Genomic DNA, 71,681 nt, shown 5'->3' with positions numbered 1-71,681 from the left:
GGATTAATCTTGCGAAAATTCCACGTTTGGCACGTCCTTAGCGCGATTTCCAATTGGAATCGGACTTCATGTGCATCCAGCAAAACCGCAAGTTGGCTTCACAGCGTGCTTCCGCGCATTGCGTGCAGCCAACTTTAAGGCACAACGTCTGGTAGGCTACTTAGCCGATTTGATTTTTTTATGTGTGCTTTCGTTATTTTTTAAAAGATAATACAGACTCGAAGAAGTGTTTGTTTGTTTGTTAGTATGTGTCTGTCACCTTCGTAGCGCTGTTGAAGCTTTATTTTCTTTGGAAAAATTCAGACTTTATGGTATTAAGCTGTTCGAGTAGAAGTGACTTTCCGTGCTCGCTTAAGATAGATTGTGTATCCCTGTCCTGTGCTTTCTTCACGCAGGACCAATGCAAATGAGTATTTAGCATTATGCAATAATTATCTGATAGCAGAAATGGGTGTCTTTGTCACAGTTTATTAGCGTGTGCGTCGTTATTTTATTAATTTGTTTCTCTTACAGGTATGCGAGCAAAAGTGCGTGTAATATTTCGCTGCTCTTTTCTTATTTTCTCTACTTTTTATGTAGAAGAAAGCCTCCTGCGTGAAAGCTGAATAGTGTTCTACCAGTGGAAGTGGGGTTGTTTGTTTGATTTTGTTGGGTGTTCGATATCTTGACGAAGTAAGCAGAGCTTAATTTTGCAGGTTTTTGAGCAGAAATGCTGGTATCTGAGCACGGAGTACAAATTTCTGTATTTCTCTGCTCCCTAAGAAAATTTGTACGTCGTTTTCCAAGTGCAGCAGAGCAGTCCGAGAAACATTCCGTACCAAAACCTTATCGGAAGCTTAATGTATCTAGCCCAAGCAACGAGACCTGACCTCGCTTTTGCTACTAGTTATCTCAGCCAATTTAACAACAACTTCACCGAATCACATTGGCAAATGGCTAAACGAGTGCTGCGTTATCTCAATGGAACGAGAAGCACCGGGATCACGTATCGTGCTTCTGGTTCTCAAATCACAGGTTACACAGATGGAAGCTGGAATGAGGACGAAACCGGCAAATCTAGGAGCGCCTACGTGTACATAATGTCAGAAGGCGCTGTCTCCTGGAAATCAACCAGGCAACATCCAATAGCCCTCTCAACCTGCGAATCCGAATATGTCGCCCTGACAGAAGCAATGAAGGAGGGCAAATGGCTGAAATCCTTCATGGATGAACTCGGTTTCCGACAGTATTGCACTGGGGAGGTGCAACTCTTCTGCGATAATCAATCGGCGATTAAGCTAATTGATAATCCCATCCATCATCAACGGTCTAAACATATCCAACTGCGCTACCTGTACGCGAGAAACGAAGTTGAGAACAAAGAGTTCAAGGTGTCTTACATGCCAACTGAGCACATGATAGCGGACTCCTTGACCAAATCTGTTCCCAGGGGCAAGAACGCCTTCTGCGCAAGAGGCTTCGGCCTTGGCGTTACTTAGCGCCAACACATGCTTATCAGCCGATTGTAAAAACAGCCGATTGTCACGGGGCACGCGATGACACATAGTCATTCTGCCCGCAGCCTCAAAACGGTAACGATGCCTTTTGTCTGACTCTAGTCCTGTCTCATCACAGACCGCGTTTAGTTTACGAAAAATAGAAAAATGAAGTTGTGTATGCTCTATGATGATCCGCCGCAGGCTTAGGCCTTTTCCCCGATCACCAGTGTTTTCGCATTCGATGTCGCATGTCTAGACTTGTTCAGTAGTGTTGCAATTTTTACCCTTCGCTAATATCTTGTTGCTGACGTCTTGTGTTAGACGTTGAGCTTTGTAGCGATGTGCGGTAACGCTACGATTATTCCTGAGCGCTCCGTGTGTTTAATGCGTTGTCCTCTATGCGTGCATGCGTGTGCTTTTTTTCCTGATTTGTGACGTCATCGTGGCATGTCTGGACTTGTTTAGCACTGCTAGTATGTTGTTGGTGTCATGTTGTGCTAGCCGTAGAGTTTCGTTGCGATAAGCGTTGATTCTCCGGTTATTTCTGAGCGGTTCGACTGAAGCCTTTTCCCTGCTCACTTATGGAAATTTGTGTATCCTTGTCCTGTGCTTTCTTTACGCAAGGGTAATGCGGCTGTGTATGTGGCATTATGCAAGAATTATCTGGTGGCAGAAATGGGTGTCTTTTTCTCAGTGTATTGGCGTGCGCTACGGTTTCTTGCAGTTACAGCTATTGGAGCACAAATGCGTGTAATTTTCCGCGGTTCTTTTCTCCTTTCACGGCTTTTACTCAGAATGTAGATGAGGGGAAACAATCAGCATCCAGGTAGAGCAGGAGAAAGCCGCTCGGCAGATGAGAGTTCATGAGAATGGAATTTGTTAGTTTTTTGTTATATGTTGAGTGTCAGTATTCGCTTTCCTCGATATGTTGAGGAAGTCAGCCGTTATAGGTATTTGTGCAGAAATGCTGGTATCTGAGTGTGTGGAGTAGAAATTCCTATAAAGCACCTCTCCTTGTGCATTCCTGAGCTGCTGTGTGCGCGCGCGTGCTTCTTTTTCCTGGTTTGCGACGTCATGATGGCATGTTGGGGCTTGTTTAGCAGTGTTGCAATTTTACCCGCCGCTATTATCTTGTTGTTGTTATCTTGTGTTAGCCGCGTAGCGATGTCCAGTGACTCTGCTATTATTCCTGAGGCCTTAAGCCTTTTCCCTGCTCACCTAAGGAAAGTTGTGTATCCCTGTCCTGTGCTTTCTTTGCGACAATGCGTCTGTGTATGTGGCACTATCAGATAGCAGACATGAGTGTCTTTTTCTCGGTTTATTGGCATATGCTTCAGGTTTTTTAAGTCAAGCACAAGTGCGCGCAATTTTTCGCTGCTCTCTTCCTCAAATCACCGATTTTACGCAGAAGAAAGTCGCATGGTACAGCTGAGAAGAGGGTTTCTCTGATTGTTTGTTAGATGTTGTTAGGAGCTCGGTATGTTGAGGAAGTCAGCTGTATCCGTAAAGAAATGCTTGCATCTGAGCGCAGGATAGGAATTCCTGAAGCACGGCACCCTCAGTGTAAATTAATTATTTTGGATGTGAGTCTGCTTCCCTGCATGACAAGGCTGAAATGGGAAGAGAGAAAAAATTGGAGCGCTTCATTAATAGCGATCCAAGTAATAGGGCAATTATAGTTTCCATAGAAAGTAGAATTTTAATGGGCTCCTAAATTATAGTTTTGTAGCAGTTTTTCTAAACTGCAGTGCAATAATCATTAATATAGTATACGAATGCCATCGTGTTCCCGTAAAGGCGTTCTGTCTTGTGCTTTGGCGTGCGCGAATGGAACATTGCTCCCGGCTTCCGCGCCTTTTTGCTCGCAATGCGCGAATGGAACTTTGCCCCCCCGGTTTCCGCGCCTTTTTGCTCGCAGGTATAGCCTCAGACAACGAATGTATGAGCATAGAAAGGGTCATGTATTACATAAGCCTGGAGGTGATGTTGAGTGGTCTCACTTATTATTTTAAGGAGGGGGAGGAGGAGGGAGGAGGAGTGTCGTTGGGAGGAACCCGAGAGGTCTGCCTGCCTGATTAGGCGGCATGTTTCTCGGGAAGGGAAAGGTGGTGGAGAGGAGGAGAGGAAAGGGTGAAGTGGAAGACCGAGCGGAATCCGCTCGGGGGGAGGATAGCTGCGTCCATGGGCCGACTTCAAGGGAACTGTGCCGGCATACGCCTATTACACATCTGAGGGAAACCCAGGAAAAACCCCAGACGGCACAGCCGGCCCGCTGATTCGAACCGCGGACCTCCCAGTCTCCAAGCGGACGCTTTACCGCTGCGCCACCGGAGCTGGTATATATTTTAAGGAGCAGTGGTAGTTTACTGTAATTCTAATGACCATGATGAGCCTTTGGGGTGAAAATCGTTAATATGCATGGAGCTTTTTTGTTGAATTTTAATGAGAGAATGAATGTCATTAAGAGTAGGACAAAGGAAATAATCTTGCGAGATAATGAATGATAGGAGTCTTTGCCGCTGTCTTCTTCTTCAGACAGGATGTGATGACGTCACGCAGTCTGTAGCAATGCATTGACCGTCACTGGAAAAAAAAAAGTGTAGCAATAGAAAAATGCTGTGTATTGCCCTGGACGGATTTATGATGAGCACTGTTTTTGAATAGGAGGAGTGCGTGTGCTTAGAAATAGTTTGATGCTGGTTTCCTTCTTTGTTTCTTTTCGCTTTTTCCCCCTTGTTGTCTGACAAACATGCACTGACATGCCTGGGCTTGTTCTGACATGCTTTCCTTCTACATGTAGCTTTTTTCTTTTTGTACGAGAAATATTCTGGACGATAGTGCTGCCTTGAATGGGAGTAGAGCTATTCTTAATAATTTTGCGATTCATTTAGTTCAGAGAGTAACCGCGAGGGGGACAGGTGTGTGACTTTATTCAGGAGGAACAAAGCGTCATTATTCACTTAGCTGCATGGCTCTCGGCTGAGATGGACATGTCTTGCTGAACCATTATTTTTTCCCTGTACAGTAAGACTTTGGGAATGAAATGCTACAATCGCCTCTTTTCTATGGTGCTCTTCTGCAATAGTTCCCTATGCAATCATTATAGTAGAATAAAGGAAATAATCTTGGAATAGTGATTCAATAAATAACAGGTCCCATGTCTAGAGCGTACGCGTCCTTGAGCCACGCACCTGCATGATGACGTCATACTACGGACCATTGTTTCAGGTTGACCTTGTCTAGAGGAGCATTAGTGGAAAAAACAGGGTAGCCCTGAAACAATAGGATGACGTCACGACCAATGACAACGGCCTGCAGGGGGCGTAAGGATTCACTTCTCTCTTGGACACTGACGGGTCTGGACACGCAAATTCTGCTCCTGGCGTTGACCGTCAGTGGAAGAGCGTAGCTTCGGTGGGGTTCTGTCTGCCTCTGATGGGGTGCGGATGTGTGGTTCGTCACTGGTGAATGGTGTTCGACGATGCAGGTGGATTTTGTGACGAGCGGATTTACAATGAGGGAATGCTGTGAACGGGAAAAATGATGGTGAGTGTCTTTTTCACTCTGTTCAAGTGTTTGTTTGTTTTCCTCTGTTGCCCAGCAGTCGTACAATTTGTCCTGACGTGTTCTGACATGCCCCGATATGCATGCTTTCCTGTGTTGACGTTTTGTATTTTTTTTTCTTTTTTGACAAGGAACATTGTTGTCTTGACGATAGTGCTGCCCTGAGTTCTGCGCTCCTGTTTACCCGCACTCTGTGTTGATTTGTTGAGTACCTAGTCCTCTTATTTGCCGTTGATGGAGTTACGTGTTAGGATATTTTGTTCTTTTGCAAGTCTCATTCAGTAAGACTTTGGAATTCCTACTTTCAGCTTTCATGCATGGTGCTCTTCTGCAATAGTTTCCTATTCAATCGTTATAGAACAATAAAGGAAATAATCTTGGGATAGTGATTCAATAAATAATATGTCCCCTGTCTAGAGCTTACACGTCCTTGAGCCACGCAGCTGCATAATGACGTCATACTGTGGCTTCATTGTAGATTGACCAAAGGAGCATTAGTGGAAAAAAAACAGGGTAGCCCTAAGACAATAGGATGACGTCACGACCAATGAGAACGGCCAGCAGGGGGCGCAGGAATGCTCTTCTCTCTTAGCCTCACGACCAATGAGAATGGCCAGCAGGGGGCGCAGGAATGCTCTTCACTCTTAGCCTCTCGGAGGTGGTCGCCCCAGAGGGCGCTAAGAGCGCGTATGCGTAGCGGCCGCGGAGCGGCGCCCCAGTCAGTTTCTCTCCGGCTGTCGCGGAAAGCAGACGTGCGCTCCCCGCGCTCGCTCAGTTTCTGGCTGGCTGTCACGGAGAGCAGTCGCATCAGTCTGCGCTCCTACTGTGGTGAGGTGATTTGTTGTGTAACTGATGCTTTCGCCAACTTTGTTCCCGCTTTGTTTGCGATTTTCGTGCCCATGCACATCGGGTGCTGGTTGCTGTTGTCCGGGCATTCCCGCCATTTTCTATCATCTTCTGCCTTGGGACCGGGAGTAGCGCTGGCGTGATTCTTAATAATTTTGTTGTGAGATTAGTTGAGAAAGTAACCGCTAGGGGGTGCAGCTGTGGGGCTTTATACAGGAGAAAAAAACCATTACGAGTCAGTTTCTGCCTGCCTCTCGGATGGAGCAGTCACATGGTTCTGCGCTCCTGTTCTGGTGGGCTCATTTGTTGTGTAACTAATTGTTTTTTCTTGTTAGCTATTGATGGTTTGCATACTCTTGCTTTCCCAGCCTCTGTATTACAAGTGTTTTTCTCCTTGCATGCCCAGAGCTGTCCTAACTTGCCCAGACATGCCGTGATGACGTCACAGGATGTCCGGAACTTGTGGTCATAGCTGCAATGCTTTGCAACCTGCTCCGTTGCCCAGCGACGGTCAGCGGCCTTTCCGGGCCGCTTTCTTCAAGATGGCGTCGTTGATCTTCAACTAAACTTCGTCTCTCCACTCTCTCTCTATCTATTTTTTTATTTTTTATGACCACGTCTATCCGGAAACGCACAGGGTGGGCTGGACACTAGTTAGACGCTCCCCAATTAGTGTGATGACTCATTGGATGATGCTGAATAATGTGGGGGGTCCCAATTAGCTCTAATTGCTAATTAATGGCGTCCAGAAGCCTTGTAGTGTTTCCGGATAAACGTGGTCAGTACTTACTACTGCCCTACACCATCAAAAATTGGAAAATGGCACTGCGAGTGTTGAGATACTTACAAGCGACAAAGAGTTTTCGCCTACAGTACAAAGCGCACAACGACCGGCTTCACGGGTATTCGGATGCTAGTTGGAACTCAGATACGGCATGTGGAAAATATCAGTAGATTCGTATTCATAATGTCCGGAGCGGCAACGAAACAAAGAACAGTCGCTTTATCGACCCGTGAAGGTGAGTATGTGGCTCTGTGCGAAGCCATGAAGTGGTTTAGGATGTCTTTATGAGAGCTGGGATTTGACTATATATTTGGAGATGCGACAGCACTATTTCGTGATAATCAATTCGCAATCAAGCTCTTCGGGAACCCCGTCCAACACCAAAGGTCGAAGCGTATCGGCCTCAAATATTTGTTCGCAAGGAAGGAAATAGAAGATGGACCTTTTCAGGTATCGTTGATTCCCACCTGAGAAACTGAGAAATGGTAGCCGACTACCTGACGAAACCTGTATCAGGAGTCAAGAACAACTTTTGCACCGTACATTGTGGACTTTCCTTTTTACCGCGAATTGACGAATGCACGTGAGGGGGAGAATGTTGTACGCACTCATGTATCAATTCACAGTTGTACTCATTGTATCATCACTTTGTTCTCTTTTGTATTGCTGTGTTGACGAAAATAAAGGAGTCGTGAAATAGCTTTCACGAGGCACTTCGTGCTGATCGTTCAACACGGACAGTCGTTCCTAGATTCCGTCTTGACTCCAGAGAGACTCTGTTTTCAAGAACGTCCAATGTCCATTGGCGGGAAACCAGGGGTGTCACGAGGCGTAGCAGAATGGAGCGACGTATTTTATCATGCAACTAGTTGAAATCCATATTCCAAAAATAAAAATAAAATTATTTCAATGCAACCCATGGTTTTCAAAGCATCTTAAAACCCTTTTCAACAAGAAAAAGCACTTGTGTAGACGAGCAAAATTAAATAATGATAATAACGCACGGGCCAAGCTCCGCGATTGTACCCGTGAATACAGCACATTGTATACAGTCGTGCATCATCACTATGGACCCCGTTAATATGGACAACTCGAATTATGGACGATTTTTGTGAGGACCAAACTTTTTTTCAATGCATGTTCGTCTGGTCAATATGGAAATTCGCTTCTCGGACAATGGACGGTCCAGCAAGGTACAAACCATATGTAAGTCATGTATTTTTGTCTCGTTATTATGTACGATATTATATACATGGGGGGCAAGCCTCTCCCCACATTCTTTTAAAAGTAGAACGTTCCGTTGCGTAGGGAGCTTTGCCCTCTCTCTCACACCTGTCCACAAGAACTATAAGAGGAAAGGGGGTTATTTGTGGACATGAAGGGGCTAGGAGATCCCGTATGACGTCATGACTATTCCAAACATGACCAGGTGGGATTTACTTTCCATCAAGAAGGTGCGGTTTTTGTTAAACATAGTGCAGTCGCTCGGCAGCTTAAGAGAACACAGACGGTACAGTGGTCAGGCTCTAACGTCGAACAAACAAGAACTTTATTGTGAGATGATGAACAGGGAGCTTCATCGCCAGGGGCGATACTCTACCCCATTGCTGGTGGTGATGCGGGGAACGCATTCTCATTATTTGGAATGACCTCCCAGAACACATAGCCACTCACGACCACCAGTTATTTCTGAACATCATACGCTCGTTAAACTGATTTTCTTTCTTGAGATTACTTCCAAGGTGTATTGAGTATGTTAGCGGTTGCTCAATGGTATACTAACTCTTTTTGTATAGGCGGCCTGCGCTTCGCTAGAGGCGCCACTAGCTATTGTGCTACAGCGCTTCTCGCGGAAAGCGCACGCATAGTCTCGCTCTAGAGTGAGGAGGTGTGTTTGTTGTGTTTGCGCTTACGTATGACTGAAATCGTATATGCTGATTTTTTTTTTTTTTGCTTGCATGTGTCAAGACATACACTAAATAATAACTGGGACATTTACACGTAGGGAGGGTCTGCCGTACGGCTGCATGCTGCACGTGAGGCCATGAATAGGACTGCTGATAATTTTGAGCACCTGGAGTGCTCAGCAAGCCTACACGCTACTAATTGAGCTGCCGAGGCCGGCAGTACACGAAATGGCAATTCATATCATGCAGTGTTCTGCATATTGGGCAATTGACATACCAACAACTCCTATTTACTACACTAAAAGACATGTACAACACATGTGGAATATGTGCACTCTAAAAAAAGGGAATCGAAAGAGAGTATTAAGCAATTTTACACCCCGTGCTGCGGATGAGCTCTCACCAAACACCCTTGAAACTCCTTGTTTGTGCGTTTCCATGTTTTGATGCTTTAATAACTTCATTCAACCTGCGCTTTACTGCGTGGCGAGAGTTAAGCGCGACACATCTGCATATTCCTGGACCGTTTTCCTCCTTGTCATTGCGCAGTCTAGCAACACTGATATCGAGGCCGTTGAGCTTGAGCTCTGCGTGCGTCTCTCTCTGCTTGTCGTGCGGAGATTTGTTGATGGTCTATTGGACTGCTGAATAATATTTTCTTCCAACAAGAACGTTTTTCAGTATTCTGAGGTGTAATGAATGCGACGACTGCAAGTCATATAGTTGCGTGTCTTACCACTACGTACTCAAGGTAAGTCTGCGTCCTGTGATACGTATACGTTGCTTTGAAAGGAGGGTCCGCTTTGGGGACACAGCTAACAAAATACGGTAGACGTTGGCCTGTACTGTGCTCACAAATATATGGTTGAGAGTTTCTTTCTTTTCATAAGCATGGAAGTACCTTTTTGTTGTGTTCTAAAGGAACTCCGCTAAAGGATCTTTGACAATTATCAGGCCATCTGAATGACGATAGTTGGAATGTGATTTTAGCTAGGACACTGTGCACATGTTAACCAATGTTAACCATTTTGCAGAATAGTTTGGCTTTAATGGCACGCACTGCAGATGACGAAGGTGATAATTTCCCCTGAAAGGCCAGCATAGCTTGGCATGACATTCAAGTGACAAACTGTGAGGTGGTGTGAAGGAGGTCACCTGCGCTGGTATGTTTCAGTGGGGTAGGTACTACTGCTGTTCTGTATTAGTATTTCATTCATATGTATCCCGTTAATGATAAGTGGTGTCAGTGTTGAGTACTAACGCTGTTGTTAGTAAGTTTCAGATTGACCAGTGGTTTGCACAGCACAGTGGAAAAGACGATGAAAAAGCGCTGCTCCCCCTGCACAAAGGAAGAAAGTACTATGCAAATTGCAAGGAAGAGAAGGGCAACAGTTGAACAAAAGGGTAGGTACAATGCAGTGAATTAAATCCCCATTATTTTCTTCTTCTGTACTAGCATCTTCATCATCTTCACTGTACTAGCATCAATCAATTTTTTCACAAGTATGATTCAAACCATTCAATTTTCCTAGCGCTGTTTGTTTGGCATAAGAAATGGTTAATTAGCAAAAAATATTTGACATATGATAGCATCACATATCGCCACTGCGTGGACTCTCATTGCCTATATTTATGTTGCAGATTATTACACAGCAGGAGTAATTTATGTCTTTGCTCATCTGGTGAAGGAGATCAATCTGACCTGTTCACTTGTGTAAGTGCTTACCTTATTTTATGTGCTTTATAATAGATATACAGCAAAGTGGGTACACATATCTATTTTAGGAAATCTGCAACAGATAAACAAGCCGGAGTTTCACTCGCAACCAATATGCATATTCCAAACACTGAGATTTCTGCCACTCTCTGGCGGCACACACATTCTTACAGTGCATCCTACTATCTGTCCCATCCTTATATTTAAGGAAGTTTGCAAATAAGCAAGTTTTGAATTTTGGTGTGTATGTGCTCTGTTTGATTTGATTCCTCTCTAACTTTCAGTAACGAAAAAAATGACTCTCCTCAGATTAATAGGTCTAAACTGCATATTTGACTGATACTACTTGAGAAGGACATATAGAAAGGAATGTAACATAACTTCGTAATATATCACTATCATTTCTCTCCCCTTTGCGGTGTCGCTTAAGAAAAAATGTTCTATATCTCCCAAAAATGCTCACAGAAGACACATTCAAGCTCCAGTCCTCCTGTATCACGGTGAAGGTACGCGCCAGTCCAGTAAATGACTGCATTTAAACATCACGAAGACTTCAACCTGAAGTACGTTGCATTGGTTAGGAAACGCTTTAGGTGCTGTTAAACACTTCGGATCCTAACTTGTTTCTAGTCATATGATTGTGTTCATGTACATAGCGTGTAATGTGCATTGCAATCTTCAACTTCTGTTCTGTATCAGAGGCACAATAAATGCATGTTTTTTAAAGATACTGTTTTACAACACTTCCTTGCATGTTTTTCAAGATGAAAAGTTGACTAGAGTAATGCACACCCCAGTAAGGGGGCATCATTTTTACGCCTTATGTAGTGTAACAATAACTCCCCAACGGAGTTACGTTAACCTCATGAGTGGAGTTGCTTTTACACTCGACATGCTGGAGTAAATAGGGAGCTGTATGGGAGCAACTTTTACTCCGTACTATAGGGGTAAATTTTACTCCATAGTTCCCGGAGTTGCAGATACTCTTCAAAAAGCCTATAATTTTGCACATGGGAGTTAGGGTGTTTTACCCCCACAAAGGAGTCAGTATGACAACGTTTTTTTTTAGTGTGGGCCGTGTCTTTGAACGCGCGACCAATAAAACGGTCTTCGGGGCAGTATCCTTTGGGGTGCTGTTCCAGGGAAAAGTTTTTCTTGAAAATATGTCGTCCATGTAGGGCACAAGTGTGAGCAGAATTCGAGTATTCAAGACATTGAAAATTTTTAACATTTTAATCACACCTTCCACGGGGATATGTACTTGCGTCATATTGTACGCCAGGTCCGTGTCACCTTCAGTAAATTGAGGTGCCTCACTGAGATGGGTGGCATGACTAACAAAGCGTTCATTGACGGCGGCTGCTGTCTGTCCGTCGTTTTTGCCCCTTTTCCGTCGGTAATATACCAACCTCCACAACTGCTGTTATTGTTATGTTTATTACTCCATGTCTGCACGTGTCCCCGGAAATCCCTTGTCACTGAGAATCACATCGCCTTTTTCCACATGCTTCAGGAAGCCAGAGTTACAGTGGTGTAGGAATATGTAGCCCAGCCACCGTACGTTTTCGCAATGAATGGTATCACGCTTCCTATCATTGGGTGCCTCTTGCCAGCCGCGTTGACGTCGTGATATGCTTGGCAGTAATCATCAGGAAAGACAGTGGGAATATAAGAAGGGCTCTTTACAAAATTGCTCTTCTTGTTACCGACGAAATGCGCACTGCATACGACAGCTCTCTTCGTTAGTACCCACTCTTCACCTTGTCTGGGCTGCAACACGCGTTTAAAAGTTTGTGCTCACCTCGCCGTGAAATAAAATGTGCCGAACATTGTAAATGTCTGTATGTGTAAATGAACTTCCTCAATTTAATGAACTGCTGCGCTCCCAACGTTCTCTTCTATCCTTCTATCTTTCTGAGAAACGAATAAATGGTTACACGAGGCGTGGCTATCATCGCGTATCCATTGTTTGTTGTTCGTAAATGCAGCAAGATTTGTTTCTCGACGGCCATCGATTAGGATTTTAGTTTTCCATGGGGCAACAGACGAAGAAGTCGACAAACGCAGAATGCAGCAGATTCTTAGCAGATTAGTACCATTGTCATAGTCATCTCATTCGAAGGTTGTCCTGACCACAGGGGTGGCATCCAATGTATTGCTCCGTAGACGAAAGCGTGCTGGGCGAACGCAATGCATCCTGGACAGGTCCTGGCCGCACGTCACAGCAAACGTCGAGGCACACGTGACCATACAGATGCCGGCGCCCGTGATCGGCGGTCAAACCGTTTGTAAACAATGCGGTTGTTGTTTCTGCACGACGTTTTGGATGTCTTTTGGTCACGGTAATTATTTTTATCCGATAATCTCGCAGTAAAACGCGCAGTTTCACACATAAAGCCTCGTACTGTTAACAACTTCCAAAGATGTGATGACGACCGCGCGTTAAGACTCATTGAGCCGATGCGATGTACTTAAACTAAGGCGAAATGGGCTACCATGTTGCGAAGAAGCAGCGCATATTTTACGCTGGCAAAATACGTTCATCTCTTGGTGTTTTGACAACAAAAATATGTCGATAAGCGGCACATGACCTCAAAATGAAGTTTTCTATGACGCGCGACCAGGACAAGATGGCAGTTTTGCCAAAAGCACCCACTTGAGGGTAGTTACAACAATGGCGGTTTTGTGTCACCCCTGTGGTCCTGACCAATCTCCCTTGCGGATGCGGTGCCATGTTGTGGTGGACGCTAAAGAAGAAGATGTGACAGCTAACAAGCCAGCAATGCACAAGAGAGCTGTCACCACCACTGATCTCTGTTCCAAAATGATGTTCCAAAAAATGCAGCTCCACGTATGGTCTTCAAATTGCAACAGGACTATTTGGAGCTTGAAACAGTTGTGATTTTGTCATTTTGGCCCTCGTGTACCCAGTCTGTGAAACGCAAACAAAAAAGTCTAACACGGTATGCTTTTGTAATGAAGATCACTGCTGATGAGTAAAGAGAATATACGAGTTCAAGTTTATTCAATATTTTATATCATTCATTATATTATTCAACATTTTATGTCAAGTTTATTCAAGTTCAAGATTTATTTCTTGCGCTTATGCGTTTCAGGATACAATGAACGTGCAGGGAGGTCGCAAAAGACTACATTTATTGTTTTGTGACCTTGCTACAATGGCAATATATATTTTAGGAATGACAATGGTCAGGTACGCTCTCTAAATTTGTAGCACTCAATTTTAGGTTGGAATGAGCAATGAATAGCAACTTTCCTCCTGATATTTTCTCATATATGCTAAATTTTAAATTTAATGTGATCGAATATGTGATAATATAATAATAATATATAAGAATATAATATGTGATAAATGAACGTGATCAACAGTAGATGTAAACAACATGAGTAGCCAGAGAAGTGCATTCTCAATAAATAGTTTTCTTCTTATAGCGTATATGTGCATGCCTATTAACTGAAACAATTATCACAGTTCCCTGACAAGTTTTAATTTCTGAGAGTGTACTGTAGAGGCTGCTTAGATCTACAACAGTTCATACAAGGTATTATATACTGTGAATGCCTTTAAAAATTCCATGTGACACATATGCCTTTACTTTCTGGAGGTGCTGTGGTAGTCAAAGTTTGTGGGCATTACGCAGGTTCTGCACCCATTTCTTGAGTATGCCGAGGCAGCTGTGAAGTAACCTGCATTGATGATGATTATTCCAATTTTTATGGTGCATCAACAACAAAGGAATTAAGACATCAGAACATTGGTTTGGGTGCAACCAGTTAAAAATGAATATGTTGCTTAATAAATGCATTGGACAAATGTTAAAACACCAGTTTAAAACATGGTTTACAATCCCGGTATCTTCTAAAAATTAAAAAGATTAAAAACTATTGTAAAAAGAATATGGGGAACTCTTCTAAAAAGAATTATAATCTCGAATTATTATATTGCTGGGTGAAGGAGCCTAAAGTGTAAGGTGTGTTTCTGATGTGAACATGTAAGGAAATATGCAAAACTGAGAGAGGCTAACCACAGTGCGTGCACTGAGGTTGTTCCTTCCTGTAAAGTAGAAACCAGTGGATGAGGAACGTGATACTAGCAATGCATGCAAGCTAACAATGCATGCATGCTAGCAATGCATGCAAAAAAGCGCTCGAGTGCTCGCACATATATTGATGACAACACTACCTGTGTAGTGTAACATGTTCTTTCGAGCATATTATGCACTCAAACTGTATTTGCCGCCGGGTAAAATGCAAGTGTGCTCGATTGAACGTCGGAAGAGCGATCAAGCAACCTGCATCCAGTGCTCGTTTTGGGCAAAAAAAAAAAAACACTTCATAATGGTCAATTAAATATACAGAATGGACGCCTATTTATTCCTCGATAAAGAGTGGCTCACCTGTATAAATTTAGGCCCTGTAACCTTGCCAGAACGGTTGGTACGACCGTAATTGCAAGAAGTTGCCATGATCGCTGCGGCGACTGCTGTGGGTACAGTAAGATGGCGGCCGGTTTCTTCACGCTCGCGCTCCCTATCCGCGATCCAGCCTTTTACAATCGAGATCAGTGATCACCACCGAGACACCTAATATACAAGCGCTCCTGCCGCAAGGTGGCGGTGGCGTTGCTCCAAAGCTGTAGCGCAGCTCGCCTATTGTGTCCTCATTTCTTTTTTTCTCTCGTAATTGCAAAATGTTCACTGTATTTTATTTGTATTTTATATGTTCACTGTATTTGTTCTACTGCAACTGTAGTGCAATTGTAACTCTGTTTTTTCCCTACCCCCATATAATGCCCATAACGGCCCTTGGGGCAAAATAAATAAATAAATACACGTACGAGACTCAAACCAGTAATGCGGGTGCGGGGTGCACCAGAGGGCAGGGTTGAACACCTAAGTGGGAGATAGGAGGTTAACCTGTGGCGGCCCGTGGAAAACGATGAAGAGGTGCCTCTGCTGCCACGCGCTACGGCGCTGGCAAGACACTTCTACCATCATCGCCGGTCAGGACTCATGTAGAGGAAGACCATCGTCCTCTACATTTGGTGACCCGGACAACGAACACCTCAGTCCGGTGTACAATTTGGCTTTCTACCATCCCAAATTCCGCAAAGACAACTATCGTCGGGTAGCAACATACGCACACCTGTCAAGACAGCAGACGATGGCGCTAGGGCCCGCCAAACGTGAGTCACCGAGCACGTCTCTCCACCGGGGTTCGTAATAGGAGGCTACGCTCGCTTCTTCTGACCCGGTACCGGTACCGGTCACGTACCGGTCACGGAACGCCGTGTTCATGCACTCTTCTCCAGGCATCCACGTACTTCGCGATGGCACCCCCAGGCATCACCAGCGACTGTTCAATCAGCAAAACGCTCCACTACCGGTATCGGTACGTGCTGTTCTTCCGCCCTGACGCCGCACATGCGTCATCTCTGCAACGCTTTTCGGAAGACGCTCACGGAAATGTCACACGCTACCTACATCGTCCTGCTTCCATTTGACACGACGCAAGCTGATTACTGGCGCAGCAGCACGACGCACGGCGCAGTACATCGACCGCCCGCAACAACGTTCTACAACCAATGTCCGCGCCCGCTATCCTGCCGCGCCTGCTGCCGCGAACTCAAGCCGTATGCCAAGCTTTCCCACGTCCACGTGCCGTCACTCCTCCGTCTTAGTATCGACGCGAACCTCAACCACTCAACCGCAAGCGCAGCTACGCGTCTGAAGGGGAGTGATGCGGCGGCCCGTGGAAGATGATGAAGAGCTCGTTTTCCCAAATTCATCACTTGCTATCTAAATTCGGCGTACTACGCGCGTATCTCATACGTATTCGTTAAAGGTCAGCTATGCCGATATCCCAAATAGTCGAAACGGTTGTGATATTCTGAAAGCCCACATCCAGCTCTCCCCAAAATAGATCTTCATTCTCTGAGTTCGGTACAGTACCATGTCAAAAAAATAGATAATTCATTCCGAAACACACATGGGCGCAGCCATTTTTATGACGTAGATGCACCCGAACGGGCATTGTGACGTGTACGCGCCTTCGTACTTGTCAGTGGATTTCAGCTACGGCTTCTCGCGGCTTCCCGTATCTGTGCTTGAAAATGGCGGACAGCCGGGTTCCACCGTTCCGCGATAAGTAAACAGTGCAGCAGCTGCGAACTCATTCGCGAACCAACCTCTGTGCGATGTTGTGACTGGAATTCGTCGTTTGCGTTTTGTGAGCACGTACAATTTGTATCAAGTCGCGTCTGCGTTAGCCCCTTTACAGCACTTGCCCATTGTAGAGACTGACGTTTCGACAGTCGTGTTAGCAAGAAAATGCCGACAGCGTTCTATTCCTGCAGGAAAAAATTGTGCTATGTATTTGAGAAACCGCATACTGCTATGGGACAAGTTTTACGTACGATTTATCAATGTGCAACAGCGTCGACGATGGTATGTAACGACGAGAGACGTAAAACGATTGATTGATCGATTGATTGATTATGTGTTTAATGGCACAAAGGCAACAAAGGCCATAGAGCGCCAAAACTATGCTGAGTGTGTCGGAGACGATTATGGGAAAGATGATGTGAGAGAGAGTGACGTGTGACGTGTGTGAGAGACGTAAAACGAAATACAAATCACATTTTCAAATTTTTGTGGGATTCTGTGCATTTTCCAGCAACTTTCTTTGAATCACACACTCCCATGTCACGCTGCGTTGTGTGGCACGCTACAAACTACTGCATTTTATGTCTAACATCTGGATATTGTTTGTAATGAACACCGTCGCACAAAAACATGCACACGAAAGCACCAGTAGCCATGTGGTTGCACACTATGCAGACGCAAAAGAAGTACCAGAGCACGCATTGCCACCTAGAAATGGTGTTTTTAGAAATGTGGTGTCTGAAGAGTTAGGGCATAGCATAGATCCTAGAAATCAGGTGCACCTTATCCTTCTCTAGAGTTCTCTTTCAATTCACAACTCAGCCCATGGGGTGTAAAAGTGTTAGAGGCCATTTTGTGACTTGTCGTCCTGGGTGACATCACTGGCCAGCCTCGGAATTAATTCCGTGCTCAGGAATTATTGCACAAATCACTTTGTATGTAGGGCATGATAAGCAATATCTAAGTTGCAACCTTGTCTGCAGCATTCTCGATTACCTCTTACCTTTACAGTTCGAGACCAGTTACCAAACCATTTGCAAAGGGCACTCTTACAGGGGCCGTGTAACTTGAGTTTTTAGTTTATAAAATTTATAAAAATATAAGTATACAATATGTAATATGAAATTTATATAAAATAAAAATAACATTTATAAAAAGAATTTATAAAAAATAAATAAAAAGGCTTCGTGGAAGCAATCTGTTAGCATACCCATTGCACATGAAGCACAATTATATATGCTTGGACATCATCTAATTAATCTTCTGAACCATATGTGTGGCTGCATACGAAATTTTTTATGCGCATCCTATACCTTCCTATTCCTACATGTGCACACGAATAACAGTGAATATATGTGAAGTGGCAAAAAGCAACGCTAGACTCTACCATCATTGTGCCCCTTTAACTTTTCCACATTTATGTCTGGTGAACAGGGAATATCTCACTAGAAAAGAAGACATTTGTGCATTGTTTGGCAAACAAATAAATATATTTCTTTACATTTTCCATAAATCAACAATGTTGTGACCTGGTGCAAATATTAATGTCAACAAGTAAAGTACTTACAAATTATTCCTATGTGCTCAAATGCAGATATGACAATTCTGTTTTTGTACCTCAGCACATTACAGTTTCAAAATTAACAAAGTGCACAGCATCAGCAATCTTAAAGTATCTCAAGAAAGGAATCACATAAAGCTCCAATAATAGACTGTGCAAACAAAGCTAAAAAAATTACTTCAAGAAAAATCTGAATAATCGGTTGCCGTTGTGATATGTACTACTACTATGCACAGTTCATGAATGGAACATGTTACCTCATTGCATTGCCTCCATGTGAGCACTAGAACAGGCAGCTTTTTAGGTCGTTCTTTTCGTGTTTTTCTATTGTCTTTTTTGTTTTCTGTTTTTGCAATAGCAAGCATGGCCATAGTGAAACACAAGCAGCCAAGGACAGGATGAGACATCTACAATGCGACTGCTAGCTCTAAACTGATATATTTATTAGCAGACTCTGGAATATACACATATATGCTGCTAAGAAAATGACAATATTAACCTATAGAATAACAGACAAGAAAAAAGGGTTATATATCTTCCCCTCTCCTCATTCTATTTCACAGGCAGCCCTAGTATCATTCTGAGTGTGTCCGTGCGTTCCCTTTGAGATAACGTATCTCGGACAGAAGCAAATCCAACAGCGGACTGCTTACGCATGCAAGTATCTTGGATTTCTCTAACCACATGTTATATATTTAACCGCTGCCTTGAGCTGTGTGTTCTGGAATTTAGGCAGCATCCAGAGTCCCTGCAATGTGTTGCAATGTTTCTCGAGGGCATCAAAAGTCTGTCCTTGGGTGCCTGTGTTTCACTATGGCTCTCAGATACAAACTACCCCATTTCAACACAGTAGAAAACACAGATTTGTAAATAGCATCTGTTGATTGCACTGTACATACCCCCCATATAAAGGATCATAGTGGATACTACATCTTGTGTGATAATGTGAGGAACACAAAAAAGCTAGATTTGAAACCACTCTTACGTCGTAGTTGTAGTATTTGTGTGAAGCTATGCAATTCCTGTCCTGCAAATAATTTAAACCATATGTTTTCATCTGCCAGCGTGATGATCCTCTGAAAAGCAATTTACACTTGGCGGGAACTACCGGTTCTGAAACCTTATCCCTGACATGTGTAGCCATCAGGGAGGAAACCCAAGGGCTGCGGTGGAAAAGACAGACACACACGGGCTATGTTCTCACTGTGTATCAGCTGCTCTGGCTACTAAGAACATGTTCCAAATTAATATAACATTGCTTGACATGATACGCCAGCGAAAGCTAACCAATAAAATTAGTAGTTAAATGTACAATACGTAAACACTTGCCATAACATGACAGTTTCCCTCCTGCATTCATGCGCTACCATTCAACCCACATAAACAGTGTACTGAATTTTTTTATAGCATTACACACTGTTTGACAGAACTTGAACAAGATTATATAGCACAGGATAAAAGTAGACTGAACATAATGTGTAGAAAAAATGGGTAGGAAGCAAGCGAGCTGGTGAATATGATGCATATGTAAAATCCCGAGACTAGGGAACACAAAGGGACGTGTTTGTGTCTGTCGCTTCGTGTTCCCTAGTCTTGGGGGTTTTACATCATGCATAATGTGCAGGTTTCCATTCACGCTTAATGGCCGTAGCAGTAATGCATGAAGGCCACTGCTAAGTTGTGTTGAGAAACACCACTTTATGTTTGCCATGTCTAAATGAAACGCACCTGACCTGATCCAAATTAACCGTTCTGAGTCTGGAACACACAAAGAGAAAAACGCAACACACGCCACAACATTAACAGATAGGCAAATGAGCTGTGGCGAGCTCCACCTTGGGACAAAGTCAACAAGTAATTCACCAAAAGTCAATGACCGCCTGAAATGTAACATCTCTGACTGGTAGAAGGACGGTCCACCTTCAATTCCTAGTGCTAGCTCTGACTGGCTTTTTCATGAATTATTTGTTGGAAGTTTCGATGTTCTTGAGAACCATTCGTCAACTATTGTATACTAATGAGGTGATGAGGGTTTGTCATCCCAAAGAGACTCCCTTTCTGGCATGTGTCCTTATGAATGCTCCTCACTGCAGAAAAAAAAGGAAAAGCATTTAATGACAAGAAATGGATAGTCGTATTTACTGTATAATGATTGTGCACAACAGAAAGAAGATTTTTGCACAGGAGGCTGTACTTCTTGAGGTCTAACATCAAGTTACAAAATTCCAGAATATAGACATGTTGTAAAGTAGAGAATAAGTACAGTTATTGAGTTGAGTTGAGGGGGAGTACCCCCTTTTTATTTTATTATATATGACTATATAATTATCTTTATGTCTGTACCAACACTCGCTCTCTACATTACATGTTTTATATATTCTGGGATTTTGTAACTTCATGTTAGACATTAACAAGAGCAGCCTTGTGCACGAAAGTCTCGTCTCATTAAAATTTAGATGCTCTCAACAGTCTTCTTTCTGTTCTGAATCTCTATCGCAGCATACCTGCACATTGCTGTTCTATGTACTGTGACTTTGCAGTAAGAGTATGGACTTTTGGTAAAAAGACTACACAGCACTGCTCAGGTATTCTTGTCTATCGAACAGTATGTATGTATGCAGTATGCACACAGTATTTGTGCACCGGACCCACTAAAAATGTAGTGAATGTGGCATTGCCCACGGTAATGCACCAAGTTGAACACAGTTATTGTAGAATCCAGGTATTTTAGCTTACATGTCAAGCCAGTACCACATCCAGTGTGAAGTTGCGACAAATAAATAGTTTACATTTTTCTTAGCTCTCAGAAAACAGACAGTGAATTAATAAGAGTAGACAATGTTAACATGAATTCTGGGCTATTCTTCAATTAAAGATTCACAGATAGTAAAGGCACCTTCCTCAATGGACGTTGATGACACTGAAAATTCTAAAACGTTATCAGAGGCGACATCAGCTTCGGTGTGTCAAAGGATTGTATGTCCAACAGTAATCCAGCTAACAGTAACAAAGATGTGCAAATGACAAATTAACTGAACTAATGTAACGTACCTTCTATATCAGACAGTGAAGCTTGTAACACCCCATCCACAGGAACCAGTGTCCAAACACAAAAGTGCTTGAACTGGGAGATAGCAGCTAATCGGAATGGCGACCTTTGTTTTCCGCCCTGAAAGCACAGGTTGTAACTTTGAGGGCAGATTTAAAAGTGGTGCCAACATGTCTGCATGCGAGTGCACATGAAAAGTTGAATATAGATGAATACTCAAATTATAACATCACATTGTCATACCTGTTGGTGGAGGTAGACTGCAACTAACCTGTCAGCAATTTCTTAATGCACCAGATGCAAGCCAGATCATGCTTCATTTCCGCGTTCAGCGTGCACCTGTGATAATTCAGAAGTTAGATTATCAATACTATTGTGTTGTTAATCGTGGTTATATCAGAGTAAGCGCAGTAGGACAGCTGCACAATCGATTCATTAAGCTTGCTATTTTTTATATCTGAACCTCGACTTACCTTTTTGCTCTCGTTTTTTGCCTTGATCCTCCGTGGCACGTTCAAAATGTTATGCGTCGGGCACCTCAGATTTTCATCAGACGATTTCGGGCCGAGATTCCAAATTGCCTCTGGAGTCGCGCGTAACCTATGATAACATTCGTGGACGAAATCCTTGCAGTGGAAATTAGCAGGCACCACTGTCAGCCAAGAGCTTCGCACTGCTTGGCCTTTTGGCAGCTTATAACAGGTAACACTTGAATGCTCCGATGAATTGTTCTAACAGCGTAGCACCGTCGCATCTTCGACAACTTCGCCGTGGCATATCACGTATCATATCGCTCCCGCCCATAAAAGGCAAGGTCAGAACAAGGAAGTGCACTTTCCCAACGACGCTGTGCAAAAAAAAAAAACAAAAAAAACATTCACATGCTTTGTTTCCGGCTTAGCGACAACATAACAGCTGTTCGCTTATGTACGATGCACAAAGGAGGAAACGAAAGAAGCCAAAAGCGGCCAAGCCAAGAGTCCATGCCAAGCCAAAGACAGATAAACCGAGAGCAGTGACGTCGGTGCGCCCGTGCGCAAGGTTTGCCGACGGTCTGACGGCCGGGCGTGGGAACTAAAAAAACTGTTTTCTAAAAAACTACGAACAGTTGGAGCAAGATATTTCGCACACATATTCAGTATTCGGTAATGAACACACAGCGCGAGTATCGCTCAGTTCTGCGGCACTTCAAAATCGGCATATCTGACCTTTAAACAAATAAGCAGTGAATATTTTCCCACTACATCACTTGCTTGTGTGCTGTCGTTCGTTCGTCACTGTATTATCACTAAACTTGACAGGCCAGAACATGGAATTGCGGGGGTTTCGTTTTTGCCATTTCCGGTTCCCGTTGGTTCGCAGAGCAGCATGAAAATGGCGGTTTACTGTGTGTATTCATCTTTGTAATACTGTTGCCTTCGGAAATACATGCCTACATTCGTTACGGTGGGTAACGATTTATTGATTTCGCTCGCAAAGCATACAAACGCCACTTCAACATGCCATAGGCGGTAAACATCTTCATCTGTGTCAGTGGAAAGCAAAGGGTTGGCGGTGTCACAGGTAATGACATAGATATGATTCACGTTTAATATGACGTTTACCTTTTGATTCCGAGAGCACTACTCAATTATGCACGTATCCCGACCCAGACAACACGCAAAGTTTCTCGGATGTCCTGGCGTTCCCATCAGGTCCCAAAAATAAGAATGTCCCGCTGAAACTTTGTGGGGATATCCCACGCATGTTTCAGCAGGACAAGACTCGGAATATCCCATAGGCGTCTAGCCGGGATAATTTTTGTCCTTCGTCATTTGGCTTCCTGAGCAGGTGAAATTTCGGAACTGTGGTTACCAATAATATCGCATAAGTGTGTATCTGATCGTCTGAAATTACGCTGTGCCTGAAGCAGAAAAAAACGACATATATCTGCAGTTAGACACGCTTACTGAAAAAGTCCACTGTATGTACAGGGCAGTCCCAAAACGTTGTACTGTACTCTATTATCCTTTGATTATACCATTCAATAAATATATATCCCCCCCCCCCTTTGATTATACTGCACAACAACTTGCCCCATCAATGTGAATGACCCCATGACGAGCGCTGCCTGGCGGTGCGGCCAGGACCTACGCGCTAAGCGCGATCTAGATCCTGGTTTATTAAATTTTTGACATGCAATATTTTCTGTATCCCTCGCAATGTGGCCTGCGACATAAATTTGAAACGGCGCCTAAATCGCTACTTTTTACAATGAAAACGACACTCCGCGACCTCATTTCTTCGACGATTTGCAAATCAACACGATGTGTGAGGATGTGTGCGCATCTGCGTGGTCACAAAGTGGTGTTGGTGGTGGTGGTGGTGGTGGTGATAGGGCTTGCCGTTGTCGGTCTCACGTATGTGGGCAACGTCACGACTCACGCCCTGGGGGAATGTGCGTCCTGGGCCGACTTCTAAGGGTGTTCACTTGTGTCGCTGACGCCGCTTCCACCACTAAAAAACAAACGCGTATGACGCGCGCACACGCATCCGAATCCAGCAATACACTGCCGCCCGCTGGCTCCGTCATAAAAGAAGTAGAAAGTCAGCAACCATAGTTGGTACCCCGAGCGGTCAACGCAGGGCACTAAAGGCCGATCCAACCCAATCCGTTATTTGTTTTGTGGCGTTCGTTGCGGTGACTGTTCATGGTGTTCATGCGTGTACGTAAATGCAGAAGAATCTGAGTTTCACAATGGGTGAGTGAAAAGTATGAAGGTAATAAGTCAGGAAGGATTGTTTACGAATGTTTGTATTTGTGTTGTGAAATAGAAAGTTGCGCTGTTTCGTTTGTGCTTATGTGCATGCGTTCGTGTAGTGCAGATCCCATTGTGTTTTGTGTTGACGAAAATGACAAGATCGATGGCATTTTCCACTGACGTGTGAAAAGCAGCTGTTCAACGCGCTCCTTCGTCAGCTTGCTCGACATCTCAGACTCGCTAGCACTACTGTGCGAACAGTGAGCAGGATGAAGATACTGATACATAATATCAAGTTGCGAGTGCGCTCTCAAATATTTCAGAACATACCCAGGACGCACAGGACAGAGTAATTATAGCTTTTTCGCTGCTTCTAACAGTGCGATCAAGAAACATGCTAGCCTGACTAAGGCTGACAAATTTCCACATTGTGTCAAATTTACACATTGTGTGTTCCTCAAATGAAGCACAAAATTTTCGACATCAAGGTATTTAACTGTACTTACAATGCCATTACAATGCCATTAATTTCGTTATCTCCCAACGCTGATGATACCGAGTTTTGCTTCTAGCGTAATTTCGTTTAATAGGCAGGCTGGTTCGGGCGTAGCCTGTTCTATTGCCTAAAGAAGTGACTAGTCTGTTCAGCTTCTCTATACTTATTTGTTGTCGATAAAAGTGAGATGGCTGATGGGTTTCTTCACTTTCACCGTAGAATTTTCTGGTGAAGAACCGAAGCTTTTAGCATTTGAGGATACCAGAAAGGCAAGTTGGTGTTCCAACTTCGTGATAATAGACTTGAGCGAGGAGCAAATTTGTCTTTGAACATTTCTCTAACAGAAGTTCATTTCTCCGGGCAGCGGCGACTGGTGCGAAAAAAATTGCTCTTCGAGGTCCCATACTTACGTGAAAAGCTGAGTGACGTGACCTGCTAATCAGTTTCACCTGAGAAACTGAGAATTTCGCGAGCGCTCATTAAGGTAGCAACCTCCTCCAGCTCGCAGTGAGGCAAGGGGAAGATGAAGTTCTGCGACCTGTTATGCTGTGATTCTAAGTGATTATTCTGTGATTGTAGTTCTTGCAAGATTCCATAAGTTGTTATGCAATCCTATTCATCTTTGTGAACTCCCTCGTCATGGTTTACTGCGATGTGTCTAAGTTGGACTCGAAGAGTGATATGGTAAGTTTTAACTACAGTGCTGGCTACAAGTCCCACTTTGCTATAAAGAATGCATGTGCAGCTATAGTGTTCAACAATTTGTTGTCAGTAATAAGCATTTTCCCACACCCTTGCATTCATGCTGCAGTAAGTATTAAAATACTTGTGTTTGCATATTCTGTATATCTGACTTGTCACCTGTGTTTCTGAAGCCGTCACGTTTTTAATTATAGGCACTGTAATGTCAAACGGGCTGCTCAAGGACGTGACCCGCAGTAAAGCAGAGCATCACAAAGTCCTGGCTGAGGCACGCCAAAGAACCTCATGACAGGACGTCGACAAGATAAGGGCTCGGAGTACTACACAGAACAGCGGCGACAGCTGGGCCAATCCGTGCGAAACTATTGAGGCCTAGCTTTGACTCTAGATTTCACGAGAGAAAAAATGTGCGTTCTCTGAGAGTGTGGTAGATACACGTTTCTTTCCTCTGTATATTTGGCTGCAGACTGAGGGCTATGCAGGTGTTGCCTTCAAAATGAAAAGTGTTATGCCATTGTCATCTCCATGCAATACACATAGACAATATTAATGGGTTTTCCATGTATAATGTTGGACAAAAAAATTCAGCTCATGAAACAGAAGGTGGGATTATGTTAAAGTTCATTCTGTGTAGAGAGCTCGGGAGCAGACCATAATGACAAATAGTTAATAACCTTTGGTGAGGGTAATAAGCTTGATTGTAAATAATAATAATACATAAAGACAACTCGAATATTGTTCGAGTTGTCTTTGTGTTCGTATGTATTGGAAGGTGACGACAATAGAGCCAGATATAACTTTGCAACGTAGAAGGCCGCACATACTGGTCCTGCCGACTTGATTGTTGCAAAAAGCCAGCAGATAAGTTGCAGGGAAGAAGTATCCCCGCCTCTTGCTTTACCTTTCTTTTCCCTGGTTTGACCTTGATGCACAAACAAACGAAAAAAAAAATCAAGGTGGGAACACTTCTTCCTCTTCCTGCACATTTTGCGCACGCATTTTTTGCAACAATAAAGCAGGTGGGGCTATAGCAGCACTTTTGCTAAGACTTTTCAACTATTTCAGTCACTGTACTGTGCATAGTTTTCGTTAGGTCTGCGGTTATTCGTAGGATCGCTTGGCAAGTTTTTCATTGAAAAGATCCCTGAATTAAAAATTGTCCAAAGCTTTCCAAAATGGCAGCAAAAGATTCCAGAAGGTAATTGCAGAAAGTGCCACAATCCTCCGGCAGGTACGTTGCCAGTTAGAATCGTTTATCACTTTAGGTGAAGCGCCCTGTATGTATACGTTCATAAAAACAAAACGTTTTGTTTTGTTTGCAAAACAAAACAAAAAAGAAACACAAGGAATTTTCCTTGCATATGTGACCCCTCGGAGACTGCGCTTGTTTCAAGCTAACTCCAAAGAGGCCAAATTACACCTCTGCTTATTTTCTGCAACCTGATTACTAGTCATGATGGTGCGTTTATTTCATTCATGAGCATGTTGTGTAATCCGGAAATGCTCAGAATGTTTGAAATTCCATGCTATATTTTACAGCTGCCATTGCAGCTCTTGTAGTGTTATCTTGAACACCCAAACTGGGCTCCTTACATTTCTTGGCCGATGATAACTGTAGAGTACAGAAGAATGAAGTGTGAAGTGCCGTATAGATGACGTTATTCATTTTATTCATCTATGTATTTTGTAAAGACTGCACTTGGCTCGCATTGTCATATCGGACTCCTGATACATGTTTCTTGTTCGGGTTGTTTGTTACGAGACCACGCTGTCCAGAAGGGAGTTAGTAAGGTTTTCTTTGAAGTGATTGGTATTTTTGTGCATATTATTATAGCCAAATAATGTTCATCGGCTCAGTTAAAGACGAATCAAATATCTGTATCAGCGATTGTGAAAAATGGTTTTGCTCAGATGACAAAGGTGGAAGGCACTTTTGAAGGCTCGTAGTACAACTTACCTCGACTGAAATGACGAATTTCTACATGAATCTGATGTGTACTGCACGGAATTGGGTTTGTGGTGTTTGCTCATTTTTGCTAGGAGGTGCTTCAGCCCATTGATGTAGTGACGTTAAATAACAGCACCCAGGTGATGTTATTTAACGACCATATGTCATGTGTACATTTACAGAGGCTTTTCTAGATAGAGGGATGCCATTTTCGGTCCAAATAAGCATATCGACTATTTGTTTAGCGTTATGAATATTTCTAACTGCTGGCGCAAGAATCGTTCAGCTTTTCCCTGTATACAAGGCAAAGTGTGGTCTGACCCTGTAAGCCATCCAGCCATCATCAATTCCAAAGCACCCCTTGTGGGCTTAATGACTGAGAACACAGTTTCTGCTCGTGACTGCTAAATGCAGACTACAAATTGATTTCACCTCTCAGCAGCTTTAGATGTTGATGTGATGTAATTTCTAAAGCTTTTATGCGTTCATGCATTGAGCACTTATCTGCTGTGTTATCATTTAAGTCAAATGTCATTTTCTTTTTATGCATATTGTGTAATATTTAACATTGTGTAGCTATACACCACTTGAAGTTCCTTGAAATAAAGAAGCCATGAAAGCTTTGAAACTGCTCTGATCACGTGAAAATTATTTGCTGCAGCTAGTGTTAAAGCATATCGGATACCGTGAAGGCACGGTATGACATATCCGATCAAAGCCTGATCATATCCCAGACTTGTCCCACGGGATGTCCCCAGGAAAGGTCATAGGGCGTCTTTTGCAGACAACGGGATGTCCCATGGATGTCGGCGGGATATCTTTGGACATCCCATGGATATCCTGTATTCCCAAACAAATATCCATAGGACGTCCTATGGACGTCATTGTTGTACGTACTCAACGCAATTACACGGCTTGCCTCGCTTCCTACGGTGGACGTGGTTCCCTCCATCGGCTCGTTTCCACGTTTGTCATCCCACGTGACTTCACAGGGTTGGCAACAAACGGAGCAGCTCCGGTGCAGTTGGGGGCTGAAATTCGTCCACTAACACTGTCCATGACCAACGGATGGCTGCGCCCGGGCGGTCACGCTCTGGGATAGGCGAATCCCATTGACGGCGCGCCAAGGACGTTCTCTAGGGTCTTCCTATAGTAACTCTATGATGAAGAGTGCCTCTGCTGCCACGCGCTACGGCGCTTGCACGACAGATCTATCGGCACCGCCCTAGCGTGTGGCCACGCACATCTGCCTGTTGGGACATTCCATCATCGCCGGTCAGGACTCATGTAGAGGAAGACCATCGTCCTCTACAAACCAAGCAAGGGGAATTACAATGGAACGATGACTGATGGCATTTGCCCTAGTTGCCACGGCCGAGACTTTAAAAGCATCCGTTGACAATCTTCTTTACAAACTGAGACAGAGGACGTGTCTTAAAAGCACGGGGCGCAGTCAGTACAAGTTGTCATGTGGCTAGCTAATTCAGAAGAGGGAACAACATTTTTTACGCTTTTATCATGTTCACGAAGGCGAGTTTGTCTGCATGAATATAAAAAAAGGAAGATAATGAGTTGATCACCTCAACGAAGGCGCGTTCGGCCGATGCGGGACGCTCCGCATCTTGGTGTTATAGTGTACGCAAGAGATTTTTCTAAAGTGATGAGAGATGCCGTGGAAAAACGGCACAACGACGGGCCGGTTGCGCGGACCAGGTTTCGTGGTCGAGGGTTTTCGACACGTTTGGGAATTGTTATTGTAACTGGTGATGCAAGATTGCTTCAGAGGAGTGACCCGCGTCCTTCAGGCGAGTTTCATTATCAGTATTGCCGTTGCGCGAACACACTGTATTTACTGCTTCACACATGTGCGATGAACAGCAATGAATAGGGAAATTTGCTTCATGTATGAGGGTCATCCAGCAAATAAGTTTCCCCTGCTGTGAAGAAAAAAATAATATTGTATAACAATAAGACCGTTTGCAGATTAGCGCTTCAACGTTAGTCTTCAACATGGTCACCTTTTCCCCTGAACATTTTTGGTACAGTGATACAATCTTTCTGCACCTTGTCTGTACCACGCCGTGTCCTGTTTACGCAGCGAGGCATCCGCTTTGCATTTCATCATCACTTGCGAATTGGTGACTGCCGAGGCGCGTTGTGAGGGGAAGACGCGATAATCTGGTAGAGCAGGATCTGGGACAAATGTCTGGATGAATGTCTGGAACAAATCCAGAGTCCTCCTCGACGAGTGCAAACTGAATTGGCAGGCAACACCACATCCTTCCAAGTCCCGGGCGTTCCCGTTTATTTTGATTATAGTTCGAAGCTTAACCTGGATCTAGGCATTTACTGTGACTCCGCGGGTTAGGTAGTCTATGAGTCTACCATGACAGTTCTAAAACACGGTCAGCATAACCTTTTCAGCAGAAGACGAGGGTTTGGCCTTCTTCAGGGCACCGCTTTCACCGGGCGTCCAGCACACCTTCCTCTGGAGTTTTGTCTCGGCAGTTGCACAGTGCAACCACGTTTCATCAATAAAAATGCTTCCAAGAAGTTCACCTCCACCGTCTGGATGCCATTGAACGAAAATTCACATCGAATTCATTCATTCTCTTTACAAACGTTACTGAGCAAATGTGTCTTCCATCTCGCGCATAACTTTTCGTAACGAAGCCACTGTGAGAAAATTCTTAGTACCAGAGTATAATCAATTGTGACCTGCCCGTATTCGTTAACAATTCTCGGAATAAAAAAAAAAGCATTGTTTCATGGTGCTATAGCTGATCCCCTTCTGCACTGTTCATTGTGAACATTTTCACGACCTTGTATAAATGATACACAATTTCAATGTCCATAAAGTGTTGTCTATACGCAGTTGTTAACTGTCAATGAATGCTAGCTGAAGTTTCGTGTTTTTTTTTTTTGCTTCTTTTTCGCTATAACGAAAAGTATGACAACTCTTACTTCACAGTGGGCCGTGCGAGAAAGTAGCACATTCATGCTCGGACGCTGCGTCTTGACAAGTGGACGGCATACTGCATTGACCAGAGCCTGTGGTGCAGGGGGATCACACCCTACTCCACCGTTGAGGTTCTCCTAGTGCCGTTTCTTTTGAAGACCAAAAATAGCGAAACTTATTTATGGATGACCCTCCTAATTTCACTTCACTTTCTCCGTTTGCGTATATATACATTTTTCAATTTTCTTGTGGAGACTTTATTGGAGAGATACCTAATTCAAGATTTGATTTGATTTGAGCAATACCATTATGTTATATCGTGCCCAAGAATTAGGGACAAAACGTAAAGCAGGCTTCACCTAAAACGGATCCCATAGAGCCTGTGTATTCTTGAAAGAAAAGCGCGTGCTACATATTCTGCTCGCAGCGCTTTGCATTCGTTCTCTAATGGCATCTTGCCTCTGCCAGGACAAAACTTTTGAGCAATTTTTGGGGCATGAATAGTGGGATCTTCAAGGTTCCATTTGATTTCCAAATTTTGAACCTGTAAAGGAGCCTTCCATCGCCGCTCGAGCACGTTGCGGCGAAGCCTATACGTTCAAGGCCACGCGCAACCACAGGTTTGGGAAATGGCTCATCGCAGAAGAGACTACAAGAGAAGACAAACAAGAAATAACAATACAGGGAGCAAAGGTTTGTGTGTCACATCACGTGGTAAGGGTATAGGATATAAAAAACTAAAAACTTGACAGCTGTTAGGAGAACTAACATTGTTGAGGTTGTTATAAAGAGCAAACGTGAGTACATAAGTAGTATAGAAAGAAGTCCTATAGCCAAGAGTTTTCTCTAATCCAATTCCAATCCAATTCTAAGCCATAATCCAGTTATAACCCAACACAATCCAGTTCTAAGCCAACACAAGCCAAATCCAAAGCCATCTGATTGGCCGCCATTAGCCCCGCCCACTTCACGTTGATTGGGCCATGCTAAGCCTACTGATCTGATTGGCCGCCATTAGCTCCGCCCACTTTACGTTGATTGGCCCATGCTATGCCTACTGATCTTTGATTGGCTTACCGTAGCTCCGCTCCTTCATGCTAATTAGTTGGCTTGGCTCCGCCCAGTTCACGCTGAATGGCCCGTGCTAAGCCTACTGATCATTGATTGGTTGTCTGTAGCTCCGCCCCTTTGTGCTAATTACTCGTGTCTGCCCACTTCACGCTGATTGGTGCATGCGTATGGCTGAGCACAGCTCCGCCCCTTTATGCCGATTAACTGGCTCCGCTGATTGGTCCATTCGAAGCCTACTGATCACTCTCCACATTTTCCAGACTTTCTAAGCCCTCTGATTGGCCGTCCCCCGTTTAAGCCCACCGATTGGCCCCATTCTAAGCCCGCTGATTGGCTGACTAAGTCCGCTGAACATAGCCTTCGTTAGCGCCCGCCAGATGGCGCGCTCGGCAGCGACCCTGCTGCGGCTTTATCTCATACATCCAAACTTACCTCGTGCCACCAGATGGCGCGACTCAGGTGCATCAACTCCGCGCTGTTCCGCTTCGAGGCGTCACACGAGCGAGAGAACTTCGTCGAGATGGGCTGCCACATATTGCGCTCCCGTATCACCGCAAACAAGTTGCGGGAAATCATACGCGAAATCTTGGACGAGTACCTGTCGGCTTACAGGGAGCAATCACTGCGCGAGCTTCAGGAACTATGTCAGGAAGAAATAAGAGTCCTGGAGACGATCATCAATCGCTCTAGGAGCTATGGATGAAAATAAAGATGCATCACACCTCGCTACACAGTCTGCTCAAGTTATTCCACGATGCGCATGCAGTTCCAGCACCCTGCTCGAATTCTCATCTCCGGCGCGTCCATGTGTGGGAAGACGGTGCTCACGCAGAATATAATGAGACACCCCGAATTATTTAGCATTCCACCGCAGAAGATACTCTACGTACGAAAGTATGCAGCCGGCTGGGAAAAGGATTTCAACGGTGTGGAGTTTATGGACAGGATACCCGCAGATTGGGATGAGCGATATCCCACTCTCATAGTTATTGACGATCGAATCACGGAAAAGGGGGTTCTATCGGAGGTAGAGTCGTTGTTTGTACGTGGTAGCCATCATAAGAATGCGTCCGTGATCCTGATCACACAAGCCTTGTTCTATCATAACGCCGCTTTTCGAACGATATCGCTGAACGCCAGTTATATCGTATTGTTCCGGAATGCGCGGTCCGTACAACAGATCGAAACCTTCGGACGTCAGGTATTCGGGAAACAGGGGCTTTCCTATTTTCTCGACGCATATAACCAGGCGACGGAGAAGGCGCACGGTTATTTAGTTGTGGATCTGCACGCGCAAACACCTCCCTCTCGTAGCCTGCGAACGGGTATTTTACCGCACGACCGGCAGTTCCTGTTTACGCCCGCGAAATGACGGCCGATCTTAGAAGACATCTCACGCTCCTCAAAGTATTGGCCGCCAGCAAACCGACGCACCGCGCAGAGTTACTTAAAGAGCTCAGCTGCGACGACATTTGAATCCTTTCGGAAATCTGTCTGAATATTCTACGCGGAAATATCCCACTTTCGACGGAACTTCATAAAAACCTGAAGAAACACAAAAAAATCCTCCGCTTCCTCGCCTACAAGTCACTTCATAAGTGCCCCCGGCAGTTGAAGAAATATATTAGGGGACAACGAGGTGGTCTCATTCCCATACTTCCACTGCTCCTCTCAGGGCTATCAAGTCTCGTGGCGGGAGTCGCAGGGCGAGCGATATCCAAAGCCATCGGTCATGGCTCATAGAATAGAAATAGGTGAAGTTCTGAAATCTAACGATTCGGACGATGTAAAAGTGGGCAAAATACTGGAAGCCCTCTATTACTTGCTGAAGCGAGCTCACTATCATCCTCCTCCTCCTCCTCCTCCTCTGGAACCTGTCCATTCGGAGCCCGAACTGGAACCCAATCCATTCGATTTTAATCTTCTACCCTCCGGCGTTGATAAAGCACGCGCGAAATCTGTGCTAAAAGAATTGAAGAAAGTATTCACCTGGCAGGCGGATAATGTGCTAGTATATAGAGGGAAGCGAATCAATCGCTCAAACATTGTGGCTCTCGTGAGCTACTTAGCACGTCGTAGCGCGCTCATCAAGAAACCCCGCTGGTACAAAAAAGTATCGAAAATTATAAGCGCTTTGAAAATACAGTGCATTGCTCGCTGGAGCAAATATGAGGCCCTATAGAAAGATCAAGGAGAAAGGGTTAGGTGGAGTTGATCGGTACCGACGTTATCACAAGCTCACGCACGCAGAAGCCGTGGAACAGCTGAAAAAAAAAGATGCTTACACCCTTCACAAGCCAGTGAAGAAAAAATTTAAGCGGCGCTCCATCACCGCAACTCACGTGCGGGATTTATATCAGGCAGACCTTCTGGATATGCGTAAATATCAGAAATTTAACAAGGGCTTCAGGTACATCCTAACGGTCATAGATACGCTATCGAGGTACCTGTACATGGTCCCCATTCGCACAAAGCGCCCGCAAGACATAAAGAAAGCCTTCCAACGAGTTTTCCGTCACGGAATTCCAAAGAATTTGCTCACGGATCGCGGGAGCGAATTTTGGGGTTCCCCCGTTCGTCAGTACTTTCAGTCGCTACTAAATCACTATAGCACACAAAGCGGAATGAAAGCGGCCTCCTGTGAACGCGTGCAGAGAACAATTAGAGAAAGAATAGCCAGGCATTTCACTAGTACGGGGAAGTTTAATTATATCAACGCGCTGCCGAAGATAGTGGCCGACTATAACGACTCGGTACACTCTGTCACGGGCGAAAAGCCGAAAAACGTGAACGCCGGAAATGAATTAGCTCTGTTCAACAGATTGAATCGTAAGACGACCCCGCGCGAGAGCAAGTATAAATCAGGGGACCAGGTGAGGCTCGCGTTAGATCGCGGCGTGTTCGCCAGAGGCTACGATCAAAGGTGGACGGCCGAAGTGTTCGAGGTGTCGCGAACGAGAAAGACCGATCCGCCCGTAGTGTACGTGAAAGATTCGACGGGAAAAGAAATACTGGGATCATTCTACGAGCAGGAGCTGCAGCCCGTCCACCATCTTTCCTCGTACGATAAGCGACTCATATCTGCGGTGATTAGAAAGAAGAAAATTAACGGAGTATTGCACTACTTGGTTCGTTGGTTCGGATACGCCAAAGATCACGATTCTTGGGTGCCCGCCAGCGATGTCAGAAAATGAATTTTAGGTGTATCTGCTCTCGAACGCCAGCATGGACCTGTACCCGTCCAACACGCTGAATGACTTCACGATCGCGTTAGATAAACCACTACACCTGGATGATTCGTACGTCGTCGGTCTAGAGGGGTTTTCCATTCCCTACAGCTTCCTGAACGTGAACCAAGCGCCTGATAACCTGATAACGCTATCAACGGAGAAGTGGCAAACAAAACAGCTCACGTTCGAAGACACGGACACGCTATTGAATAAAATATTCCCCGAATATGGGATAGAGTGGACTTACGAGGAAGATCACTACGTGTTTAAGCTACCGTCGCGCGTGCGCTCGGTGAAATTAATCGACAGACCGCTGCATCTCGCCTTTGGAATCGTCGACATCGATGGAGATCACCCGGAGGGCGGTAGAGTACGCGCCGTCCCAAACGTGTTACCGCTCGCGGAGGAAAGAGCCGTTATGATGCGAGTTCGCCGGGTGATAGTGATCAATAACGATCTAATTTTAGAACCCCGATCGCTCATTACCGACACATTCAACGAATTCTTCAGAGCGACGAACGATACAGAATCACGGGTGGAATACAAAGACAACACTTACTCGCTCTCTCTCCCGGCGAATTTCAACTTGTCGACCGAGTTCCTGGACCTCATGCACATCCTTGTTGAAGGATCCCGAAAGCGCATCACGTGTAATCCCATAGTGAAGACGTACCGCATCCACATAAACACTCGAGAGACGGAAAGTCGGCGCATTTCACTTCCACCGAATTACTACGAAACACCCGAAGCTCTCGTGAGCGCTATCCATGAGCGTCTGCAGCCGGAGGCTTCCCTCACGTACGATGCGTGGGCGAGGAAGTGTTCGTTGAGCTTGCGGGAAAACGTGTCGCTTACATTATCCGATTACTTTGCGTACCTACTGGGTTTCGGCGCGAAAACCGTATTTACGGAAAACGATACGGGCGTCGACGAAGTGACCATAGATCTTCCCATTAACTGTATTATGATATACACGGATCTCGTCGCGCCCTCCGTAGTGGGAAACGGGCGGCATCCGATACTGAAATTAATTCCATTCGTATACGATAGAACGAAAGAACAACTGAGTTTCAGCTTTCTACCCGTTCAGTATTTTAAGTTAGTGCAGCGCGAAATTTCCTCAATCACCGTCTCTATACGCGACGACACGGGTCGCAAGCTACCGCTACAAAATCGCGGTAGATCGACGCTGACGCTGCACTTTAAGCATGTACACTAAAGCGGTACCAATCTACGGATTTGGCGTTCCAACGGTATACAGGTCGCACCTGTACCAGAGGGGAGGCAATTTCTTTTCTCAGCTCGGGCGTTTCGCTATTCCACTCTTTAAACGCGTATCGCCCTACTTAAAAAAGACGGCTGTTGCGGCCGCTAAGCGCGTGGCCAAAAATCTGTCGGAGGGAGACTCTTTCCGAAGTGCGCTTAAAGGGATAGTCGCATCCGGAAGCGTGTTCAGGAAATGTTATGGTCATGTTCCCTGTCGTTCATAATGTACGCCGGCAAATTTTCTCCGCACTAATCCACTTGGTTCACTCAGAAACGATTTTTAAATGTTCGCGCTTCCGGCGCGCACGGCAATCCCCGCAAGGCGCCGACACTGGATGACGTCACCCGGATAAACCAACCAAAAGGAGGCGCTCCTTTCCGCCGAGTTCGGTGTGTGTCTGAGCGTGCGTCTGACCCTTTTTCTTGTTGTCTTGTCGCATTTGCTTTGAAGTACTTTGAACCACAGCGTGTGCCCTAAGATTTCACGCCGTTGACGTGCGATGTCACAGCCAGGAAACCGGTGCAACGTGCCCGGGTGCACAAAGACTTACAACGCGAATCCTGAGCTTACATTTCACCGACCTCGCAATGGCGAGACGAAACGAAAGTGGGAGGCAGCGATCGCCAGCCATTGCTGTGGTGTGGCCCAAGGACTGAATGTTTCACGCGTCTGTTCGTGTCATTTCGCCGACGACGCCTATTTTGATGACGATGTATTGCAAGTTCGACTCGGGCTACAGCAGAAACGAAAGCGGCTGAAGATTGACGCCGTGCCTACCATATTCGATCGGGAACAAGGGCAGGAACCAGTAACGGAGGTAAGTGACAATCCTGCGTGGTCACAGCTACGCTGCGATGAAAAATATCAGTTGTCACAGTAAAGATCATCGCGAACACCGGCTGGCCTCGCCGCCGATTGTAACGTCACAGTCACACCGGCTACTAATGTACAAAAACTATTACAATGATTGCAGCATCCTGACGCAATAGTACGCGTACTCTCGAAAAAAAAAAAAGGATTGGTGTGTTGCTACTGCTGTGCTAATGGTCGCCTGTATTCTTAGAGCTATGAGTAACGTAACAGTCTCACATGACAGCGTTATTCTAATGTTATTGCAGCTAGTGGATGTTTCTACAGTTCATAGTGTAAGCCTGATGGCAGCATTCAGGGATGTGAAAACACCGCAATCTGTGTTTGGCTACGTCCGAGACACAGCACGTTGCATCAGTATTCTACTGCAGCCTTGTTGCTAATTTCTGGCTCTATTTCAGGCGGCAGCAAGCACGTCAACGGGATCAACTGGATTTGGTATGTTTTGTCAAGCCACGAAAAAATTGCAATTCTTTTTGCACGTCCCACAAAATAATGGCTATGTACGGGCCCTGAAAATTGTCGAGTTCTGTGAAAGGAATCTTGTGTGATGTGGCTGCCAGTGTTTACAACGTAATGTGGACAGGAAAATAACTGTGCCAGTGGAACAGGGACCGCAAAGGGGAAGATTTATTTTCATAGTCATTTTTATGTTAGTTATTGTACCCGCTAGGCCCACAACATATTCTTTTGAGTGTTAACACTCAAGGCCATATTTCAGATGTGGAGGTCATGGCTGAAGCAAGTGCTGGGGACCCACTTCCCACTTCAAGGCGCATCTCACAAGGGGATTATCCAGAAGGCTGTATGTAAACATCTATCACTGCAGTTCACTGTGCCGTAACGGGGATGCCACTAGGAGATTGGTGCACATCTTTTCTCCTGTTTTTGCACCAGAGAGAAACACAACATGCTTAATCCTTTTCTTTATTTTTTTTTTATTGCGGCATGTGGGAGAGTAAAAAGGGAAAATATGGCACAAAGAAAAATTGGTATTTTTGACAGCTGCATACATATCTTCTCCCTGTTGCCCATGTCTTGCAGCCATTATACTGGATGGATTACTACTGGAACCTCTGGTGCCATACCAAACAGTCAGCCAGTACGGGTTTCTCTATACCTTAGTCCCAGTTGATCGTGAGGAAGCCGTAAAGAAGGATGTGAGGCACATGGGAACACAAACAGCTGTTCCTTTGTGTACATTAGGTACTGAGAAAGAACAGTTATTGTGTAAAGGTTGAAACGTGTATTTGTACACAGGCACTCAGACAGAGTTTGTTGCGTCGAGCACAACTGTGCAGACTGAGCTTAGCCTTCCTCCACAAACTTCCTTGGCACTGGCTGAAGGTGTCCCAGGGGACATGAGAGGCAGCGAAACTGCATCGCAGTCTACGTACCAATATTTCGATACTGGTGTGCAAAGGGCCTCAACTCCAGAGCCAGGTACAGCGCCAGATGTAGTGCCAGAACTCGATACCACGTTTGGATCGACAAGGTACGTGACTCTGATGTGCGGTTTTACAGACACCTCTAGTACCGTAGGTACCTTTAGCGTCCTGCATACAGAGGGTTTAGACAGAGTAATGGAAGCAACTGGAAATTCATTGCGTTATATTTATTGCTGAAGAAATGAAATGTTGCCTTGTGATCACAGTCCGTAATCATTAGGTCTCTTACAGAAGGCCATTTCATTACTTCAGGTAGAAGATGAGACAAAGAATTTTCAGTCGTTTATGTAGTGAACTCCCTTGAAGTTAAAAATGGATAAATTGAAATGTATGCTTCACTCAAACACACAGTGGTTTCCCTGGTATACTTACTGTGTTGTAAAATACATTCAATGGCTCAAATTACTGCTTAGCTCAAGCAAGCTCTAATGGATACTGGGCGGGGTGAAGTTACTGATAGTTTACTGTAATTTCTTAGTGTAACCCACATACATCACCCTAAACATCATTCACAGGCATGATTTAATCTTTTACATGCAGCATCCCCGACCCACATGATGCTACACTTCATACGTCGGACGTGGTGGAAAGTTCTGACGATGAAGAGTGAGTTGAATATTCTTAGTGCTGTGATAATGGAAAGAGTTGCATTGCAAACTCTGCCTTCTGCAGTGATGAACTCGGCAGCCCTCCAGGGTCCCATCATTCAAGACCATATATACATCAACTGTGAGTCCGTGGCCATGGGCAAAGAAACAACACCTCATATGTGCATGTCTCCTCCTTTTAGGGAGGAAGGTGAACGCCTCTTTCTTGTTGCCGAGTCTAGTCTGCGAGAGCTCCTGTCGGAATTCTTGTGCTGTGGTGTCAGTGAGCTTACCACCACAATAAAGCCAAGAGGGACATGGGTACAAGCTACGACAACGTGCAGCTGCGGCAGGAAGCGAATCTGGTCTAGTCAACCCTGGGTCGGAAGCAGACCTTTGGGCAACGTGCTGCTGTGTACGGCCATACTGTTTTCTGGGATGAACGTGGCAAAGGCTCTTCGCATGTTTGAAATGTTGAGGGTGCCAGCACTGTCCAAGTCGCAGTATTACAGGACCCAGAAGGAGTACCTCATTCCCGCTGTCAGTTATGTAAGTATGCCATCTGCATGAAACAGCCAGTACAAACTCAGCACTACTGCACATAAAAGGCAATATTGTATTGCCCATATTTTGCCCTCTTGATGAGGAGCCACAAGAATGAAAGAACTTGGTTATCGAGTCCCCTTCTAATGGACAGTATACTGCTTTTTCCGCAATAATCCAAGGTTTATCAGACTAGACAGAAGGAACTCCTTGGACAGCTGCAGCCACGTCCCCTAACCATTGCCGGAGATGGGAGATGTGATTCTCCTGGACACACTGCCCTCTATGGAACCTACACCCTGCTCGAGACCACTGCCAACCGCATAATACACTTTGAATTGGTCAAGGTACTGTCTTCAGTTTTTGCTTTGCTCCTCACTGTTTCAGAGGAACTTTGGAGAAGGCTAACATCTACCACATGCTTGCTGTTTTGCTTATGTTTTTGTACAGGCAACCGAGGTATCGAGCAGTAATGCCATGGAGAAGCATGGGTTACAGAGGTGCCTGGCATTCCTTGAATGGAATGATATGGTCGTAGACACCCTTATTACAGACAGACACACTGGAAACAAGGCGATGATGAGGGACTGCTGCCCCCAGATAAAACATCGCTTTGATGTGTGGCACGTCGTCAAAGGTGCCTATACCAAGTGCATACTGTTATGGTTTTCCTGGGGATAATGACAACGAAATTGATGTTCCCAGGGGTAAAGAAGAAGCTATTGGCACTTGGCCGCTCTGCAAGCCATCAAGTGGTGAACTTGTGGGTTGATAGCCTCGTTCGCCATGCCTACTGGTGCCCAAAGACGAGTGGAGGAGACGGCGACCTATGTCTTGCAAAGTGGATGTCGGCCCTCAACCACATTGTGGACGTCCATGAGCATGATGATCCCGTCTACCCAGTTTGCTACCATGGTGCGACCTCGGAACCCCGTGAGTGGTTGAAGGAAGGTAAGCATTTCACATTGGCATCCACGTCTTTTGGAGCAAAATTTTCCTTCTTCATTTTTTTTCTCTCTACGTGAATACGTCTTTGCTGTCAATATGAGGGGGCAAACTGGCCATCTTGCAACATGATTTTGTCGACTTGACTACTGGACAGAGGTCAACTGGAAAAGTTTCATTTGATAAAACAATGCTCATTCAATAAAACGATGGAGTGCTATGAACGACACGGGTTGTTCTTGCATGTCATGGCATGGAGAGGGGGCTCAACTGAAGTGGGTCCCAAAACTGTCTAAGTTTTGTTTTGCTCATGGGTTACATTTCAGTCAAGTGGATATTATATCGTGTAGAGCTACAGCAGAGAACCACAATTAAAACTGGAGCACGGAACACAGACAACCGTGTTCCGTGCTCCGGTTTTAATTCAGTCATGTACCAACAGGCCCATTCTGCCATTTCGAGGAGAACAGCAAGTTGTGCACGTATGGATGAGTGCAGAAAAGTTATTCTGGATTGACGTTGGAAAAGCCTAGCTACAAAGGCGAAAGAATAGAATGAGAGCAAGCAGAAATCAGGTCGAAGTATAGTAAACTGTAGTGGCGGGCAGAAATGTTGGCTTCACCGTTTGAGAAACGAATCTCAGCTTGAGAAACCAGTGGGGGCGCATGGGGATGGCAGAAGCGTAAAAAAGTAACACAGTACTAACGTCATGCAGTTCCAGTATGACCAGAAGATCACAAAGGGGAACAATACGTGTTACTATGCTCATGAATGCATCTCGTGGGGAGACGTTTGCATTGATGCCCACAACTGGCATGCAAGCGTTGGTCATTGGCAGTGCACTCATAACATCCTTCAATAACATGATTCTCGTCACCATATATGGAACGTACATGTTCATGTACGTATTCATGTCAAACTCACGGTTGTGGCTTTGCTTCTTCTCTGCTTCTTTTGCAGACAGTGAAACTTACAGGAAGGTCACAGACATTATTGCAGCACCTGCCCTCCTCAAGGACATCCCTCAGCTGTCCTCCCAAGACCAAACGTACGGTCTGGAAGCCTTCCACAGCGTCATGCTGCACTTCACGCCAAAGACATTTTCGTTCCATGATGAGGGAATGCTAGCCAGGTATTAAATGCATGGGCGGGCCTTTCGAAGGAACATTGTAACATCATTATTCATGTTGTAGGACACAACTGGCCGTACTTCACTATAACGAAAATGCTGACCGTGCGCAATTGGAAAAAGAGGGGTCCAAGCAGTACCGCCTGAAGCCTTCAAAGGTTAAGAAGGCATGGCTTGTGGTACCTGTGAAGGAAGATGCAACGTACGGTATGTACCTGGCAGTGGTGCGCTGAACATGAGTGTACCCACGGTCATGAGTACAGGATGTCCATCTTTTTGCTGTAGATGAAAAACTTCACAGAGCGATAAAAGGGGGTGTGCATGGTGCTTTTCTCGTACCCGTGATAAAAAAAGAAAACAGCTGTCAACGTTGTTCTGTATCACCTGTTTCTATCAAAACTACCACAAAAATGGTGTTTTTTTTTCATTGCTCTGTTCATGAACTGTTCATTCCCCATTAAAAACAGAAATATAAACTTTATACGGCGATTGGCCTGTGAGATCATGTTGCAATTATCTCCTTCAACAGAATATGCGACGGCACTTACAGCAGAGGTGTTACGTCGCATCAAACAGAAACACAAAGAACCACCAGCAGTGGAAGCTCGCCCAGCACGGTCAGCCTCTTATGGTGAAAGGCCAACCTTGGAAGAAGCTATGGAACGTTTTCAATCAAGGTATGTGCATGCCCCAATTTTGTCTTAAAAGCTGGCATATGATTAGACTCTGAAGTTTTAGGGGTTTTTTTAAACCCGTAGTATGCTGTATGTGGTATGCCTTGGAGGAGCGTTGCACAAGACTTTGAAATTTGATTTTCTTATTTCAGGTTCCGGAAGTAAATGTGGCTCCCTACTGGCAATAAAATTTGACAGCCGACCAGGATGCACCAGCCTTGATTCCAGCAACAAAAACGGCCCTTTTCAGGGCCACCCAACTTTTGCCACAAGAGGCTTTGCCTGCGTGCAGATGACCCTTTCAGGGGAACATTATAGAATGATAGCCTTATTGATTTTTTATACACCAAGAACATGAAATAATATCTGTTCTTTCCTTTCTTTCAGGAGCATACACCTGCAACACCAGGGAACGTAACCACAGTGGCTGCCTACAAAATGTATCCTAACAAGGAATAAATGTCTAGGAAGAGGAAAACAAAGGAGAGACTTGCATAGCGTATTAGTACACCAGATATGGATCTGCCAACATGAACCCTCCGAACATCCCTGTGGCAGCGTACCTGTAACCGCCCAGACTTCACACCAAATTAATGTAGAACCACAGCACAACATAATAAAATAGCTTAGGTTTATTTGCCTCCCATACATAATGGGAGTCAAATAAACCTATGATATTTCGTTATTCCCCCTCCGTCATACTCCACTGTACAATAAATCGATACAATTATAAGGTAATTCTTTATTCCCGTCACTACACCGCATTGACAATCTACAGAGAGTTCAAAATATTCCCACCTCGGCACTAACTTAGTCAGTCTGGATTTGATGCCAGAGCTAATACTGCCACGTGTAGTAGTTTTTGCTGTACAGATGGGTAGACAGTCTGTTGACTGCAACTGGAGATACAAAGTGACAAGACAAAACATCCCCCACACTGGAATGACGAAAAGACGAAAATTGCTGCAAGACGAAAATTTTGCTGACATAGGCACACTTGGTGTAAGTGAGCCCTTGGTCATCCCCCTTCCCTCCCATCAGAGGTTTAGGAGGATACTATTGGTGTGTGGTGTACGGATAAACCTATCCGTACAACACACACCTATAGTATCCTCCAAAACCTCTGATGGGAGGCAAGGGGGATGACCAAGGGCTCATTTACACAAAGTGTGCCTATGTCAGCAAAAGTTTTGTCTTGCCACTACATGTCTCCAGTTCCAGCCATCAGTATGCACCAGCTTGTCTCTCTTGTCAAGACACCCTTGCTTCAATGGTCCTAACGCTGATAGCCTTGATAGGACGTAGATGGGAACCCCCTCCTGATGGCTCGGACAACGCATCCAGGAACCTGTCGTCTGTTCCTTGGACCAAGGTATCCCCAGACCCATCTCGTGAATGACGAGTATGCCGTGAACCTCAGGCAGCTGGAAAAGACAAATCCACATGACATTTCTTTTTGTTTAGCAGTATATCTTGTGGGCATTTGCATACCTGCCAAATCTCTCACAGTGTTGGGAAGACAATGGCTAGAACAGAAGAACAGACACTATCCCAACCTTGGAGTTCAAAGCCTGTGCATTCCTTTCTTAGTTCCGGGGTCTCCCGCATTTTGAATGTGGAAGGTTGGCAGGTGTGCAACATAGTACAACAGAAAAATGGTCCGCCTCTTTCAGGATGAACCTGATTCCAACAGCTAACTCCCTCCCGAACCAGCTTCCCTGCAATTCCGGCAAAATCCAATTTCTCCCAAAATATATTACTCTTACATTCTTCAGTAACATGCTCCCCCCCCCTTTATTGGCACCTCAAATGCTTCTGTTTTCAGACTTGTAAGACTATCCTTCAGAATTCCCACTGGATATCTGTCAATCAGGGTTTTGTGTTGCCAATCAGGCCATGGCTAACTGGCATAATTGAGAGCATGTAGAGACTAGCTGAGGCGACTGTGTTGCTTCACTTTTCCTAATAGAATTGTTGGACCAGGATTCTGGGTCGTTCCACGGCTGTCGGCCACGCTTATGATTTATGGGGGACAAACTTGTGGAGGCCAAAAAGCTGCTGAGAATAGCCGCCCTTTTGTATACAACCCCTGTCCACTTTAGGTTCGACAATTTGCGTAACCAACAACACCCGACTAGCACCCGAGTTTACCCTTCCGAATCTTGATGGGAGGTCATTTAAACCGAAAAAAAATCATTACGGTCGTAATCATAGCAAACGGAAGAGCACTGCAGCAGGCTTACCTGTGGTCCTGGGGATTGAGTCGCCTAAAATGTTGATCATAGCGGCAGAATTGAGGCGCGTACACCACAAGAAGCTCCCTACGGAGGCAGATGTCCCTGAGCAATGGGTGTTGTGTTATGCACTGCACGGCGGCACTGTTGCACATTTCTACCACCCTGGCAACAGAATGGCAACACAGGCGCTCGTCGGGCTCCTGTGGGTCGCAGACTCCACACAGACACCTGCCGACAACAATTTCAACATTCTAAACTGTTTCGCACATCCGACGGCAACCATGCAAAGAGATACGTCACCTGAAAATGTCATCCCGCGGGTTAGCCGCAGCCACATCTCGTGCATGGTCGGCGGGTTCCAGAGGCATTGGGTCCGTAGAGTATGGGTCATCATCCAGCATTAACTCGTCGCCGCTTCCGCTTACGTATTCGTCAGAATCTCCCCCAGACACAGAAACATCACTCTCGTTTTCAGACTCCATGTTTGCTACCTTCGCCTTCGCTTCGCGATCGCCGAACAGGCGGAACAGGCCACAGGCGCGCGGCTCGCATTTACCCAGGCCGCGCGCTGATTGGCCTTATCCGGGTGACGTTTGCTCCCACTTTTAGAGAGCGAGGGCGCAAGGATTCCGATTTCCTTTTCATCGGATTGCGCGAAAAGTACGCCGCGGATCGAAATGGTATTTTCGGGCCCAATTCAGTGGTCGGCAAGGAATCAGAATTCGCATTAGTTTCGAAATTGACCTCGGAGAATGCGACTGTCCCTTTAAGAGATCGGCGAAAGATACGGGCCGTGAAATTCTCCGCGACCTCGGGGGTGCTGGCGGGCGAAGAAAGAGGAGAAAACCGGACGTCTTCGACGGCATAAATCACGCTGGTTGCGCGGCCACAATTTAGTTGCGAGATGGACACGATTAACGTCGTACATCCCGACACTCCTCTGTTGGATAAGTCGGAAACACAGTTATTTTCCGTGCCGGGAACGCAGTGGCATATACTGAAGGGGGAATATGAGGTATTCTACCCGGTCGCTGACATATCCTCCGTCATAGAGTTCCAGCTTTCGAATTTGGGGCACCACTATCTCGATTTGAACTCCGCGTACATAGTGACGAAAGTCCGCATCGTACGTGACGATGGTTCGCTACCGGAAACACAGGCTGGCGATCGGACGACCTACGACGAGGTCTACCCCGTCAACGCGTTCGCCAGCTCGCTTTTCAAGAACGTAGCCGTCTTCTTGAATCAGACCATGATTACGAATAATGATTTGTATAGCTATAGAAGCTACTTGGATATTTTGCTTCACGCCAGCACCACTGAGCAAAATACCGTGCATAAAGCAGGTCTGTACACGCAAGAAGAAGCGCGTCAAACGGAAAACAACATTCGCGCTCGTGGACCGGCCGAACGATACAACCTCACACGTGGCGGCAAGACCATCGACCTGGTTTCCAAGATCAACTCGGACATTTTCCTGCAGCCTAAGCTACTCATATCGGGAGTGGAAATTAGGCTTGTTTTTTATCAAGGCTCCGACGCGTTCCGCATTATGAAGACCGATCAGGAGCAGCACACGCATAAAGTGGAACTCATCAGTGCCACTTTGTACATAAAGAAAATCACCGTGTCTCCCAGCCTATTCCTCGGACACGAAACGGAATTGCAGGAGCGCAAGGCTCTCTACACACTGGCCGGAAGTGAATCGCGTATTCGTTCGCTACCAGTTGGCAACCTGGATGCATGCCTGGAAGATTTATTTCCAGAGAAGATACCGTCTAAGGTGGTGGTCGCATTCGTGCCCACCCGAGCCTACCAGGGAGCATTCAATCGGGACCCGTACCGATTCGTGAACTGCGACATTGAGTCGGCGACGCTCACCGTGAACGGGACGCAGCGAATAGACACGTTCGACTTCAGCAATAACCTGAACCACCGAAGCTACTTCAACCTCCTGGAGCAGCTGTGTGAGAAGCACGTCTCCTACGAATACGACCACTACGTTGGAAACAAGTTCCTACTGTACTACGATCTGGATCCCGATCAATCCTCCGTCCACCTGTCACCGATCAGGCGTGGAAACGTTCGTCTGCAACTCAAGTTCCGACGTGCCTTAGCCGAACCCACGACCGTATTGGTACTGTCCGAGAGTGTGCGAATTATGTCCATCGATAAGAACAGGAACGTCACACTGGATTAGCAATGTTCGAGCAAGATATCGAGAGACTCCTGAAGTACAACGATTACACTTCGGCGCTCTTTCGCGGTGTATACGCTCGAGACGACCGTCTGCCCGCACTGGATAGACCGGGTATAATCGTGGTGAACACCGATCGGCGACAGCAAGCTGGGGAGCACTGGATTTTGTACGCGAAAATGAAGGATGACCTCATCTACTTTGATTCCTTCGGATTGCCGCCCATCGAACCCGAGTTGAAACGCCTCACCGTCGACGAATATAATGATGTCTGTATCCAAAGCCTGTATTCTCCAATGTGTGGTGTGTACTGTTGTATCGCGGCGACATTGTTGGCGAAAGGGAAATCACTGAAGAGCATTGTATCCCTGTTTTCCGATAATCTCGCCGCTAATGACCTAAAATCAATAAAGCTGCTAGAAAAGTTGTTTGTCGCTTAAAAACGCCTGGTGTCCTTTATTCTCTATAGCTCCCCCACAAACTATACTTGCTTAGTCAATGAATACACGCTATAGCTCCCTATCATATCATTCTATTAATACAGCTTCCCATCATATCAGCCTATCTTCCTAATCCATTACAACAACACAACACTTAAAATCAGAAATACATGTATTTTTATTTTACTGCTGATTACATTTGGGACGCGGACTTTCGCTGGTCTCGCGGTCACTTCTTCTTCGCGTGAGTAAAGATGATGTCGGGCGATGCGACTCTTTTACCATCCCTGAATCTCTCCTTCTTCTCTAGTTTCAGATCTGGTAATTCTCGCATTTCTTGCAAATCTGCATCTGTCAGTCGCTTAAAGCGACTGGGTAGGTACACCTTTACGCGTTTATCGTTGTCCATCAGGAGTTCCACGTACACGGTCTCCCCGTACATAGTATCCACTTTGCGCAAGTCCAACACGTCGAGCTTTTCGTTGTTCGGAACAGTGCTCATTTTCTGAATGTCCCCATCACCGGGTTTCTTTAGTTTATCCAGCTTCTCGAAAATAGATGACATATCTCTCAGCGCAAGTTTCTACGCACGCCAAATGAACTGAAAATGAGGACAACTATTACCCAACTTTCCTCATCTTGAAGACAATAGTGAAACATACCTTTCTCGTTGTGCGCTTCACCGAGAGTCAACCGACGGAAGTAGCTTCACAGACCTCAAATGAGTTGTATATATCGCAACTTTTATATAAAGCACCCCTGGAGGAGCGCAAGGGTGGTGCGATTCTGTTTACACAATCACGCAGGAACAGCACGTGATTTACGATGCGCGCGCGCGCACGCGAAGGACATTTGGAACTTCTTGGAAACCAAAGTGCATAAGCGAACCCTTTGTTTTTGGTTACAGAAAGCGTGCTGATATAAAACAGATGGCCCAACTTGTTGAGACATGCAGCGCCGCGGCCGAGGCTCCATGACCTCATTTCTTGACAAGCATGATTTACGACCTCAAAAGCATGGCAGTACGCGAGCTTTGATATAAAACAGATGGCCCCAACGTGTTGGGAGGGCCGATGAAGCTCCGTGACCTCATTTCTCCTCCGTGACCTCATTTCTCGGAACACATGATTTACGACTGCCAAAGCATGGGAATATGCGAGCTTTGATATAAAACACATGGCCCCAACGTGTTGACACGTGCACCACGACCGCGGAGGCCCCTTGACCTCATTTCTTGGAACACATGATTTACGACTACCAAAGCATGGGAGTACCCGAGCTTTGATATAAAACAGATGGCCCCAACGTGTTCTGACGTGCAGAGTGGCCGATGAAGCTCCGTGACCTCATTTCTCGGAGAACGTGATTTACGACCTTCAAAGCATGGAAGTACACGAGCTTTGATATAAAACAGATGGCTCCAACGTGTTGGGATGGCCGATGAAGCTCCGTGACCTCGTTTCTCCTCCGTGACCTCATTTCTCGGAACACATGATTTACGACTGCCAAAGCAGGGGAATATGCGAGCTTTGATATAAAACACATGGCCCCAACGTGTTCTGACATGCAGCATGGCTGCTGGTTTATAAGCCGCGCGATCGCCTCGGGGGAACAGTCTGCTTTCACTCGCTTCAAAAGTAAGTTATTCGCCTCACTTGTTGCACGTTTCTTACGGATCCGTTTATTTTCAGTGCCTCGGTGTGTGTTCTGCTTTTTTGATCCTCACGATATCGAGGATGAATCGGATGAATCGGACGACGATTCTCGGGACGGCGCACCTCCTACACTGTCTGCTCACGTGATGCGATCGCACCCCGACGTGGATACATCTTTCCTGCCCTTCTTCCAGACTGACAGTGCATTTAGAGGTGTCGTTAAAAGGTACGTGCTATTGGCATCTGTTCACGATCATGGAGTAGAGGATTTGCGACAATATTTAATGAGTCACTGTCACGATATGTTCCCTATATTGAGAGCGCAAAGAATACCCTTTAGGTTTTGCATTTGTTCGGATGTTTTAATGGTAAAGGAAACTCGTGGGGAGATAATCGCGCACATTGCCCACTTTATAGCATTTGCTCGCGAAGTCCACAGCGACGGAGCCATCGCGAATACCCTGATGGATGTGATTCAGGAGTCCACGGGACGCGCAGAAAATTATCAGCGGGAAGGGAGCGGGTTCGTGTCCACCGACGTCGAAAACGTTCAAATGTGCATTTCCGCCGTGAAAACGAAAAAATTCGGATGCAATGGGACACTTCCCAATCATTTGGCTAAGCGCAGGAACGTGCTAACAAATATTCATTTACCGGCACGTAAGGAGGGTGAGTGTTTTAAATACAACACGCTCGCCCTCCTGCATCCACAGAGTTGGAATACATGGTCAAAAAAATATGAAAATTATGCAGCGGAGTACTGGTGGCCTAGTCGCTTCCCCGTTTCCTACTCTGACCTGGACGAATTCGAAGACAAAAACATGATAACCGTGTACGTATACGAGTACGTCGATCAGGGAGTGCACGTGTCGCGACCTCCAAAACTCGAGTACGAAAAGAAAATTCACTTATTGGCTATAGACCAGCATTTTTTTGGAATCAAGTCCCTCGAGCGGTTACTGATTAGGAAAGACAAGCGTTTCGTCTGCGAGCGTTGCACGCGCTCTTTTAACAAGGAAGAGAGCATGGCGAAACATCGTCGCCTGTGCGCGGACGTAAACGAAATCATATTGGAATTTTGCGAACCGGGCAAAAACTTTGTAGAGTTTACTAAAATACAGTACAAGCAGCAGTACAACTACGTCGTCGCGTTGGACACGGAGAGCGTGCTCGCGCCCAGTGGTGTTGGCATGCAGCGTCACGTCACCTCGAGCTTCTGTGCCGTGCTCGTACGCACCCACGACTCGAAGGTGATGCGCATCAGGACGCACCACGGTGAAGATTCTGCGAGGCAGTGCGTCAGAGCTTTGATGGAAATGCGGGACGAGATGATCGCCCTGAACGCCTGCCCCGCGGAAATGGTGCTGAATGATGAGCAACGAGCACGACACAGAGCTGCCACCCACTGCGCGTACTGCGGGCGGGAGTTCGCGCAAGATCTACCCCGTGCCCGGCACCATGACCATTCCAAGCGTTGTACTGCCGGCGAGACAAATTACATCGCGACGCTGTGCAACCCCTGTAACGTGGCGTGCACGACGCGGGAAAAACTGCCCATCATGGTGCACAATCTGGCCTACGATTTGGCCGGACTACTGCGGGAATTTCACCTTCTCGGGTGGAAGCGAGCTCCCTTCATCGTGGCCAGTTCCATGGAAAAAATCCGATCGTTCGAAATTGGCACCTTCCTATTCAGAGATACCATGCAGTACCTAAATTCGTCGCTGGGAGAGCTCGTGGAAACCGTCAAATCCATGGGGGGCGCAGAGGCGTTCCAATGCCTGAAGCAGGTATTTGGAGACGACTACGAAATTTTGCTTCGTAGAGGTGTATTCCCGTACAGCCACGTGAGCTCGTTCGCGGTCTACGACGAATTGGCTCTGCCGGCAAAATCCGCCTTTCGAAACGATCTGACGGGGGAGGACATAAGCGATGAAGACTATCAGTACGCGCTGCACGTATTTGAACGTTTTGGATGCTCGAATCTGAGGGATTATAATGCATTGTACCTGAAAACGGATGCCCTGTTACATGCTGACGTAATGCAGCACTTCCGACGCCTGTGCTACGACGCGCGCGGTTTGGAATTGCTTCATTGTGTTTCGCTGGCATCCTATTCGTGGCAATGCGCTCTAAATTACATGCGGGCAAAATTGGAGCTGATCATCGACGAGGACATGTATCGGACCATCGAATCGGGTGTTAGAGGTGGACTCTGTCAGGCGAGCAGGCGTCATTTACGGGCTAACAACCCGCTGTGCAGTGGCTACGATCCCGATAAAGAGGAGGTGTACATATCGTACATAGATTGCAACAATCTTTACGGATTCAGTATGATAAAGCACCTCCCCGTCGGCGATTTCGAATGGGTCGAGGATTTTAGCTCCGTGGATTTTATGCGTCATCCCACAGATTCGGATGTGGGATACGTGTACGTGTGCGATTTGGAGTATCCAAAATCTATCCACGCGCTGACGTGGTACTTCCCCCTGGCTCCTGAGAAGGCGGTCGTCCCGAAGGAATGGCTCTCGCCACTCCAGCGAGAGCTCCTCGAAGAGTTAATGTATCAGCCGGCGAACAGCAAAAAGCTGCTGCTCACGTGCAAGGACAAGGTCGAGTACGTTGTTCATTACGCGCTGCTCGCTCTCTATTGTAGACTGGGCATGCGGGTGACAAAAATTCACCGAATTCTAAAATTTCGTCAGGCACCATTCCTGCGTCCCTACATCGAGGACAATGTTGCCAGACGCGTCGCATCGAGCACAACGTTTGAGAAAAATTTCTATAAAATCTCAAATAATGCGGTCTTCGGGCGTACGCTACTAAATAAATTTAATATGCGGGACATTCGAGTAGCCTTCGATGAGGAGACGGCGAGTCGCCTCGGGAGCCAGGTGGAATGCGCGCGAATGGAAATTTTGTCCCCCGATTGCGTCATGTACGAAATGCGCAAAAGAAAAGTGCGATGCGATTTCCCCCTGCAGATTGGCTTCACGATTTTAGAACTGAGTAAGTTAACCATGTACTCGTTCTACTATGAAACCCTGTTGAGTAAGCTCACTTGTCCGGTGATTACGTGCTACTTTGACACGGATTCTCTGATCCTCGGCCTATTCTGCAAGGACTATGAAGATCAGTTACGCGCGATCGCCGACGACCATTTAGATTTGTCTTCCTTCGATCGTGATCATCCACTGTACAGCGAGGGGAATCGCGGTAGACTTGGCGCGTTCAAAAGTGAAACGGGTAGCGTACCCATTGAGGAAGTAATATGCTTGAAAGCCAAAATGTATTCCATCAAATTAGCCGGGGGAAAACAAGTTGCAAGAGCTAAAGGGGTCAAAAAGAACATTGTGCGCAAACACCTCCTCCATGATACGTACCGCGATACTCTATTCAAGCACGCTAGCGTATCGCACGAACAGGTGTCAATAGTGGGAAAGAAACAGTGCATGTACACCATCAGAAATGTGAAAAGAAGTCTGATGGCGTACGACGACAAACGATACCTCTACAATGACATGGACTCCTACCCGTACGGAAGCTGCGAATATGGTAAGCTCGAGTGGATGACGTAGATAGCGAGATTTCACCTGGCGTTCTTTCCCCCCCCCGCCGCACAGATAATGCAGTGGATGAGTAGGAGTAGCATCATTTGACCTGCGTCACTGGAAGGATGTGGCACCTCGTTCTCTTCTCGCTCGTCTCGTGCGCGCTGGCGCTGGACGCTGGCAACTGTACTGCGAGCATCAAGCTGGAGAAGGATAAGCACACGTACTCGCACGAATGCCCTGGCGACATCTTGGCCATCAGAGAGTGGCACGTGGTACCTATGCGGTCCGGCATTAACCTGGACAGGAACGCTACTCGATCGCTGCGTACGTGCCTTCACTCGCGTGACGGAGGACGAAATTTTTCTCAGCCGCTGTCCCGGAGACGTCTACATGATCCGTCACTTCCGTGGAACCATGCCCAGCATCAAAGGAATCAATCTCTCCAAGACCGCCATGCTTTTTCTCAAACATGTACTCAATAAACGTTGAAAGGTATTTTTTCCTTGTCTGTCTGAGATAAAGCCGCAGCAGGGTCGCTGCCGAGCGCGCCATCTGGCGGGCGCTAACGAAGGCTATGTTCAGCGGACTTAGTCAGCCAATCAGCGGGCTTAGAATGGGGCCAATCGGTGGGCTTAAACGGGGGACGGCCAATCAGAGGGCTTAGAAAGTCTGGAAAATGTGGAGAGTGATCAGTAGGCTTCGAACGGATCAATCAGCGGAGCCAGTTAATCGGCATAAAGGGGCGGAGCTGTGCTCAGCCATACGCATGCACCAATCAGCGTGAAGTGGGCAGACACGAGTAATTAGCATAAAGGGGCGGAGCTACAGACAACCAATCAATGATCAGTAGGCTTAGCACGGGCCATTCAGCGTGAACTGGGCGGAGCCAAGCCAACTAATTAGCATGAAGGAGCGGAGCTACGGTAAGCCAATCAAAGATCAGTAGGCATAGCATGGGCCAATCAACGTAAAGTGGGCGGAGCTAATGGCGGCCAATCAGATCAGTAGGCTTAGCATGGCCCAATCAACGTGAAGTGGGCGGGGCTAATGGCGGCCAATCAGATGGCTTTGGATTTGGCTTGTGTTGGCTTAGAACTGGATTGTGTTGGATTATAACTGGATTATGGCTTAGAATTGGATTGGAATTGGATTAGAATTGGATTGGAATTGGATTAGAGAAAACTCTTGGCTATAGGACTTCTTTCTATACTACTTACATTATGGCTCTTACGAAGTCTGTTGGTATCTGCTGAAGTCTGAGCAATCAAACAAAACATAAAATAAAGGTGTGGTCGGAGTGAACGGCACAACGACAACAACAATAAATGATGACGATGAGATGGGGTCTCTCAGCGCGGAGGTGCGTACCCTACACCACTGCACGTGGAACGTTATGTGAAAATGATGAAGAAAGAATGCAAATACAAGAAAGAACTAAAACGAACGGCAGAAAATAGAACAACGAGAGCTTAAGACGACATGTACTACTTTGCACAGGAAAATGTGATATCTGAGGTTCTACGATGTGCTAAGGTTGTCAAACCAAGTTTATCGAGGATAGGTTCATAATTATAGACACCAATGTGTCGGTCATAGAGACTGTGCAATGGCTCCAAGGGATTCGATGCTGTCATTGGGTCAATCTCTTATCTTTGAAAATTAGTGAAGCTAATTAAGTATACTATTTTAGTTAGCCATCGAACACTGATGCGACCGGCTAGGAAAGATATCCGAGAGGCCAGGTATGTTAGGCCCCTAACGGCACGTCCGGGCTCTCATAAATTTTTAATAACAACTGTGGCCCCTAACAAAGGACAACCTGTATATCCTCATGTGTTTCCATACTGACTCCCGGAAGAATTCGAGGCTCGCTCGAGTAGACCGAATGTACAATCGTATTTATGAAATAGCGCTCACACACACACACACACACACAAAGGACACGGTTGCAAAATTTGAGACATACACAAATAAAAGATTTGACTAAAATTGGCGGGCTAAAGTGTGCCTAACGAACGACCAACGTTCAGTTTGCTTGTATTGATTTTCTGGCGATTTTCTGTTGTTGTCATCTATCAAAATCCATCAAAATAAGCACAATTGCAGACAACGAAAAAAAGGAAAATATCGTTGTGCGTTCCTGTCTTTTATTTTTCATACTTAATACAGCTAACGCCGTAGTGGATCAAATCTATCCCTATTGCAGCCTAATGCCACGTGTTTTTCGACAGCCGTACTCCTGGCTTTTCTTTTCGTCAGTGGAGAGGGTGCTAGCAGGTGTGCTGTCTTATCAGCGTTCTTCTGAAGATTTACAATCTTGATCCAGCCGTACATGATCCCGCTTTCAGCAGACTGCTTGGGACTGTGTTGTTCGCTATCGCGTCTTTTTTCATTCGTACATCTTTGTTTCTGTGTGAAGAAAAGTTTGTCTGGTTGATAAGCAACTGCGTGCACCACGTAAAACTCAGTTATGTAGCGTCGATTACTAGTACGTATGAGTAATAAATGATGAATAACTACGAATGAATACGAATGAAGCACGATGAACATTTGATTTACTCGCAAGAGTTAGTGTCCTCTTCATGTTGGAAAAAACGTCGCATGGCTGCATATGCGATCACAATGTCCTCCTTTTAACGTTGAAGCCAAAATAAACTTGGGCAATTCAAACCACCTTACTCAAACTGTGACGCAACATTCGCCTCAGCTGGATCGGGTCGTCTGGATCTTTGGACGTCGTTCCCGATTTTCGTTCTTAGCTCACCTCGCGTCATAGTTTCCACATCTAACATGCGTGGCACGCGCTGTTCCAGTTCGAGTTCGACACTTAAACGTGGTCTCTTTCCTGTTGTCTCTTGGATGGCACCTTCTTCCCACTACGTGACGTCACGTTTCTGATATCTCCTAGCCTGTAGCGCTGATGAATTTTCTTCTATCCTAGCAAGCAGCTATTTAGCAACGGAAGTTGCTAAATTCACATCATTAACAGGAAAGAATGTTGATTTACTCCTTGAGAATCTACCACGCCTTGTGACCCTAATCCTCTCCTCGGACACCAGAGATGAACAAGCACAGTTATGAGATATTTTCAGAGGTGTGGTAAAATAATTTGAGCAAGATACTGCAGGGAAAGATCTGCGTCAGGAGACGTTAAACGTCCTAACTATGTTTCTTGATCTGGGAACCAAATGCATCACGCTGCGATGAGACACATGCAGCAGCGCTGACTAGGATGGTTTCTAGCCAAGGACTAGAAAAGAAAATTGTGTCGTAGAGAACCTACATCATCGGTGAACAAGCAAATGGGACGCAACATGGGATGGGCTCAAATATATGTTAAAGCATAGAAGAAAATTCATCAGCGCTACAGGCTAGGAGATATCAGAAACGTGACGTCACGTAGTGGGAAGAAGGTGGCATCCAAGAAACAAGAGGAAATAGGCCACGTTTAAGTGTCGAACTCGAACTCGAACAGCGCGTGTCACGCATGTTAGATGTGGACTCTATGACGCGAGGTGAGCTAAGAACGAAAATCGGGAACGACGTCCAAAGATCCAGACGACCCGATTCAGCTGAGGCGAATGTTGCGTCACAGTTTGAGTAAGGCGGTTTGAATTGCCCCCATTTATTTTGGCTTCAACGTTAAAAGGAGGACATTGTGATCGCATATGCAGCCATGCGAAGTTTTTCCCAACATGAAGAGGACACTAACTCTTGCGTGTAAATCAAATGTTCGTCGTGCTTCATTCGTATTTATTCATTCGTAGTTATTCATCATTTATTACTCATACGTACTAGTAATCGACGCTACGCAACTGAGTTTTACGTGGTGCACGCAATTGCTTATCAACCAGTCAATAAACTTTTCTTCACACCTACAGAAACCAAGATGTACGAATGAAAAAAGACGCGATAGCGAACAACACAGTCCCAAGCAGTCTGCTGAAAGCGGGATCATGTACGGCTGGATCAAGATTGTAAATCTTCAGAAGAACGCTGATAAGACAGCACACCTGCTAGCACCCTCTCCACTGACGAAAAGAAAAGCCAGGAGTACGGCTGTCGAAAAACACGTGGCATTAGGCTGCAATAGGGATAGATTTGATCCACTACGGCGTTAGCTGTATTAAGTATGAAGACAGGAACGCAGAACGATATTTTCCTTTTTTTCGTTGTCTGAAATTGTGCTTGTTTTGATGGATTTTGATAGATGACAACGACAGAAAGTCGCCAGAAAATCGCAAATCAAACTCAAACAACAGAAAGTCGTGATTTCTTTACTTTTTTTTTAGTTTCGAGATGAACGACAAATCTACAGTATCTAAAAAACGCAGATGACATTGACAAGGCAACGAACATTATTGTGATCAAAAGAGAGCAGAGTAATGTGTTACAATACAAATGGGCCACGTGGCCGCCTTTTACAATTGCGTTTTCCTCGCCAGAGAGACATCCTATAGCTGTACCATAAATTGTCTTCAGGTATTTATAAGCTCCACGCCCCCCCCCCCAAAAAAAAAAAGAGAAAAGGAGAGAGCGAGAAAGAAGAAACGAAAACGAAACCGCAGTCTATACAAACGGTGTGTTGAGCCACTCAGGAGTTTCTTAATATATAGATCGGTTTTATAGTTCAGCATCATGCGCGTGCGTGCATCGTTGTCTTACTTCCCTCATTTTACATACGTATCCGTAGGTTCTCTGCACTGCCGAGCATTCGGCCTTCAGCATTTTTTTCGTCTAGACGACACCATCTACGTCACCGCGATATATCCACGCCAACATTCACTCAACTTATATCGTGCCTCAAAATACCTTGTTTCTACAAGCAAACTGAATGTTGATCGTGCGTTAGGCACGCTTTAGCCCGCCAATTTTAGTCAAATCTTTTATTAGTGTATGTCTTAAATTTCTCAACCGTGTCCTTTTTTGTGTGTGTGTGTCCGATATTTCATAAATACGATTGTACATTCGGTCTACTTGAGCGAGCCTCGAATTCTTCCGGGAGTCAGTATGGAAACACATGAGGACATACAGGTTGTCCTTTGTTAGGGGCCACAGTTGTTATTAAAAATTTATGAGAGCCCCGGACGTGCCGTTAGGGCGCCTAACATACCTGGCCTCTCGGATATCTTTCCTAGCCGGTCGCCTCAGTGTTCGATGGCTAACTACAATGGTATACTTAATTAGCTTCACTAATTTTCAAAGATAAGAGATTGACCCAATGACAGCATCGAATCCCTTGGAGTCATTGCACATTCTCTATGACCGACACATTGGTGTCTATAATTATGAACCTATCCTCGATAAACTTGGTTTGACACCTTAGCACATCGTAGAACCTCAGATATCACATTTTCCTGTGCAAAGTAGTACATGTCGTCTTAAGCTGTCGTTGGTCTATTTTCTGCCGTTCATTTTAGTTCTTTCTTGTATTTGCATTCTTCCTTCATCATTTTCACATAACGTTCCACGTGCAGTGGTGTAGGGTACGCACCTGCGCGCTGAGAGACCCCATCTCATCGTCATCATTTATTGTTGTTGTTGTTGTGCCGTTCACTCCGACCACACCTTTATTTTATGTTTTGTTTGATTGCTCAGACTTCAGCAGATACCAACAGACTTCGTAAGAGCCATAATGTACTCACGTTTGCTCTTTATAACAACCTCAACGATGTTAGTTCTCCTAACAACTGTCAAGTTTTTAGTTTATATCCTATACCCCTACACACAAACCTTTGCTCCCCGTATTGTTATTTCTTGTTTGTCTTCTCTTGTAGTCTCTTCTGCGATGAGCCATTTCCCAAACCTGTGGTTGCGCGTGGCCTTGAACGTAGGCTTCGCCGCAACGTGCTCGAGCGGCGATGGAAGGCTCCTTTACAGGTTCAAAATTTGGAACTCGAATGGAACCTTGAAGATCCCACTATTCATGCCCAAAAAATTGTTCAAAAGTTTTGTCCTGGCAGAAGTAAGATGTCATTAGAGAACGAATGCAAAGCGCTGCGAGCAGAATATGTAGCACGCGCTTTTCGTTCCAGAATACATAGGCTCTATGGGGTCCGTTTTAGGTGAAGCCTGCTTTACGTTTTGTCCATAATTCTTGGGCATGTGGTATATGTTGTATGGTAACACAAGGTATATTTGTATATACAAGCCCAGCTACAAGACGTCTACAATTACAAGTATAGTTTTAGAAGTCTATGAGATGTCTTGTAGATAACTAATTTTGGACGTCTAAATAACAGCCAGAATTCTAGATGTCTAGTAAACGTCTAACTCTAGGTTTAGCCCTAAAGTCTAAAGTTAGAGCAGGTTTGGGTGACTACTACAACATCATGTGTCCTCTGTGTATCTCTTCATTTGCGAAGGAAATGGTCCCCTTCCTGACATGCAGCCGTCATGACCATTTCAAATTTGTTTATTTATTTAGAAATGCTGCGAGCCACACAGTGGCCCAAGCAGGAGGGAATACACAGTGTAAACAAGGGAAAGGAATAAAAAAAAACAAGTTCACACGTACACACACACAAAAAGATATCACTCTTGCAGGTACATTAACAGTCTCAACCAGTGCAAATGTCGTCAACAAGGTCCTCGAGTACTGTAACACTTTCGCTCCGAGCAATACCGATAGGCAACAAATTCCACTCAGGAACAGTACGGACAAAAAATGAATTTTTAAATGATGGGTCATCCTCTCCTGTTCCTTCCACATCCATGAAGTAATCACCCTCACATTGTTAAAAAAGAGATGACAGACTTCAAATTTATGATGATCTCTATTTTCAATTCAAGTCAATTGATTTTTATTTTGATTTAATAGAAAATGAAATGAGGTTACCAGGCACACAGGCATTAGCCTGACGAGGTGCCTGGCGCCAATGCAGTGTGCGATGACTGGGATATCGTCACCATGAACATATAACAAGTCACAATCACATACATAAAATACACAATTGTACCAAAGTGTACACGTATTCACACACAAACGCATACAAAATGAAGAAAACCGAGTATCTCTAATAAGATTTCCAACAAGTTTGTGCAACTCTGTTTTGAAGCTGGACACATGAGGGGCATTTCCAATCACCTCACCAAATGTGTTCAGAAAAGTTGGTATGAGGAAAGATGTCCCCTGCATTCCATAGTTGTCCGTAGCAGGGGAACTTTGTAAGCGGCGCGGCGTCGGATTTGATACCGTGATAACGTGTTTAGGATAGCGCTCAAAGATCCTGATTTTACATGGCGATTTGTGTAAATTTAAAAATGGTTCGAGACGCCAGAATGCCTCCTCTACCGTCTTTGCCGTGCATGATCAAAGGTGAACCTGAGCTTGCACTCGCTGTCGGCGCGCAACACAAATAAATTGCTGGTGGAAAAATTACAGTACGCGGTATATCCGCATCCGATTCGCTACCGATCCGCTGCCTTCGCAGCCGCATCCGATCCGCATCCGATCTCGAGCCAGTCGCATCCGATCCGCACACCGCCAGAAGTGCTAAATTTTCATCAGAATCCGCAAGTATCCTGCGGATACCCGCTTCCATCCGCGGATGGTGCAGGGCTATGCGTCTCTGCAGTCGATACTAAGTACGAGCGGCTTCGTGTTCTTCGTCATCGCGCGGGACGCCGTGTCCGACGCACCGGTCACGCTCCTGACCGCGTCGAAGTTCGGCGGGTTCAGAAAGCTATTGGGCGCCATCTGCGTCACCTTGCGCGGGCCCATTGGCGCAGGTTCGCGTCCTCTTTATCCCCTCATATGCCACTCTCCCGGATATGGGGAGTACTATACGAGGCCCCTCTTAGGCCCTCTCTCTTACGAGGCCCCTCCTGTACGTATCTCAGCGGAGTCCGTTCCGGTTCCTGTCTCTCTGTACATCTCAGTCTGAACTACAAATTGCAAAAGTTTTTTTGCGCAAGACTTACCACCAGCACCCCGAGCTCAGCGACGCCTGCAGTCCCAATCCACGCTCCAAGTCATTCGATCCTGGACAAGCCCTTCACCCTCCCTGAACTCGAAACTGCACTTGCAGCCGCTCCTCCGCGCACCTCACCTGGGGCATATCAGCCCCAGATAGCAGATAGATCAGCAGCAGATAAGGCCCTTTGGCACTGTTAAGGATAGAGGAGTCTGACGCAGACCGTATTCTACGGGAGAACTTCTTATTATTCGTCCAACGAGATGATGGCCGTGAGCCACTAAGGGAGATTGGCCAGGACAAAAGGGGCAAACGATGTTTGTATATGTCTATGTCTGTGCAGTAATGGTAAGGACCAAGGCCAGGTCAGATCCAAGTAATTTGTGACATATATATGATGTGCGATGACTAATACATGAACAAAAGGGTATGCACGCATGTAGGAATATGCGTATGACGACTACATACATGGCCAAAAGTATGAGTGTATGAATGTGTGTGTACATGAAAGTGTATGAGAGGAGAAAGGAAGTGCCTAGAAGCGGTTGGAGAGCACGAACAGACTTGTACGAAACAACGAATTGTACGAAACAAGACCCGCTACCGCAGCCCTATGACAGAGCGCAGTGTGTGATGCTCCGAGAGACAGCACTGACGCCAATGAGAGTGGGGCTCCTAACAAGCGCAAAGGAGTCCAGATATACCTGTGGCGTAATTGGCCAAACTGAGAACAGGTTAGCAAAAAGTGTTCAGTTGTTTCATCCTGGCTACAGTGGGAGCAGGCAGGGGACAAAGACCGTCCAGCACGGCGGAGGTAAAAATTTAGCGGTAGCGCCAGGCATCGAGCTCTCGTCACTAAGACTTCTGTCTGCCTGGAGCTGCAGAGGTTAGAGTTCAACGAAAAGACGAGATGTTCATAGGGCGGGCGTGGGGGGGGGGCAGCTCGAGACAGACTTGTAAGCCGTCTACACCTGGCAACAGAAGTGCGAACAAGTACTGGGAGGAGGGGAAGTATCTATCCGGAGAGGGACATTGTAGCGAGGGTGTCAGCGGTTTCGTTAAGGGTGAGTCCGCGGTAACCAGGAAACCACGTGATGATGGCTTTGCGAAGATGAGGCGTGGCAAGACGTACCAAAATGGACGCCAATGACTCTGAGGACGACAGGAAACCTGTGGGCGACGCTAAGGCTGAAATGAGGGATAGGGAGTCCGACTGCAAGAGAACTTGTTCGAAGGCAGGAGGAACCCTCCTAAGGGCAAGGGCCATAGTTAAGAACTCGCTGTCAAAGGGTGGGGTAAAGTCAGGGAGGCGAACCGGAAACTGGAAACAAAGTTGTGGGAAAAACAAGCCAGCTTCAGCACGCTCCTCAGAAAGCGACGCGTCCGTTGCAACGATCAGGTACTGCGCGTAGCGATTTAGGTGGTCCGTTAGTGTCCTCTGTAGAGTCATCAGTGGAAGACGCTTGGCATCCGCATGAAATATCTCGGAGACCTGAACCAAGGGTGCATCCCGGCGAGGACCAACTACACACACATCCGCCAAAGAGATTCTCAGAGGCGCGAGGAGCTGTTCGGCGAAAAGCAGCTGCGGTCTGTTCCTACGGTGCCAACGACGTGTTAGCCAAAGCCGACAGTCTCTCATCGACTCATTATTCCCCAACGCAACCGGGTGTTGCCTTTGCGAGAGGTAGCAACAGCTAGTAAGAAGCCGAAAGCGTTCTTTCAGTGAAGGCAGACGGGCTTCAGAGAGGAGTGCGTCGTTTGCCGTATATTTAGGGAGACCTAAGCAGAGCCGTAGGGCCCGCCTCTCTAAGATATATAGTTTACTCAAGCGCCAGTCAGGAAGAGAAGAAAACAGAACACAGCCGAACTCTAATACAGGCCAGATGTACAGTTTATATACATACAGCAGAGCAGCCCTGCGCATACCAATGCGAGGGCTGCAGCATCGATGAAGTACGCTGAGAGCTTTCGGCGCCTTGGCGCTCAAGTGGTCGATGTGTTGGGACCAGCACAGAGTTTCGTCATACCACACACCCAGGTATTTTAGCTGGGTCACCTGACGGACAGACTGGAGCCCCACCCTGAGATCAATAGAGATGGCCACATCCAGCGGGAAGACCAGGATAGCAGACTGAGCCACGTTGAGCGACAGATGGATAGAATCTAACCACGTGGACAAGGTGTTCATATAGGCTTGTAACTTCGCATACAGCTCTGGCAAAGATGGTGCTGAAGCGAAGAACGCGATGTCGTCGGCATACGTTATGGTGAGGACTTCAGGGTCACAAGGGAGAGAGCTCATGAGAATGTTAAACAGTATGGGGGACAGGACCGAGCCCTGGGGGACGCCTCTACTCCGGGGGTAGGCTGAGGAGACAAATCGGCCGTCTGAACAGAAAGAGGTACGACCCGAGAGAAAGTTCGCAATCCAAGTGAGCAGATACGGAGGGGTGGCGGTGTCTAGAAGCCTCTGGAGGAGCACAGCATGTATGACACTGTCGTAGGCTTTGGCGATGTCCAGGGCAACAAGTGCTGAAAGGTGTCTCATCTCCCTTGCAAGGCGAATCTGGCTCTCAATTTTCCCTGGGCTTTCCTCAATTTTTTTCTTCAATTTCTCCTCAATGTTTCTGGCTCCGGGCGCAATTGTGTAAGTCGCGCAAGCGCCGACCAATCTCCCTTACCTCAGGCCGGAGGAGTGTTCCACCAAGGTATCTTCCACCCACATATCAATGTAAGTCGGTTCTCCAAGCAAAGCAAGCAAGGCTTCAGCAAGCGTTCGAACGTCCGAGCGTCCTTCGTCTTTAGAAAGCGTCGTGTTCATTCGATTTTCTCGTGCGAACCCGCTCATCTTCCTCCAGTGCCGCCCCCTTCCGGCATACTCAACATCCTCCCGCGGCCGCGTTGCACGAGTCTGCTTCTAGCAGGTACAAACGTTGGGGAGGGCGCCGGAGCTGTTGACCATTCGAGAGGAATACTCTGAAACAGCGCTCGACACCATCTCTTCCTGGGAAGGAACCATCTATGCGTCCGACTTTCCAAACCAGAGGTGGCAGTGCATTGTCCTCCACTATCACGACGTCGCCGATGCGTATGCACGGATGTGCCCTCGGTTGACTGTGGTGTGCAGAACGCAGAAGCAGGAGATATTCCTTCTTCCAACGAGTTCATAACTGCTGAAGAAGAGCCTGTCTGTGTCGAACCCGGCGACGGAGACCTGCGGGAGTGGAACTGGGCACCTCTAACCCCAGGCTAGCCGGTAAGGCCACAGCGCGCCTTCCGATCAAGAAGTAAGAAGGAGTCAGAGCCTCGCAGTCCTCTGTCTCGTCGGCAAGCTGGGTAAGGGGACGGCAGTTGACGGCCGCCTCAACCTCGAGTAGTACGGTGAAAAGCTCGTCATAGCAGAGACTACTGCGCCTTAGACAACGTTTCAGTGCGTCCTTGATAGTACGAATGAGCCCTTCCCTAAAACCGCCCCACCCGGGTGCCCATTCAGCGATAAACTTCCACTGGATGCGGACGGAACTGGCATGGTCCTGGACAGAGTTGTCGAAGAGCGCGCGTAGTACTTTAGAGCAGTAACGGAACGTCTTGGCGTTGTCCGAAAAGATGGTGGACGGCACACCCCGTCGCGAACCGAAGCGGCGAAAGGCAAGGAGGAATGTTTGTGCCGTCATATCACTCGTTAACTCGTGGTCGATCGCTCTTGTCACTGCACACGAGAACACAACTACGGGGAGACGCCTTAATAGCTCCTTTTGCATTTTTCGTCCGAGATAACATCGAGGACAAGCCTCCAAACATCGCTGATCGAATTTTGGGAAGAGATTACATCGCCGTTATCGACACGGGAGCTACGGTCATCCTTATCGGCGAATGTGTTTACGGGCTCGGGATTCGCTTCTGTACAAGGTCGACCCAGAGTTACGCTTTCGAGTGCCACCTTCCTTCACGCTACAAACGACGACTGTCATAGATAGGCTACGACTCAACGTACCCTACAGCGCACGTCTCATCTTCAAGGTTGGAAAGCGAGACTCCCCGAACTTCGACTTCTGAAGCGACTTCTGAAGGAAACGCAGATCGTTGAACAAATCGTATCCAGTACAACTCTGCCTCACACAACTCCGCGGCTGTTAGCGGTCAGGAGGAGGACGTGGCGTGGAGTGACACATTACGAAGAAACCTTTTGATCCACGCAGTGACTGTTATACCCAAAACGCACTGATACAGAATCCACATCGCGCGCAATCGTGATTAGGCAGCGATTGTGATCGTTCTCAGGTGCGGACAAAGCGAGTCTCGGCGACAAAGATCAACAACGCAGATACTTGCCCCCCGTTCGCGAACATGATTACACACTTCAAGGAGAGTTAGCGCAGGCGCCCAGTGGCTTCCTTTCTCCCTCACCTTCTCGCTACTCGCCCTGCCGCTTCCGGGTTGGCAAGATGGCGGCGATGATAGCGGCCCGCACGAAGAAAACAACATCGAGAAACGCCGAAACAGATGAGATCGCATTTGTATTAATGTGAATTTCTTTGAAGTAGACATCCTGGACCAGTGTTTTCTTTTAATTTGAAACTTGTGGGAGTATTGTGCAAAGCGTCCACCAGACGGCTGCAAATGAAAATCAAGATGATGAACGTGAAGTGTGGACGGTACGGCGTGCCCAGCAGGATTGCGCGGACCAGGATTGCGGACCGATCCAGATTGTGTGCGACAGTGCGTTTTTCATTTCATTTTTTCATTTCCATTTATTTTTCCGACTTGGCTTGAACGAATTTCGTCAAATAGTCGATTGCGACATTGATGTACTTGTAGCGTCTCGACGTCTTGAAGGGCCCAATAATGTCCAACCCTACCGTGTAACGGAGAATGCACCAGTATGGGTAGCAACAGACCAGATGAAAACGAAGACAGCTTATATCTCTGGCACAAGTCGCAATGCCTGACGTATCTGTTGACGTCGCTGAACATTGTGGGCCAGTAGTATTTTGTTCGAATTGCTTCATAGGTTCGGCGAACTCCCATGTGAGCGCCGTACTTCCCCCCGTGGAATTCGTGGAGTACATGATCAATCTTCGTCCGTGGCAGACACATCAGGAACCGATGATGGACAGGGCCTTGATCTACCTTGTACAGGACGGAACTGTGAATGACAAACTTCCGTTGTGTCCTTCGCTGCTGTTTGCGTGTGCCACAGACTCCATTCAGTAGAGAGATGATATGCTGGCAGAAGGTGTCGCTTTGCTGCTCAGTTGACATTACATCATCCGGCGTAGAGGAATCCGTGACCTGAAGTACTGGGCATGATGTATCAATCAGCGGAGCTCTAGAAAGGCAGTCGGGGGCATAATGTAGGCGACCCGTCTTGTATATGACGTCAAGATCAAACTCTTGTATGGAGAGAGAGCAGCGCAAGAGACGTTGGTTGCCTTCTTTGTACTTCAGCAGCCAGCATAACGCATGATGGTCCGTCACGATTTGGAATTTCCTGCCAAGGAGGTATGGGCGGAGCTGTTCGAGTGACCATTTTACCGCAAGGGCCTCCAGTTCTGTAGAGCTGTAGTTAGCTTCGGCGCCTTTCAGAGCACGGCTGAGGTACACAACGGGACGGAAGTGCCGGTCCTCATCCTCTTGCAAGAGGAGGGCCCCCAGTCCAAGTTTGGAGGCATCTGTATGAACTTGGATCGCAAAGGATGCGTCATCTGAGAAGAGTTTAAGCACAGGTGGGCTGCAGAGAGCTTCCTTGAGGTCACAGAACGCGGAAGAATGCACTTCAGTCTATTGAAACGGAACGTCCTTCTTCAGCAAGTCTCGCAGTGGTGCGGCTAGTACGCTGTATCTTGGTGTAAACTTGCGGAAGTAGGACGTCAAACCAAGAAACGACTGAAGGTCTTTGATGTTGCTGGGCTGCGGGAACCTTTGGACTGCCGCTATTTTAGCTGGGTCAGGTGAGATACCGCACCTAGTGACAACATAGCCCAAGTATATCCCAAGTATCCCAAGCCCAAGTATCTCCGAGCAACAGAAAAAGCATTTCTGTGGCTTGAATTTCAAGTCTGAGAATAAAGCAGATAGATGCTCCAAATGCTCATCAAAAGTCTTGCTGTAGACTACGCTGTCATCCATGTAAACGAGAGCATAGTCAAATTTTGCATCATCGATGACAGCATCGACCGCACGCTGGCAGGTGAATGGGGCACCTTTCAGGCCGAAAGGCATCCGCAAGTATTCGTACAGACCCCAAGGTGTAATGAATGCAGTCTTCTCAATATCCTGGTCACACATCGGGATCTGATGAAAACCGGACGCGAGATCCATGACCGAGAAGAACTTTGCTCCGGTTAGAGCTGCGAGAGCGTCTTCAATGAGAGGGAAGTGATATACCGAAACCTTCAGTCACAGCGTTCAGTTTTCGGTAATCGACGCACATACGTGTTGAGCCATCCTTTATCTTCACGAGGACGAGAGGTGAAGCCCACGCGCTGCGGGTTGGCCGTAGCAAGCCAGCGTCGATGAGATCATTTATCATCGCCTTGACAAGATCTCGTTGAGCTGGTGAGAGCCGTCTAGGCAGCTGCGCAATTGGTGTCACATCTCTCGTAGGAATAGCATGTGTCTGGACGCGACACGATCCAACATCGGTACTTGTTCTGGCAAACGATGAAAGGTGTTCGGTCAGAAATGTGCGGATGGTCGAGAGCTCTGCTGCAGACAAATCCGCTCCAGCGTTGAAAGAGACGTCGGATATAGAAACCGTCTGCGACTGTGGAGATTGAACAGTTGCAATAGGAGCAGAAGACGTGTCCGTGTCAACGTCTTCAGGACTCAGGCACTGAAAGATATGAGCCACGTCGTCGCTGAGTGGAACGTCTTCAACCTCCTGGACTGGCTCAGCACATCCAACTGTTGCGCGTGCAGGTACCATGACGGGCTCGTAAGCAGGGTTGACTAAAACTACGTGTAAGCATTTTGTACCCACTTCTACCCGCATAGACGCCACGTCCAGATTATAGCGCTGGGTGAAAAGCTTCGTCACCGAAATGATCTGGTCGTGTGGCTGAGCAGAGATCTGCGCTGAAACGATCTTACGAGAGCGGGGAGGGACAACTACTTGCTTCATGAGGCACACCCGCTGTGCCCGCGGAGCGGCGGTTACTTGAAATGTGTTTTTTCCCCAGTCGATGATGTCCTGTGTTGCTTCCAGGAAGTCATTCCCAAGCAGTATCTTCTCAGTTTCCAGGTGAGGGATAACAATGAAAGGATGAACGAAGGTCTGGCCGTCAACGAAAACTGTCGCCGTTGCTGTTCCTCGGATAGCCAGGGGCTGACCATTGGCTGCTTCCAATCTTGCCGAGCAGGGTCTGACGTGGAGCCCAAGCGAATCAGCAATGTCAATGTTGATGAGTGACCTGGTGGACCCAGAGTCAAGTAGCGCCAGTGGTTCACTTCCATTAATCTTGATAGGTACACCCTTCGTACTACCTGCATTGTTGGCACAGCGCACTTGATTCACTGATACCCCTGCGCAGGCATCGGAGGTATCAGCGGCTCGTTTCCCTGAGGTGAAGCTGTTGCAGAGGCCATAAACTTCTGCTGCCAGTCCCGAAATTCTTGAGACAAAGGTAGCGGGCATCGGGAAGCAAAATGTCCGATCTTCTTGCAGTTGAGGCAGAGAACTTCGACTTCATGGTTGTTGGTCGACCTGCGAAATGACCGTGAGTACTGCCTGGTCCGTGGGAATTCACGTCTCGGCGGCTCAGGTGACGTCCGAGAGCTGGCAGGAGGTGTCCTTTCTAGTCTCTGTCGATCACCATCCGTGGGAACTCCTGATCGTCGATGGGACACTGGAGTCGTAGGAACTTGTGGACGGGAGTCTGGAACGCGGAAAGCTGGTTCGGCGTTGTCTTCCAGTTGCTTCACCGGTTTGCCTTGTTCCCGTGCCTTGTGGGATGCGACCACTCTGTCGAAGCACAAGAAAGACTCCAAGAGAGTATCCAAAGAGGCAAACTGCTCTGCAGAAGTAATATTTTGCTTAGGTTATGTCAGCTGGTGGTACTCCACACGAGATTGCAATAACAAAGAACAGAATGTATGGGGGATTGGTATATTAACTTGATCTGCTTAGGCAATATAGATATTCTTCTCAGCATGATGGCACACACTTTTGGTTGGTTATTACATATCTTCTCAATATGAGCATCCCAGGACATGTCTGCAGAAAAAAAAACACCTAAATTCTTTACAGAATGAACAAATTCAATCCCCTGTTTTGGGTATTAGAACCTTAGAGAGACGTCCGTAATCATTAATCCTAAGGAGTGGACCGTGCAAATGAGGAGAAGTCGGTAAGCGTGAGCTCTGACAAGCAGAGGTGAGTCCATTACCCAAGTCGTCGAGCTTTTTGACTAGGGCAGATATCTGTAGGCCAGTCCACTTGAGGGTTGGTCAACCGGTCCGGTCAACAGGTTCGGTCCACCAAATTGTCTTGCGGGAAACAAAGGACGCTGGGTCCCCACGGGTAAGTAAGTCTGCTGGATTATCCTGGCTCCGGCAGTGGTGCCAGTGGAATCCTCTGGTTAGGTGGCGAATCTCGGACGAGCGGTTTCCTACAAATACCTCCTGGCGGACCGCGTCGCCACATATCCAGTGCAATGCGATTGCAGAGTTAGTCCGAAGGTGAACCACGGCTTGCGAGAGCTCGGAAATTTGTCTGACATAGTGGCATAACCTGACTGCTAACAAGCAGGCCAATAGTTCCAGCATTGGAATCGAAACGGGCCGTAACGGGGCTATGCGACCTTTACTCATGAGGAGCTGTGCAGCGAAGCTGTTCTCGGACATGAGGCACCTCACATAAACGGCAACCCCGTACGCCATTGGGCTTGCGTCGCAAAATACGTGAAGCTTCTGCCCTTCTGCGCCTTGCGTTGCAGGAGAGATGACACAACGTGGGACGTGGAACGATGAAAGTTAGCTAAGCTCGGACGTCCAGGTCTTCCACTGTTCATCCACGTCCTCAGGTAGAGCTTCCTCCCATGTGCAATTGCGCCGCTATAGATCTTGGAACAGAAGTTTGGCGCGGACGAGAGACGGTCGAAGAAGCCCAAGAGGGTCAAACAGCTCGCAAAGGTCTGAAGTACAACTCGCTTAGTAGCTGGTTGCGTAGTAACGTAAGACGACACGTTTCGAGTGGTCATCACGATATTGTCAGCAGACCGGTCCCACAGAAGACCAAGCACCTTGCATGTATCCAACGGTTGACCAATGTCGTCGAGGAAGACGCCGTCTGCACGAAATTGCTGGTTCAACGTTTCGGAACTGGAGCACCACTTTCTCAGCTCCATGCTGCCGTCCGCCACGATAGCACGGGCTGTTTGGTAAATGTGGAGTGATTCAGACTCGGTTGAAGCGCCGATAACTAAATCATCCACGTAAAAGGCTCTTTGTAGACGCGATGCGATTTCTGGATGAACAGCCTTCCAAGTTTCAAGGTGATGCATCAACGTTGCAGACAGTAGAAATGGGCTCGACGAAGCTCCGAAGGGCACCCTCGTCATACGCCACTCGACGACGTTTAGGCAAGGCTCGTCACTACTGGGAAGTCGTTCGATCCACAAGAAACGAAGAAGGTCTCTGTCTTCTCGTCGGACGTGCATTTGGGGGAACGTCTTTCTAATGTCGCCGGTCATGACGATATGATTGCACCTGAACTGCAGAAGAAGCTGCAGCAAATCTGCACCGAGCTTTATGCCCTTGTCCAGTATATCGTTAAGCGAGTGACTCCCCGGTTCCTGCGAAGAGGCGTCGAACACGACACGAACCTTGGTTGTCACCGCTTCCCGCCGGATGACTGCGTGATGAGGAAGATAACACACATGAAGTGCACTTTGGTCCGACGGCTCCACTCGCTCCGCATGACCCTCGTTGAAGTACTCACTGATTTTGCGGTCATATTCTCGCAGCACGCCCGGATGAGCTTCGAAACGTTTAAGTTGACGCTGTAGCCTTGCCTCAGCGACGGTACGGTTCGTAGTGGACAAAAGGTCGGGCGCCTTGAGCATCAAGGGAGCGATGTATCGTCCATCTTCCTTGTATACTGGATTCTGGAGCTGGTCAAACGGTGCGCTCCTCGGTGGTTTCCGAATGACCTGAATCGGTTATGCCAATGGCATCAAGTCTCCACATCTCCGAAGGGTCGATCACTTCTTCGTTACTGCAAGCGACGTTGAAGTAGCCTAAAAGAGTGCGACAGTGTTGCCGCACATGGGTGCTGGAAGGCTCGAACTTGAGTTGACTCCTTGGACCACCCAGCCGAACACTGTCTCCATGGCACAAATGCGGTCGCCGAGGCGCTCGGTACGTCCCGTAACCAGGCTCCGGTAGAAATCTGAGCCGATAAGGACGCTAATGACAGAGTTTTCCCTCGTACAAGAATTAGGTTCGTCGGCGAAGAGCAGATTCTTCCCACTGAGTTCCGGCAGATCCGTGACCAAGGTAGTAGTTACGGTACATACTTCTAGAACCTCCAGCGCTTCTAGGGTGACGGCATTAGAGGTAAATCGGCTGCTAAGAGTGAGCTCGACTCTTCGGCAATGGTACCGCAGCGGCCGACTCGTGTTTCCGAACGTAAGTACGGTGAGGTTTTCCTGTTCTTCACGAAGATGCAGCTTGTGGGAAAGACCGCTCCTTATAAACGTCCTCCGGCTGCCGGTATCGAGCAGTAGTCGCACCATGCCGCTGTCACTTTCTCCAGACGCCCATACTGTCGCTGTCTGTAGTAGCATCGGATGAACGACCCCGCTGCTGGTATGAGTCGCAGTCACGGTAGCTGTAGCGTGCTGTGGGCTCTGTGGTTCAGATGTGGACTGGGAGTTCGAGTCCCCGGGGTCGGATGACGGTTGTGGACACCTTGCGTCAGATCGCTTCCATAAGTCGCACAGTACAGTCAGATGGCGGCCTGAACAGCCCCGACATTTGAAGCCCACAACAGCCCACGCTTGCCGCACTTGAAACAGCACGCCTTGTTTACAGCCTCAATCGCCTTTCATCTGCTGATAAGGACACGTGAGCTGGTCGGGAGCGGTGGACCCTGTAGCCAACGCCAAAGCAGACGAAAGGTGGGAGGATCTCCGTGATTGCACTCGTTCGGTTGATGCGAGATTCGAGTTTTCTTTCACGCGTGCTGCCTTGGTCTCCTCTCGGCTCTTTACTTGGACCTTCAGAAACTCCATGACAGTGCTTACTTCTTCGGCACGAGAACCTGTTGCGGAGCTGGACGCTGAATTTTATTTATCTTGCGTCTTCAAGCACTGTCTGTAAAGAACAGCGATATCTTCCGGTAGGGAACACATGAGGACCCGATGGAGAACTACTGCGTACTCCGCTGCAGGAGCTCCAAGACTCTCGAGGCAGCTGTTGCGGAACCATACCTGTTCGTGGAGGTCCCGGAGCCGAGTTATCTGAGACGAACATTGGATAGGCGCGATGGCAAGAAGGCTATCAATATGTTCATCGACAAGAGCGTCGGTACGGCCAAACCGCTCGGTGAGCACGCTCACCGCCATCGGGTAGTTGTTTTCGTTAAGGCGAATCCACTCGACCGCACGCCTTGGAGATCCACTGAAGTATGTCTTCAGGTATTGGAATTTCTGTATGTCGGGGAGATCGGGACGTCTATGGATAGTTGCTTCGAAGTGTTCCCAGAGAAGACGGGCACTTGGAGTTTCGGTCCTGAGCGCGAGCTGCTCGCAGTAGTGTTCTGAGCGGCATTGACGGTACACGACCTTTCGCCTGAGCGCTCTCCTGATTGGTCTTGGGTAGCGGTACTAGTCATTGCAGCGCTAGATTCGGGACGAGAACCCAAAAGGAACCGCTGAAGCCGGCTTACGCAACGGCAAATTTTCTCGTGGTAATCGAGAGCGGTGCTGATTTCTTGCTCGTAGGTGTCGTCGTCGATGAGCTCTGCGACTTTATCA

The 71,681-nt window shown here is 46.7% G+C and overlaps 3 protein-coding genes and 1 long non-coding RNA gene across 4 annotated transcripts; 2 read left to right on the top strand and 2 right to left on the bottom strand.

The window, feature by feature from the left end:
• Positions 1–36,060: 36,060 nt before the first annotated feature.
• LOC135393169 (uncharacterized) lies at positions 36,061–37,148 on the top strand. The gene is made up of 3 exons (XR_010422505.1): positions 36,061–36,322; positions 36,777–36,813; positions 37,097–37,148. It is a non-coding gene; the product is annotated as an uncharacterized LOC135393169 (long non-coding RNA).
• A 1,103-nt stretch (positions 37,149–38,251) lies between these two features.
• Positions 38,252–41,999, top strand: LOC135392438 (uncharacterized). The gene is made up of 11 exons (XM_064623148.1): positions 38,252–38,289; positions 38,364–38,429; positions 38,496–38,552; positions 38,614–38,959; positions 39,136–39,300; positions 39,404–39,590; positions 39,659–39,904; positions 40,859–41,030; positions 41,092–41,234; positions 41,557–41,704; positions 41,854–41,999. Exons 1-11 carry the CDS (start codon positions 38,252–38,254, stop codon positions 41,864–41,866), a joined length of 1,581 nt encoding a protein of 526 aa, XP_064479218.1. The 3' UTR covers positions 41,867–41,999.
• An 18,716-nt stretch (positions 42,000–60,715) lies between these two features.
• On the bottom strand, positions 60,716–62,251 carry LOC135392437 (uncharacterized). Its single transcript, XM_064623147.1, has 2 exons — positions 61,630–62,251; positions 60,716–61,224 (listed from the first exon to the last, which is right to left on the bottom strand). The coding sequence occupies exons 1-2, from the start codon at positions 62,249–62,251 to the stop codon at positions 60,716–60,718; spliced, it is 1,131 nt and encodes a 376-aa protein (XP_064479217.1).
• Positions 62,252–62,867: 616 nt separating this feature from the next.
• LOC135392436 (uncharacterized) lies at positions 62,868–68,423 on the bottom strand. Its single transcript, XM_064623146.1, has 6 exons — positions 68,323–68,423; positions 67,226–67,666; positions 66,139–67,115; positions 65,539–66,065; positions 64,563–65,484; positions 62,868–63,412 (listed from the first exon to the last, which is right to left on the bottom strand). Exons 1-6 carry the CDS (start codon positions 68,421–68,423, stop codon positions 62,868–62,870), a joined length of 3,513 nt encoding a protein of 1,170 aa, XP_064479216.1.
• Positions 68,424–71,681: the final 3,258 nt, after the last annotated feature.

Source organism: Ornithodoros turicata, chromosome 4, assembly GCF_037126465.1.
Source record: "Ornithodoros turicata isolate Travis chromosome 4, ASM3712646v1, whole genome shotgun sequence".
Taxonomy (NCBI): Eukaryota; Metazoa; Arthropoda; class Arachnida; order Ixodida; family Argasidae; genus Ornithodoros; species Ornithodoros turicata.
The sequence above is the reverse complement of the archived record's forward strand: the minus strand, read 5'-3'. Positions and strand labels throughout refer to the sequence as shown.

What these genes read in the sequence shown, in the direction of transcription:
- LOC135392438 (XM_064623148.1), top strand. Translation starts at nt 38,252, where the DNA reads ATGGATACTGGGCGGGGTGAAGTTACTGATAGTTTACT. An exon ending in AGACCATATATACATCAACT is followed by an intron (nt 38,553 to 38,613) that starts GTGAGTCCGTGG and finishes TCCTCCTTTTAG; the next exon opens with GGAGGAAGGTGAACGCCTCT. An exon ending in GATGAGGGAATGCTAGCCAG is followed by an intron (nt 41,031 to 41,091) that starts GTATTAAATGCA and finishes TTCATGTTGTAG; the next exon opens with GACACAACTGGCCGTACTTC.
- LOC135392437 (XM_064623147.1), bottom strand. Translation starts at nt 62,251, where the DNA reads ATGAGACACCTTTCAGCACTTGTTGCCCTGGACATCGCCAAAGCCTAC. An exon ending in ATGCTGCAGCCCTCGCATTG is followed by an intron (nt 61,225 to 61,629) that starts GTATGCGCAGGG and finishes ATGTGTGTGTAG; the next exon opens with TTGGTCCTCGCCGGGATGCA.
- LOC135392436 (XM_064623146.1), bottom strand. Translation starts at nt 68,423, where the DNA reads ATGTCAGACAAATTTCCGAGCTCTCGCAAGCCGTGGTTCACCTTCGGA. An exon ending in GATAAAGGATGGCTCAACAC is followed by an intron (nt 66,066 to 66,138) that starts GTATGTGCGTCG and finishes CTCTCATTGAAG; the next exon opens with ACGCTCTCGCAGCTCTAACC. An exon ending in GGTGCATTCTCCGTTACACG is followed by an intron (nt 63,413 to 64,562) that starts GTAGGGTTGGAC and finishes TCTCGTGTGCAG; the next exon opens with TGACAAGAGCGATCGACCAC.